Raw genomic sequence first — 72,089 nt, 5'->3', positions numbered from 1 at the left:
TCACTTACTCTCATTATCAACTCCTCTCTTCACTCTGGAACATTTCCCTTACCATTCAAGCAGGCTCGGGTAAGCCCACTGCTCAAGAAACCATCTCTAAATCCAGCGCTTCTTGAAAACTACAGACCGGTATCCCTTCTTCCATTCATTGCAAAGACACTTGAGCGAGCTCTGTTCAACCAGCTTTCTATGTTCCTTGGACAGAACAACCTCCTGGACAGCAACCAATCTGGCTTCAAAAGTGGTCACTCAACTGAGACTGCTCTGCTCTCGCTTACTGAAGCCCTACGACTAGCAAGAGCAGCTTCAAAATCCTCGGTACTCATCTTACTGGACCTGTCTGCTGCTTTTGACACTGTTAATCACCAGATTCTCCTGTCCACCCTCAGAAAGATGGGCATCTCTGGAACTGCTCTCCTGTTGGTTAATTCCTACCTCTCTGACAGATCCTTCAGTGTGTCTTGGAGGGGTGATGTTTCTAAGTCACACCACCTTGCTACTGGGGTTCCTCAAGGCTCAGTACTTGGACCACTTCTCTTCTCCATCTACATGACATCTTTAGGATCTGTCATTCAGAAGCATGGCTTTTCTTATCACTGCTACCCTTGTGAAAAAAAATGCACTTTAGTGTACTTTTATAAAGTGTACTTATTATACAAATAATATACTTTAAATTTATACACTTAAGTGTAACTCAAATGCAATGTTTTCACCGGTCTGAATGCACATTAAGTATAATTGATTTAAAATATATCACATATCAAGTTGAAATAAAATGCAATAAGTTGTCATTAAGAGTGATTTTTTGGTACAACTTAAATGGCACTTTAATACAACTTTATATTTACTTTCATAATTGCTTTTAGTGTGTTTAAAATGGATTTAAAGTGCACTGTTCAATGAACTGACAAGCAATTAATGTGAACTAAAATATACTTTAATGTCAAATAAAAATACACTTAAATGTAAATTATATGTAGTGATTTTTACACAGCTAATGCATATTAATTGTATTTTATTTCAAATGTGTAATAGATTTTAAGTTCATATTAAATGCAATTAGTGAAAGTTAAGTGTGATTTATTTCAATAACTTAAGTGGAACTTTAATACAACTTTATATGTACTTTCTTATTTGCATCTAATATCTTCCAAAATATAATTAAATTGCACTGCACAATGTGACTAGTAATCAATTTGAACTAACATTTACTTTAATGTAAATTAAAAGAAAACGTAATTCTTAATTAAATGTAATGTTTCAAACACGCATATTTGCAAAAAAAAAAGAAAAAAAAAAGAAAAAAAACTTCAAATGTCAATTTTAAATAACATTAAATGCAATCGGATGAACTTAAGAGTTATTTTAACACATCTTTCTACAGTACTTAAACTGCTTTTATTGTGTGTGAAACATGGTTATGATGTACTTCTAAAAATACTGAAAAGTAATTGTAGTTGATTAAATATGCATTAATTTCAGTTGAATGCATTGCGAACAAAGCCCCCAATGCTTACATTTATAATAAAACTTATAATAAAAATTATTAATCACATTTTTTGTTTTGCAAAGGTAAATTTAATGAAAGAATAATGAATAAAGTTTTGTATTTTCAAAACTTTAAAAAAAAAATACATTAGAAAAAAACATGAGCAGAATAGTTTAATATTGTAAAATTTGAATCAAACAAGTATCAATATTGCATAATTAAATAAAACAATCAAAAGAGTTAACTTACAGTATGAATTTTTCACATTTTAACAACAGACATAGACACTAACACTACAGAGAACAAATAAAGAACTGCATGAACTTTTAATTGACTACCCCTTTAGTAGGTCACTTCAGCCTATTACAAATGCTAAATTAATTATTATCACCTTTAAACACACCACTTTCCTGAATTTTTTTAGCATAACCCTCATTGTTACACTTTTGTCATAGTAAAGCCCTGATTTGGGAAGGAGTGGTCCCTTCAAAACGAGAAATCACAGCATCTGTGAACACAAAAATAAAAACATTTAATTTTATGATAATCACTGTTATCAGATTTAGCTGCAATGGTTTATCTAGGTCGGATATACATTTGTAAAGTTAAGATACATGAAAACAATATATGCAATCTAAACATTATTAATTTTAAACTGTCCAAATAAACCTGTAATATTCTGTGTGTAGCACAACAGCAATAGATGGGTTACCATCCACACAATTTGTATGCAGATTGTTGATATGAAAAGAACACAAAATCAAATCTATATGCTAAGAAAAATTAATACTTGTCCTTCACATTAAATGTGATGGAAAGGCATTTCCCTGAAAACTAAAAAATGAACGTATAGTTAAGTACTATGAATAGTCTTAATGATTTTTTTTTTTTACAGTGGACATTCATAAACAAAGGTTTGGACATCACTAGTACAAAAAAACAACAACAAATGGAAGTGATGTAGAGAGCTAATGTGGATAGAGACAGCTCTCTGTGACAATGACTCATGATTAATTTATCTTCCAGGTACTTACAGAACAATTTATAGAACAAAGATTACTCTATAATGCACATTTAAATACTATACTGTAAAAAGTGGTAACCTGCAATTGTTATGTAGAAAGCTATTTCTACCAGTCTTTCTTAGTATAGCGTAATATATTTAGTTTGAATCAGCAATATTGATTGTTTCCCCACCAGTGACAGATTTTATGTAATTTATGAGACAATATTTCAACACCAATTGTTTATTTTGATATAGTGCTTGTACAGATATTCTCAAAACAAAATATTGTAGGGCCATGAAAGTTGGTTAAAAAACATAAAATTCAGGTGGAGATTTTACAGGGTTCCTACAGGTTTCTTAAAGTTAAATTCAAGTCTTTTTAAGACCTTTTTAAGTCCATTTATATAAACAATTAAGACCTATTTCACGTCCCTACCAGCAAAGAAAAACAAAATCCTTGAACATTTATTTTTCAAATGTGGAATGGGTAAAAGATAAGCCAAGCAGGTGTGAAAAATAAAAACATTTCAGTAGGCCACAAGACAGTTTGCCGAACAATGTTAAGCTGTTTTTTAATATTAGCTAGCTACTTATTCCATGCTGGGAATATGGGGAACTGAGAGACCCCTGAACAATGAACATCGAAAATTAGAACTCAACAATACATTAAATTAAGAAACACAGTCAACTCCTTAGCTCAGCAGCAATCTCTTTATCAAGGACAGCAGCAATCTCTTTATCAAGGACAGCCAGTTCCGTCAACTTCTCCTTTATCGTGACCGCAAGTAAACATTTTAGCGATTTCGGAGTCAGGGAACATGCATTTGAAAAGCTCTGAGATACCCTCATTTCCATTGTAGGACTGATGTTTAGCGATTGTGTTAAGAGTCCACAACACATTGGCTTTCCAAAGATGGTCAGTGCTCCTCACTCCATTCCAGTAGGTGGCGTAAATGCACCATAAACTAGTTTGCCTACCGCCATTAACAGGAAAGAAGAGGAATGACTGACGTGGCGTACGGTGACTCCTCGCTATATTTTGAGAGAGGTTAGTAATTATGTTTCAAAAATAATTTGATTTATTAAGTTAGTAAGTTATTTAATTGTCATTGTCGGTTAAACGTACTACTGCTAGCACACGCCCTTAACATAGCTGCCCGCGACTCTGCAAGTGGTAATCATAGCATAAACCAAAGTAAATATTCAATTGTATTTTAATTTAAAACCAGAGGATGTTAATGGACAAGAGGAGCAAGTAGAACAGATTGTTCTAGCACAGACTTTGCAAGTCCAGGACAATTCAGAGCAGTTTGTTTTTGTCAATTGTCTTATACATTTTAGATATCTTTTATTTAATCATGGTATCTCCTGGGAAAACAGGTGGCACGTGGTACAGGTCCGCATGCGCGACAAAAATAAAAAATTAGCAATAAGTTAAAGCCGTATTTGCATTTTTAAAACGCAGGGAAAACCGCAGGTATTTATGGGATAATGTCCCTAACTTGATATACGGATGCAATAGGGCTTGGGCGTCGTGACGTCATTACTTGGCGTGGCCACCGTGTTGATGGCCTCCTTTACTACTACTCGGACTACTGTGCAGTGTTTAGGCGTACTCCCTCTCATCCGTGTCTCTTAATTTGATTAATTAAAAATCTATTTCAACCATGGTAAACCGTTGCTGTATTGTGGTGTGTAATAGCGCAACATATAATCGCCATGGAGAAAATAAAATGAGAATGGATTAACTTTACACCGCTTTCCTGCTTGGAGGCGCGACCACTGAGACCATAACATCTGAATATTAATTTATATAGCTTAAGTCAACATTGAAAATAAGGGAAATTTCCCAGGTTACTCATCCAAAATAAAGGGCAATTTCATCATTCATCTTTCTGTTGCTCTCCCTTTGCTGACATAAAAAAATTCGTACAAGACTGCTGCATTAACTAACGTTAAGCGAGTTGTTGAGCTAGGTCCAACATGACTGCTTACAGAGTGGCGTGAAATCGTGCTCTCACAACAACCACGCTATCTTAAAAAGCCCAACATCATGCTAAGGTAGCTTTCAAGTAAGCAATGCTTTGAAAACATCTGTTCGCTGGAATGGCAAGGAGTAGCAACAGGACAATAGCACAGAGACTTGACGGGTCTGATGGAGGGGCTAATGGGATATTTTACAGGAAAATATTAAAACGGGAAGACAGCGGGAAAAGAGCTCAAATACGTGAGAACCCCAGAAGAAAACGGGAGGGTTGACAGCTACTAACTACACTTTTGAAACACAGTTAAAGTCCATGTGTGAATGGTTGTTAGCACTAACAGTTACTAAACTAGCAGCTAGGTAGAGCGTAGTTTACCTTTGTCTGGATTACTGTATAGTGTTTGCCGGCTTTATGATCTGCAGCTCCTAAACCCATCCGTTTGTGAACTGTACATGAGACTCCAATGATTAGTAGCTTCAGAACTATTCTGAAGTGTAGGCACTCACAAAACAAACAAGGTAGCCGAAGATATTTGTAATGCAAAAGTGCGGCAGCAAGTGGTCGTCGGTACTCCACTATTTGTTGGGAATTTCATATGGATCCAATCCGTTAATAGAGCCGATTTTGTCCACATACCGGTCTCTGGCATCCCTATTTAGCGTATCCCTATAAATCCCACAACCTTTTCGCGATTTTAACATCTTTTTTCGTTCTCCCAACTCTGCTTCTTCTCGTTCAACTTGCTGTATGTTTACATTCGTGAGGCTATCAACATGGCTGCCACGTCCCAGAATGCAACGCGGCACCCAAGCCCTATATAATGATATCCATCCGATTTCTTACTGTTAATGTCCACTTAACGGAGTCTGTTTATTAAAATAATAAAGTGTTAAAATTGATTGAATGGTAAGATTTAGAAATGCATGCAAAATATAAAATTTCACTCTGAAATAACTAATCCACGAAATCACATGCGTGCTAAACCGTTGGGCCTGTTCTATACTGATAACGGACTTTACAAGGCACTCTGGCTGCATGCATTTTTTTCTTAACGGAGGTAGGATATACAATTAAAGCCCTGATCACACTGTAACATTCAGTTCTGCTGCTGCTGACCAGAGTGAGCAGTTTACATGAAACATCTTTACAAAGTATTTTGTATCGTTATTTCTGTTACAGACATTGAAAAAAAACACAGAAGAACTGGAATAAAACCAAAATAGCTTGTATATAAAAACTACGGAACTGAACAAAATAGAATGCACTTTTTTAAAATGACTATGTTTCAAATACAGTTTGTATCAATTACAACGTATTTCCATTTTTCTGACTTCTCTAGTGGAATGCGGCCCACGTGGATGCTATTCCCAGCCTCGACATCCGACTTCCAAGGTAAATCAAATCAACCACCGCATTGATTGTTATTTTTGACCTCTCTGTTAGAGTTAATTCTATCTCATAAAACTTCAGGTTTCTACAGCATTAAGGTTTTATCTATAAATGTATTTGTGGTTGGGAGGTATGAAATGATCAGACTAAGTAATTGTACAATGCAATTAGGAATTTATGATTTAGAACTTGGAATTACACAAATAAATCATCTGCAAACATGCAAATTATTAAAGTGTTATCAAGAACAAATAAGAAATTAAACATTTAAACTATAAACCAAATGATTGAACATTAAACAATTGGGTTGACCATTACTTACAGAAATATAAGAAGGTTGAATTTAATTTAGTGAATTCAAGTTAAAGCTGCAGTAGGGAACTTTTGGAAAAATATATTTTTTACATATTTGTTAAACCTGTCATTATGTAGAATATGAGACAGATAATCTGTGAAAAAATAAAGTTCCTCTGGCTCCTCCCAGTGGTCCTATTGCCATTTGCAGAAAGTCATCTGCTCCCGGTAAAAAACAACCAATCAGAGCTGCGGTCCTTAACTTTGTTTGTGTTCAAAATGTAGAAAAATGTACATAATAAGCGAGTACATCATGAATCCATTTTCCAATCCGTGTTTTCAGCTTGTCCTGAATCACTAGGGCAGTAGTTCCCAAAGTGGGGGTCGGGACCCCCCGGAGTGGGGAGCGGGGGGGTCGCGAGATGATTTACAGAAACTTTTTTTTTTTTTTTTTTATATGTTAATGCGAGATGGTGAAAAAAAAAGTCCGAAATACACATTAAGGGTCTTTATTTTATTGCACTTTGTCTGTTTGTGTCAAAAGTTAGCGTTGTAAATTATCCTGCCGATCCGTGATCTCTGTCTGCTCTCTTTCATCACAGGCACGGCTGGAAAGCTCTCTCTTCACTGTACAATGCTGTCAGATCCAAATATGGTCATTTCTTATTTATCAGCAACCAATCGAGAAAGTAAAAGGGCTGAATGCGCAATCTCATTGGCTGAAGATAAATCTTTAAAGCCTGTTTTCTCAAAATGACCTTTCTCTCATACTCCAAGTACGAAATCTCCACTTTAGTAGCACCTATATGCACGTCCTGATTTTGCCAAGTCCGATTTGTTCCTAGGTCAACATATTTTGTTGACCCTGGAACAACATTTTACTCCAAAAATGTATTCTTAACCATATCCCTACACCTAAACCTAACCTTAACCATGATTAATCCCTAAAATCAGAGGAAATGATAGATGAATGACACTGATGTACAAGCACCAAACACTGATTTTAAGCATAAACTTCACAAAATCTATAAACTGGTTCTTCAAATCTGATTGGTTAGTCACAATGTTGTTCCAGGGTCAACAACGATGTTGTCCCAGGAACATGTCTCACTTGGTAAAATCAGGTTAGGCCACCTATATACACCAAACGTTCCAGTCTTGTATCTAGTTATATTATGAAGACATTTACAGAGGGATTTGTAAATATATTATTCCTAGCCTGATTTATATAACATTTTATTACAAAAAACATGGCGAAAATCATTTTTTTAAGGCTATTGATAGTATATTCTGATTTACAGGATAACAAAAGTAGATATCCATAAATCCCTCTGTAATTTTTTCCCCATCTAATATGTGAGCACAATGAAAAAATTTTTTTTAATCTGGATTTATCCAATACTCAGATTTCGTTTTTTTAAATTTATACAAATTAGCTCATATTTAATTAGATATTGCCTAATTTGCATATTTAAACATTAAATTACAGAAAACTTGTAATACATTTTTTTCTCATCTCAACGTAGGTAATCAACTGGGTAAGTTTCATGGTGATATGTGCTAGTTAAAAAAATTACCCTATTCACCTGTAGTGTCTCGCCTTAAAAAAGGTTGTAATGATGCGAGTATAAATTTAGGATAATTTAAATAAACTGGAAATAAAACTTTGTTGGCTCCGATTAATTATGACAGTGACCTGTCAATCACAATTTACAGCACAACAACATGCGCTAGCTAGCTAGATGCACATTTGGTGTTTTGCTAAACAGCGACCGGTCTATTTTGAGATCTAAACTTGATAAAAAATGAAACGGTGGTTATTATCATCAAAAGAGAACGAGAAGGGAGCAGAGATACCTGCTGATGAGAGAACGGGATCAGCAGAAAATACAGAGGGCAGAGAAGAGGATGAGCCGCCAGGACTACCCTCCACCTCTGGAAGGGCAGCCCGCCAAACTTGTGCTCCGCAAACGGACCATCCCTCCTCGAAAGCCAGAAAATACAGAGAGAAATACATAAAATATGGTTTCACGTGGTTTTTTATAAATCAGGTACAACACCCTCAATGCGTTGTGTGCTCCGAAGTCCTCGCACATGAGAGTCTGAAGCCCGTGAAAATGCAAAGACACCTGAACACCAAACACCCCAGCCTCTGACTAAACCCACTGACTTTTTCCGCAGAAAGGAGAAAGAGTTACAGGAACAAAAAAAAAGTCATTTTTAAACAAACAGCTATCCCCACAAAAGCTCAGAAGGCTTCATATGAAGTGGCATATTTAATTGCAAAGACCAAAAAGCCACACACCATTGGAGAAACTTTAATCAAACCAGCAGCATTAGTTATGAGTTGCGTCATGCATGGAGATAAACTGGCCACTGAGCTGGAACAAGTGCCGCTCTCTGATGGGACTGTATCCCGCCGCATTACAGACATGGCTCAGGATATCAAGCGTCAACAGATTGACAGAGTGAAGAAGAGTGGGAGGTACTCCTTACAACTGGATGAATCTACAGACGTGTCCAGCACCACTCAACTCCTTGTATTTGTCAGATATATTTTTGAGGGGAAACTAAATGAGGAAATGTTATTTTGTACACAACTGGAGGGATCATGCACAGGCGAGGACATTTAGCTCCAATGATCTATATAGAATGACATTCTACCCTAGAATGTTAGCTCCAATGATCTATCTGTATAGAATGTCGTTCTGTTTTACCTGTCTTGATTCCTAATACACAACAGATGACGATTATAAGGTTAAACGTTCAGAATATGAATCCATATAAGGTTAGTATAACCTGGTTCAGCACTTTGCGAATGGACAGCGACTCAAATAGCATTCTACGAGTTCAGTAGCCTACATTTTTGGGAAACGCGCGAGGAATTGTGGCTATCGTTCATAACCTTGCACGTAGAGAGCGTTTTTAAGAGCTAAGATAGGCTAGGCTAAGTCATTATCGGGAAACCTGGCCCAGAACAGATAGCTTAAACAACAGAACAGGACAGAAAATAATAATATAAATATAATATAGGCTAAATAAAAAAAATAAAATAGGTCTACAATAAATAGCTATATATTTTTTATACTTAAATAATTAACAAATTACAACAACAAAAATAAATCACTGAATTAGTTTGAAGCTTTGAAAAACCGGCAAAAAAATGTCCCCATCAGACGAAGTTTTTTCTTATAGATGTTTCTGAAAACTGCTTTTTTCTTCATAAAACGAGTTGGACATCATCAAACAAATGTCTGCGTATGGACCAGTTAAATCAGAAGACTAAAATTCGCCTTCAGAGAATAAGGATGTCACAACAATAATGAGCCACTCTCACAATGTATAAGGTTTAACGAATTTTTTAGTTTTTGATTTGCATAGAATGCAAATTTTGTAGAACTTGAGAAATAGATAAAGATAAAATAAAATACAGGGAATGGAAAAAATAAAATACAGAAAATACAAAGTGTGCTTCAACAAATAATTTCTTTAAACACCGTTTTTTTCTTAGGGTTTTAAGGACTTTAAATACTCTAAAGGACTCATTTTCTAAACAAAATAAATAAAGGACAAAAATAAATATATTCTGCTATTACTTTATGCTAATACTTCCAGATTTTCTAGTAAAGCTGAACATCCGACAGCAAAAACAAAATACTGGGTCTGCCTTGACACTGTACTCCAACCACTCTCTGTTGTGAAACCATTTATCAACGAATGATCTCCCCTTACTACTGTAAACGGTTACAGGATACTGTTTTAACACAATTTGGACAGGCCTGTCAGTCCCGATATCATCAACCACTGTCCACTGACTTGAAGGGCTTGAAGATTGTTGCTCTATGGCTGTGATAGTTAAATCTTTTGGCGGTTGTCTGGAGCTAGCATTGGCAGAAGAAGGGCCAGCTCGGCTCTCATAGACCGTGGTACTGGTGGTCATGGCCGGAGTAAGTCTGCTGAATGACGAGGATGACGAATGACGATTTAATTTTTTTTAAATTACCTGCTAACAACTTTCTATAATATAGACAGACAAACTGTTATTCATCTTGAAATGGATTTTGCACGCATTGCAAATCAAATGTAACAAGTTTACTCTGCGACCTATAAGCATTTTCCCCATTCTTTTTATTTTATATAATTTACGTTACAGTTTGAACATTTAATATTGAAATAATAACTAAAAGGGATACGGATTTTTTTGGGCCACGCCATGGCCTGTAGGAGGAACATCAATGACCGCTAGGGCGGACACGGCCCTCAAATGCCCCACCACAGCGCCGACGCTGATTCAGCAGCACTATTTTCTGTATTCATTATTTTCTCGCAGCCCATATTATTATTTTCACAAGACCATAATGATAATAACAAATCATCAATTAATAATTAATCATTATTTTACGAAAATCATTGTTCTTTGTGATCGTGGGTATTTGGGGAAGGCTTTAAGAGCAAGCGGTATCCTCTGTTCCCACCTCACAGCGTGCGGGACTCTCCGCTAACAGAAGCAGCTTCACCATCTGCTGTTTTACTTTACTTAATCAGATTTAGGTGAATAAAACTTATTGATCACGAGTCGAAACATTCATTCTACCTGAAGGAAGACATATTTTATTGAGCTAATGCTGTTAAAGAGAGAGAGAGAGAGAGAGAGAGAGAGAGAGAGAGAGAACCAGTCTAGGGCTATTCTTAAACTTGGAGCTCATTATATTGAAGTACAAATCCAAACACCAGAAACGTTATGCATTTTATCAATAATTAAATGTTATGAAAAGTATGCTTTTTATTTATTCACATGCTGTATGGTTGAAATAATTTTGTGAAATAAAAATGTTTCATAAACCTTCAGTTGTTATGCTCTAAAATCCATGCCATTATTAATTTCACAGTATTTTTACCACCTAAATGACTAATCTTTAAAGTCACAAGGCCAATGGTATTTTTTAATGAAATTATTTTGTTATTTTGTTATTTTATTTTTTTTGAATAATTGTAGCCTACATAAATAGGTAAAGCAAAACAAATATTTGGATCGTCCCTTATTTATTCCCTTATTTTCTTAAAGAATAAACACGTATTTTCTACAAGAATAAACATGATAAAATATTATTAATTAATAAAAATAATTTAAGCAATTAAAACCTATGTTTAAACTTGAATTTAAATACTATTAAACTAACTTTAAATTCTCAAGGGGTTTATAAGTGTAAAATGTCACAGGGCATGTTAAATAGCCTAAATGAACTTGTGTTAACAATATAATTAGAACTAACAATATAATTCAATTTTTTTTAAATGAACAATTCCTGTATAAAATGGGACAGCAACCTTTATATTAAACATTTTTAAATCGTCCACAGCTGAGCATTGCGGGACGGGGATCTGCGCCAGAGCGCGTGAAGTGAATGTGATGAACAAAGTCATTTTCATATGCAATGAGAAAAAACAAAAACCTGGTTAGCCTAGATTAGTCCCAGGCTCTGTTCTGTTCTGTTTGCTGCATTTTTTTTTTAACATGCTAAAAAATAAATCAGAGTTTTTGAGAGGAAAAAATATAAGTCAGTTATAAGTTGCATTATATTACATTCAGAAATAACGGCTGGCCTAATAATGTTATAATGTAACAGAATATTTTTTGTTCCCTTCACTTTACAAAAAATCCTTTAAATTTAACAAATATATCAGAACAAAACAAAAATTAAAAAAATATATAATTCTAATGGATAAATATAATTGCAGCAAATAATAATATACGCTTAGCTATAAACAAACAAAAAATAATAATTTAAAGCTAAGCATAAGGTGGGTTTTCTCATTCAGGAGAAATCCAAACGTTTCCATATTCGTGATGTTGCCCATTTGAAGCTTAACTATTATTCATGAGGTAAATAGGCTGTGTGCATTTCAGTATCGATGAAACAAAAAAATCATAATTAACAATGTGGAGTAAGTGGACCGCTGCTAACGCTGAATGTCTGGTGAACGACTGCCGTTTCCAGTGAATATGTCCACGAGACACCAGCGATCAAACAGCTGAAACAAATAATATTAATTTTTATATATATATATATATATATATATATATATATATATATTAGTAGTGGGCATAGATTACTTTTTTAAATCTAGATTACTCTCACTGTGATCTTGAAATTAATGTAGATTAATCTAGATTAAAATGGCTCATTCGAATTCTGCCGAAGGCATTCAGAATATGTGTGTTACCCAAATAAAACTAACAGTAAGTCTTTGAGAAGGGGTTTATCAAGCTCATCTCCTGTTTCCAAAATGCATCACAAACTGCTTGAAAAAGCTGTAAACTAATTCCACATTGCACAAGGTGCAAACAACATTACGCCTGTTTCACACATACTCCGTCTGCAGTGCGTATGCGTTGCATATTTTTTACGCACCCATGTTAACAGATTCCAGTTGCGTTCCAGGAGCGTTGCGTCTGCAGCAGTGCAGCGATCTTTTACGTACTGAGTAGTGGACTGCAAACACGTCCTGTGTGAAAGCACATCGAGTCCGTGCTGCACCACATACGTAACGCACACGGACTGCATACGCACTGCAGACGGAGTAGGTGTGAAACAGGCGTGAGCAGGGCGTAGCTGTATGTGTGAAACAGGCGTGAGCAGGGCATAGCTGTATGTGTGAAACAGGCTTGAGCAGGGCTGTAGCTGTATGTGTGAAACAGGCGTGAGCAGGGCGTAGCTGTATGTGTGAAACAGGCTTGAGCAGGGCGTAGCTGTAAGTGTGAAACAGGCTTGAGTAGGGCCGTAGCTGTATGTGTGAAACAGGCGTGAGCAGGGCGTAGCTGTATGTGTGAAACAGGCTTGAGCAGGCCGTAGCTGTATGTGTGAAACAGGCTTGAGCAGGACGTAGCTGTATGTGTGAAACAGGCGTGAGCAGGGCCGTAGCTGTATGTGTGAAACAGGCTTGAGCAGGGCCGTAGCTGTATGTGTGAAACAGGCGTGAGCAGGGCGTAGCTGTATGTGTGAAACAGGCTTGAGCAGGGCCGTAGCTGTATGTGTGAAACAGGCTTGAGCAGGGCCGTAGCTGTATGTGTGAAACAGGCTTGAGCAGGGCGTAGCTGTATGTGTGAAACAGGCTTGAGCAGGGCCGTAGCTGTATGTGTGAAACAGGCTTGAGCAGGGCGTAGCTGTATGTGTGAAACAGGCTTGAGCAGGGCCGTAGCTGTAGCTGTATGTGTGATACAGGCGTGATCAGGGCCGTAGCTGTATGTGTGATACAGGCGTGATCAGGGCCGTAGCTGTATGTGTGATACAGGCGTGATCAGGGCCGTAGCTGTACGTGTGAAACAGGCTTGAGCAGGGCGTAGCTGTATGTGTGAAACAGGCTTGAGCAGGGCGTAGCTGTATGTGTGAAACAGGCTTGAGCAGGGCGTAGCTGTATGTGTGATACAGGCGTGATCAGGGCCGTAGCTGTATGTGTGAAACAGGCGTGAGCAGGGCGTAGCTGTATGTGTGAAACAAGCTTGAGCAGGGCCGTAGCTGTATGTGTGAAACAGGCGTGATTCAGGGCCGTAGCTGTATGTGTGAAACAGGCGTGAGCAGGGCCGTAGCTGTATGTGTGAAACAGGCGTGAGCAGGGCCGTAGCTGTATGTGTGAAACAGGCTTGAGCAGGGCGTAGCTGTATGTGTGAAACAGGCGTGATCGGGGCGTAGCTGTATGAGTGAAACAGGCTTGAGCAGGGCGTAGCTGTATGTGTGATACAGGCGTGATCAGGGCCGTAGCTGTATGTGTGATACAGGCGTGATCAGGGCCGTAGCTGTATGTGTGAAACAGGCTTGAGCAGGGCGTAGCTGTATGTGTGAAACAGGCGTGAGCAGGGCCGTAGCTGTATGTGTGAAACAGGTGTGATTCAGGGCCGTAGCTGTATGTGTGAAACAGGCGTGATCAGGGCCGTAGCTGTATGTGTGAAACAGGCGTGAGCAGGGCGTAGCTGTATGTGTGAAACAGGCGTGATTCAGGGCCGTAGCTGTATGTGTGAAACAGGCGTGAGCAGGGCCGTAGCTGTATGTGTGAAACAGGCGTGAGCAGGGCCGTAGCTGTATGTGTGAAACAGGCGTGAGCAGGGCCGTAGCTGTATGTGTGAAACAGGCGTGATCAGGGCCGTAGCTGTATGTGTGAAACAGGCGTGATTCAGGGCCGTAGCTGTATGTGTGAAACAGGCTTGAGCAGGGCGTAGCTGTATGTGTGAAACAGGCTTGAGCAGGGCGTAGCTGTATGTGTGAAACAGGCTTGAGCAGGGCGTAGCTGTATGTGTGAAACAGGCTTGAGCAGGGCGTAGCTGTATGTGTGATACAGGCGTGATCAGGGCCGTAGCTGTATGTGTGAAACAGGCTTGAGCAGGGCGTAGCTGTATGTGTGAAACAGGCGTGAGCAGGGCGTAGCTGTATGTGTGAAACAGGCTTGAGCAGGGCGTAGCTGTATGTGTGAAACAGGCTTGAGCAGGGCGTAGCTGTATGTGTGAAACAGGCTTGAGCAGGCCGTAGCTGTATGTGTGAAACAGGCGTGAGCAGGGCGTAGCTGTATGTGTGAAACAGGCGTGAGCAGGGCGTAGCTGTATGTGTGAAACAGGCTTGAGCAGGGCGTAGCTGTATGTGTGAAACAGGCGTGAGCAGGGCCGTAGCTGTATGTGTGAAACAGGCTTGAGCAGGGCGTAGCTGTATGTGTGATACAGGCGTGAGCAGGGCGTAGCTGTATGTGTGAAACAGGCTTGAGCAGGGCGTAGCTGTATGTGTGAAACAGGCTTGAGCAGGGCGTAGCTGTATGTGTGAAACAGGCTTGAGCAGGGCCGTAGCTGTATGTGTGATACAGGCGTGATCAGGGCCGTAACTGTATGTGTGAAACAGGCTTGAGCAGGGCGTAGCTGTATGTGTGATACAGGCGTGAGCAGGGCGTAGCTGTATGTGTGAAACAGGCTTGAGCAGGGCCGTAGCTGTATGTGTGATACAGGCTTGAGCAGGGCCGTAGCTGTATGTGTGATACAGGCGTGAGCAGGGCGTAGCTGTATGTGTGAAACAGACGTGAGCAGGGCGTAGCTGTATGTGTGATACAGGCTTGAGCAGGGCGTAGCTGTATGTGTGAAACAGGCGTGAGCAGGGCGTAGCTGTATGTGTGAAACAGGCTTGAGCAGGGCCGTAGCTGTATGTGTGAAACAGGCGTGAGCAGGGCGTAGCTGTATGTGTGATACAGGCGTGATCAGGGCCGTAGCTGTATGTGTGAAACAGGCTTGAGCAGAGCCGTAGCTGGGGTCAGCGGGGCCCCTGTGAAAGTTGTACCAGTGGGCCCTGTTTGAAATTGTTTAATTCATATGTTCTTTTATTTTTATTTATTTGTGCTATTTACACAATGTTTAAGTTTTTTCAAGTTTGTAGGTGTCAAGGTACAGAAACCAAATAATTAAATGTAAAATAGCACTGGATAGTCTTCAATGTAAAAATTTAATATACAATCAAACCTACATTTATTCAGACACCTTCAACATTTCTCACATTATTACAGTTTTGCTACATATATAAAAAATTATATCTGGTGTCCACCTACTGTAGTTCTGTTCTGTGCAAAAAGCTCCCTGCGCATCCATCCAGTCTGTCATGAATGAGCATGGAGCGCTGTAATAATAAACCCCCTTAGGATAAATAGAACAAAGTAGATATCTTTACTTTTCCAATGATATTTAATTGTAAAAAAAAATATTTAAAATAAAAGGAGTCTGATTCAACAAGAGATAACTGAAAGCCAAGTCCTGACTGAGGTGAAAGGAGGAGTTGGGGATGGAGGAGAAATCATAAGATTTTATTTTTAATAACTATTAATATCAATAATATTTTGAATGTTTCCCCATGCCACAGGGTCCCTAGAGGGGGGAGCCTGGTGTGGTCACACCATTTGCTCCACCCAAAGGACAGCCCTGGAAAAGGTGAAGGCTCTTTAAGGATTTGAGAACATTTCTGTCATCAAAACTATACTAGTGATGGATAAGAACAACAAAAGGGGACGCAAGAACCACAATAAGAATGGCAAGATTAAATACACGTGCAGTCGTGAGAAACATCAATCAGATGTTGAGGTTGATGTAGATTTAACATTTAATGATTGTGCTGCACCCGATAGCACTGACTGTGATTGTTCTGGATGCTGTGATTGTTTCTTTTCAATCTGCTGTGGTTTTCTGGAATCATGCATTTATTGTTGCTTTGACAGGTGAGTAACACCAGCATCATCAAATAAATGTTTTTCTTGATTCCTCTCAGGTCTAAGAAACTGTTTATTAACAATGAAAATAAAATGTGTCATGTTCAGATAGAGTGATTGACATATAATGACACATTTTTAAACTGTACTTTTAAATGAATCTGACTAACAATAATAATAATATAGAAAAACACATTGTTAATGTATACTGCAAAGAAAAAAAAATATTGTTGACACTGTTGATGATATATTGTTGATATTGTCTAATGTTGATGCTAAATCTTTTTTCCAGCGATGAATAATCTGTCCAGAGTAAATGGATTCCTTGAGGAGATGCAGCGATCAGAGGTCTCCTAAAGAGCATCATCTAATCCAAAGCAAACAGCAATAAATAACATCTTTAATGTCATTAACAAATGATTGTTAAACATAATAAAAGAGAAAATGTTATTTGTACATTCACAGAGTTGCAGCCATTAAAAAAAAGTAATTCTTGAATAGTAATGTTTGATTACAGTCAGTGTGTGTCACGGGTATGTTCTTGTATGGTTCTTCCTGTTCCTTTCCCAATTTAATTTGATTGTCTCCAGGGCCGTCGCTAGTGGGGTGAAAGGTGGTGATGATTATAGGGGCCCACGGCTGAGGGGGGGCCCCCAATGATCTCAACCGTCTGGCTGAGGCCAGCCTAAAAAGATGCTCAGGACAGTTGACGGGCCACTGCTGCACATCGTCATGAAAGCGTATATTTGTATACAGTGAAAGCAAACAGTTGAGAAAAATGGGATGAGTATGATATTGGATGCGTCCATCGTCTCTTAAAGTGAGCCTAATTTAGTTACTGAATTACTTTGTAGTTTTAACAAGACTTAATGCAGTCAAACCAAAAATTATTCAGACACCAGATTTTTTATTTATATGTATATTTTACTAGCAGGTACAGGACACTATAATACATTTATGTAAGTGAGTAAAGCAAAATTAAGGGAAGTGTGACATAATATACCCAAATAATCTTCATACACACATACACACACACACACACACACACACACACATATATATATACAATTGGGACCAAAAATTATTCAGCACCTTATAAAGCACCATGTATTGCTTATGTTTTTTTTTTCTGAATTGCTAATGCAACCTTTTCACACCACAGTCTGAACAAAATTAAGTATTGCTTGGTAATTGTATTGTAAAAGTATTGATGGTAGTGTAAATATTGTCATAAAAACAGTTGCCGTAATCCATTACATACATTTCTATCAAAGTTATGACATTATCAAGACTAATTTGTTCTGACAGAGTTTAACTCTAAGTTCTTGTCATATTTTAGAACCATTTTACAAGTGATAGCAAATAAACTGTAATAATGTGAGAAATGTTGAAGGTGTCTGAATAAATGTAGGTTTGATTGTATATTTCCTTTTTACATTGAAGACTATCCAGTGCTATTTTACATGTAATTATTTGGTTTCTGTACCTTGACACCTACAAACTTGAAAAAAACTTAAACATTGTGTAAATAGCACAAATAAATAAGAATGAACGAACATACAAATTAAACAATTTCAAACAGGCCTTGATTGTCTCATTAGTTCCAGGTGTCCCTCGTCTTCCCCTCATCAGTTCCTGTGTATTTAAAGTGTGTTCCAGTTCTGGTTCCGTTGTCTGCTGTTAAACATCATTCTGAGTTTGTCTCCTTTGGTTCATGGAATTAAGTTAGGGGGCAATTAAATGTATTAGTTAAAATTAAATATTTAAAAATGAAATATTATGCTGTGCATAATAGCGCTGAAATAACAAAAAAATTACACCTATGCTCAGTCACGTTGTGTTCTCCTTGTGTGTTTCTGATGATGTAAGGTGAATGCAAACGCACCTGCGCTTGATACAACTATTAAGTGTGAAAGCAGACCAACGTTGGGGGTGGCACCGGGAACAATCGTGCTCGGGCCGCAGCAAATGAGCCCAGTGTAGAGGGCACAATGTTTCATTGATGATACATAGTTTTACATTCCATTGAAAGCTGCTGATTCCATTCCAACAGTTGTTGGACTGTCTTGATGATGTCAAGAAATGGATAAAAAAATTACTTTCTCCAAATTAATGAAGCCAAATCTGAAATTGTTTTTGGTCCCCCGAAATTGAGAAACGGGCTTATTAAGTAACTTGGCAATCATTTCCCCTCAGTTTCTTCTCAGGTTAGGAACCTAGGTGTCATCTTAAGGCTGGCATACACTGTGCGATTTCGGCAAGGTACCAACTTACACTGTACGGGTAGATCGCATGCAATGTAAAGCCAAAGCTCACGATTTTTATGCGCTCACTGTGCGGTCCGATTGTCGAGTTGCGATTTGACTGCTCACACTATACTTGAGGAATCAACTGGATCAACACGTAGGATCCCTCAGAACCTGGATGTTTGTGGCTGTTTCAGAATAAACATGCTTTCCCGGGATAAACGCACTGTTTTGGTGATATGCGCAATTATGTGTGCTGAAACGTCAAAAAAAAAAAAGGGATCGGCGTATCTAGACGCGCAGATGGCTGGGAAGACATGGCCAATATGGTCAATCCATTTTGCAACGCGAACTAGAGGTAAGCAGGCGTTTTTTCCCCTCTTTTATTTTTATTTTTCTTTGCCATAACTCCAAGTTATCCCTCCATCACTTCAGTCCACACTACATGCTGTGTCAGGTGTCACCATGGTTTTGTTTATGGTTTCACGCATGCGCAGTGAGGGAAACGCGGAAAATCGGTTCGTAGACCTGCTTCAATAGTGCGATACCTCACGAGAGGCGACCAAAATTTCTGACGTGTCAGAAATCCATCCGACCAACCGATTGCCGGTCGGGAGAGGCTAATAGCCTCTCGTTTCCCCTTGTACACTCCACGCACACTGCACGACAAACGACGCACGAAAATGCTGAAATTCGATTATTTCTAAACTTAAATCATTCTCGTCTTTCAAGGTCATTCATGCTTTTATCACATCCCGTTTAGATTATTGTAACTCCTTGTATTTGGGCTTTCCTCAGTCAACCATTTCTCATCTCCAGATGGTTCAAAATTCAGCTGCAAGGATGTTAACCCAAGCAAAGAAATTTGACCATGTCACCCCGATCTTAACATCGCTCCATTGGCTCTCAGTCCATTTCAGGATTCAATTTAAATTTCCACTGGACTGAACCCTAGGCTTGCGCTACACTGGTCGACGTCACACGGCCATTGATCACGTGATGGTGTTTATATGAGGACCGTTCTGTAGCAATACAGAGCCAGTCACATTGGGCGCTGATGTGGAGATAAACGTTTTTCTCTGTGAGCCTTTGATTTCTCTTAGAGAGGATCCTCTTCAGTGGGGGAAGACAAACCGGCAGCGATTTCCACTGCTGGCAAAAATGGTTAAGATCAACCTCTGTGTGTCACCAACATCTGTGTCAAGTGAAAGACTTTTCAGTACTGCTGGGGACATTCGTTCCCACACTCGCAACCGGTTGTCGCTTCTTAATGCAGAGCGTCTTGTGTTTTTGAAAGGAATCTCTCATTTCATGTGAAAGGTTTTACATTAATTTAATTATGACGCAGGAGATGCGTGTGATCTTCCGTCATATTTTTCGTAATATTTGGCTACTGTTCTAATCGTAGCCTAGCCTACTGTCATAAACGAAAACTGCCTACTATCCATGTTTATTGAGTAAATGTTCAATAACATTCATTTCAGTTAAGTCATCAAACATATTCTGGTTAAAAAAAAAAAAAAGAATAACACTTTCTTTGCATTGTTGCACATTTATTGAAAGGTTTTGGTTTGTACTTGGGTAAGCATAGGCTTATGATAATTGTTTTTTACTGTAAAAATAACATTCTAAATACACTTCTGTGGATGTTGTTTACTTCATTAATGTGTTTTACTGTGTTAATGGAATGAGGATGCGAGTAGGTTTCGGTATTCGGTTTCGGCCGAATCTTAAACAGTGGATTCGGTACTCGGCCGAACCCAAAAAAATCTGAATTCAGTGCATCCATAATTATAATTTTTAAAAAAAGGCTGAAAACATATCTTTTCTCCCAGGCGTTTTATTGTTTTTTAGTATATTGTCTTCCATGTTGTTTTATTCTTATTTTATTTGTATTCATTATTATTGTTTTTTTTAATACTCTGTTCAGCACTTCGGTCAGCTACACTGTGTTAAAATGTGCTATATAAATAAAATTTACTTAAAGTATTCTCCAGCATCTCCTCGTTCCTCTCCTGTGTATCGTGAGAGTATTTGAGAAAAACAGGTATTAATTTAGTTCATTTACACCCTAAGTAAAAAAAAGAATATATATATATATATATATATATATATATATATATATATATATATATATATATATATATATATATATATATATATAAATTCATTTAAAAAAAAAAGCTGGTTTCTGACACTGTTTTGCCCATGGCTGTGATCCAGATTGCACTTGACATCTGATCAAAACAAGGTTTCATTAAATAAGCATGGAAACTGAAAAGTTGTTAGGTGTATCAGTGTATGAGAATGGTGTGATGTAACTCTGGTCACGGTATTATCTCACGTGTTGACTGAGATTACGGCTTTATGAAAACCTTTAACTACAATACTTTTATTATCTTTTTCTCATTTTCCACGCCTAAAAATATGTATGAAATACTCTGTTATTTCATTGCAAATAACATAATAATATCCTTGGCACGTCCTACGGGAGTGCTAGAGGGAACGAAACAAAAGCAAGAGTAGGTCAGGTAAAGCAAAGAAAGGGCCTTTGTTTAAAGTGAGAAATAAGACATTGGTGAAACATATTTTCCAAATGCTCTAGTGCAGTGGTTTTCAACCTGTGGTCCCGCCAATTATTTTCTGTTCATTTCCAGTCCATTCTAGGGCTGTGCGATTAAAAGAAAACGTCCTAAAATCACGAATAACTCCAGGTTCACACACTGTCTGTGATGCGCCTTTTTTCTGAGCCAATGTTGACGGATCAGAGCGTTCTCACTGCGGTAAAAGGCTAGAAATAAAAATGTGCGAAAATAATTCATGTCTAACACATGAGCATAGAGTGAATTTGTTAGTGAACAGGATGGAGTTTAAGTGAGAGGAGACACGTTTTAAGTGTGCACACTCTCTCCTCGCAAAGCAGGGTGTATCTGAGCAAGCACGACTGGTTTTGTGACAGAGCAAAGGAAATCTGCTGCGAACAGAGAGATTCGCACTCGTGCATTATTTTAATGTGCTTTCGCGTTATACTTATGCGCTCTCACTGCTGACCGCATACACATACTGTATACACACTGCAAACACCTGAGGCACCGCTATAATTAATGAGCTCTATGAACAATGCATGGCAAAAAAGAAAAAAAAGTCCCTGTATACAGGTTTTTTTATTTTTTGCCACAAGTCTCTACATTTTTTTACATCTTCACTATAGTGATAATTTTGACTTATGTCTGTTCTAGAGATGTTTCAACTTTTTGATAAAGCTCTGATTGGTTTTCTTTTGGAAATATGTTTCAAATTAATCCTGAATGCATTTATGACTGTAAAAGCACAATTGCAAAATTGATCAAAAAAATCGCGATAGTTTTTTTTTTTTAGTCCATATCGCACAGCCCTAGTTTATTCAATAAATATAGTTTAAAATCTAGCTTCTGAGTACTAAGTTATTAACCCAACAATAGCGGGGTCAGTTAATTTTTTTGAAGTGGGCCGCGCAAACATATGTGTTTGGTTGTGTGGGCCACGATTTGAAAAAGGTTGGGAACCACTGCTCTAGTGTGTAACTGTGTTTGAACCCTGGAGGTTTCAGTCAACACATGAGATCATTTGATGATCACAGTAACATCACACCATTCTCATACACTGATACTCACAGTGTGAGTAATATGTGAGCTCATTGTGAATTCAAAATGTTGAGCAGGTTGAGAGGAGGCAGTTTAGTTCGCCAGGGGTAGTTCTAGATTCTGTTTCTCAACACTATCACATTGATATCACTGTGCTCTCACATGAGGAGCTCACAGTATGAGCTTCCCTTACAAAAGCAATTGTGATATATTTTAATATATTATTTTCCCTTTTTATTTTCCAATATATTATATATTTGAATACACTGAATAATATATTGATGATACATATACACTATATAATATATTCATGTAATATATTGCGATTATATTGCAAAATTTACAAATGATTGTCGCTTTCAATATATAACAATATATTGAACATGAATACATAATATATTTGTTTATATATCCCAAAATATATGCAATATTATATTTATAAATATCCACCATAATGTATTTAGATTTATATGGGAAAATGTTTTGGTAATATATGTAAAGATATAGTATCAAATGTATGTTTAATACATGGTAGAATATTATATGGATATATTATATTTACATTTACATTACATTTATTCATTTAGCAGACGCTTTTATCCAAAGCGACTTACAGATGAAGACAGTAGAAGCAATCAAAAACAACAAAAAGAGCAATGATATATAAGTTTTATAACAAGTCTCAGTTAGGTTAACACAGTACACGTAGCATGGGATTTTAACTAATATAATAAAAAGAAAACAGATAGAATAAAAAAATAAAAGAATAGAGCAAGCTAGTTAGAGGTCTTTACACATACACACACACATACATATACAATTGCATAATAAATGAAAAGAAAATAGAATAGAATACAAAAAGATTAGAAAAGTAGTTAGATTTAAAAAAAAAAAATAGAATTAGAGTAGTGAGTGTTAAAGTTAGAGGGTCAAATAAAGATGGAAGAGATGTGTTTTAAGCCGATTCTTGAAGATGGCTAAGGACTCAGCTGCTCGGATTGAGTTGGGGAGGTCATTCCACCAGAAGGTAACATTTAATTTAAAAGTCCGCAAAAGTGACTTTGTGCTTCTTTGGGATTGTACAATAAAGCGACGTTCACTTGCAGAACGCAAGCTTCTAGAGGGCACATAAATCTGAAGTAACGAATTTAGATAAATGGGTGCAGAGCCAGTGGTAGTTTTGTAGGCAAACATCAATGCCTTGAATTTTATGCGAGCAGCTATTGGAAGCCAGTGCAAATTGATAAACAGAGGTGTGACGTGTATTCTTTTTGGCTCATTAAAAATTAATCTTGCTGCCACGTTCTGAATTAATTGTAAAGGTTTGATAGAATTGGCTGGAAGACCTGCCAAGAGGGCATTGCAATAGTCCAGCCTGGACAGAACAAGAGCTTGAACAAGGAGTTGTGCAGCATGTTCCGGAAGAAAGGGCTTGATCTTCTTGATGTTGAATAAAGCAAATCTGCAGGATCTGACAGTTTTAGCAATGTGGTCTGAGAAAGTCAACTGATCATCAATCATAACTCCAAGGCTTCTAGCTGTTTTTGAAGGAGTTATGGTTGATGTGCCTAACTTGATGGTGAAATTGTGATGAAACAATGGGTTTGCTGGAATCACAAGCAGTTGTGTCTTGGCAAGGTTGAGTTGAAGGTGATGGTCCATCATCCAGGAAGAAATGTCAGTTAGACAAGCTGAGATGCGAATAGCTACCGTCGGATCATCAGGATGGAATGAGAGGTAGAGTTGAGTGTCATCAGCATAGCAGTGGTATGAAAAGCCATGTTTCTGAATGACAGAACCTAATGATGCCATGTAGACAGAGAAGATAAGTGGTCCAAGAACTGAGCCCTGAGGCACCCCAGTAGTTAGATGTTGAGACTTGGACACCTCACCTCTCCAAGATACTTTGAAGGTCCTATCTGATAGGTAAGACTCAAACCATTGAAGTGTTGTTCCTGAGATGCCTTTCGCCAGTAGTGTTGATAGGAGGATCTGGTGGTTAACAGTGTCAAAAGCAGCGGACAGATCAAGCAGGATAAGTACTGAAGATTTGGATTCTGCTCTTGCCAGTCTTAGAGCTTCAACAACTGAGAGCAAGGCCGTCTCAGTTGAATGTCCACTTCTGAAGCCAGATTGGTTGCTGTCAAGGAGATTGTTGTGTGTGAGAAATGTAGAGACTTGTTTGAACACAGCTCGTTCAAGTGTTTTTGCAATAAAAGGAAGAAGGGAAACTGGTCTGTAGTTCTCTAAAAGAGATGGGTTGAGGTTGGGTTTCTTAAGTAGTGGAGTTATACGTGCCTGTCTAAATGATGAGGGAAAAACACCTGTGTGGAGGGAAGTGTTGATGATGTGAGTAAGAGCAGGTACAACTTCAGGAGAAATGGCTTGAAGGAGATGAGATGGAATTGGATCAAGCGGGCAAGTTGTAGGGGTGATTAGAAAGGATGAGTTTTGACACTTCTGCCTCAGAGAGTGAAGAGAAGGATGTAAATGAGTGTAAGTTTGCTGGTGATATGAGCTTGACTGATTGTGGTGTGAAAAATTGTGCACTAATGTGTTTAATTTTATTAATGAAAAACGTTGCAAAGTCGTCAGCTATTAGAGATGAAGCAGGAGGAGGAGGAGGAGGACAAATAAGTGAGGAAAATGTTTTAAAAAACATGCGAGAGTTAGATGAATTGTTAATTTTGTTATGGTAGTATATCCTTTTAGCAGAGGAGACATTAGCAGATTATTATATAGATATTATTATATGGAATTATACATGAAATATGTGTACAGATATGTGTTCAGTATATTGGGGAATATATTTTAAATATGTAATATTATGAAAATATTTGAAATATATATTAAAATATACACAATATGTGTACATATGAGAACATGCCATACAATGTATATACATATACGGTGATGTACAGTATATTTACATGTAACCTCTAAAATATGAATTAATACATATGCAATCTGCAATATACGTGCAAACCTTTATACTACATATTAACACAGACTAATGAATGGGTAATCTATCAAAAGCCACATTTATTTTCTTTTAATAAGGCAGATAATAAAGAGCTACACAGGCCTACTGGTATTAAAACCACAAGAGGCCTTGCATATGGTCAGATAAACTTTACAGAGTAACACTGATGTAATAACGGTACCATTGAACAGAAAATATATAAATTATAAATTAAAGCTATTTCAATGACCAATGTCTATTTTAAACATTCAGCAGTGCTGTTATAAAAAATATTAAAAAAATTATATAAAGAAAAATCTAAACAAAAATAAATAGAAATAAATTAAAACTGTGAAACTGTTCAAAGCAATATGCCAGAATAACAGTGCATTATCCTGGTTAGGATTAGGAGTCCATCTTGGTTCTTCGCTGATTTAAACGACCACACTTTTGCACTTCACCTGGGGCCTGTACCATGATGGTAGCTGAACAAATGCAGAGTTTCAGGATTAATTTTGAGTTGACAAAACCAAACCTCTCCAATCCGGCTTTGTTGGTACCATGATGCTGATCGTCAACTTTCTTTGTCAACTCAGGCTTTGATCCTGAGTTTGTGGAGCGCGTGCACATGAATGTGTGACATCACTGGCGAAGAGCCAATCACAAGCATTGCAACACAAAGCAAGTTTGATTTACTTCTAGCGAGCGACCCAGTGAGATTCAAAACTAAAGGTTAAAGGTTTTACTAAAGGTTAAGGGATTGAAGAATATGACAAATTTAAACATCATATGAAAAATTAAGGAGGACATATAAAATAAATTATCTTGCACTATCAGTGCAGTGACAAGTGAAACTTGATAACTTAGTTTATATATTTGAAAATATATAGTGATAGAGACACAAACATGTAAGGTCAGATTCTTTTGATACTACATTTTATTTATATTACATGATCTGTATACATTAATATTTATTTTAAATAAATGATTTATAATAACTGTTAAATTAAAATTGCTTGTGTGTAAAAGATAAATAATAATAATAAATTATTGATTATATAAATCATAAAATGACTCAGTAATTATCATTAAAGCCAGAAGACTTGAGTTTCCTCAGGTCGAGAGCCTGCCGACGATGATTCGAATGAGGTAATATGCGCTACTCTTTGAAACACTTCAAATACTCAAACGTTCATCAGTGGACCACTCCCAGCATGTGGAACAAATATGTTTTCACGGTTGCTTGGGCTGAACACATGGCTATATAAAGATCTTGTAATATATTTTTTTTTTTTAAATTTAACCTTTATTTGACCAGGTAGGCCGATTGAGAACAAATTCTCATTTACAACGGCGACCTGGCCAAGATAAGGCGAAACATGTGCAAGACAACATAGTGTTACATTATAAATACACAGAACACAGGAGTGCAAATTTATAAAATTACAGTAAAACACAAGAAGGCAATACCGGATATCAAAAAACAGGATAAGATATATGTGAGTCTGTTAAGCAACATAATTAAGACATATTAGGACATAGCGAAAATATTTTAAGATTAAAAAACAAATAAATAATTTTACTTAATATATAAGGTGTATCTTATTAAAAATCTATCTAACCGATATATCATTTAAGTGCATGGATTGTATGACCGCAATTATGTAAAGGAGCATTTAAAAAAAATATATCTATATCTGAGCAATAATAATAATACAAGAAACTCAGCAGGTATGACAGTAGTGCATGTGAAAAAAAGTCCACTGTGCAATGCGGACATAGCATAAAGGAAAGAAGAATTGAAGACAATTAACAAGTACAAAGATTGGTCAGATGTTCAGAAAGGAGTAGTTTAAAAGCAACTGGTGATATGAGTGTTTCAAGTTTAAAGGTTTTTTGTAATCCATTCCAGTCATTGGCGGCTGCAAACTGGAAGGATTGGCGGCCGAATGTTGTGCAGACTTTCGGGGTGACTAAGGCAATATACCTACTAGATCGTAGACTGCGAGTAGGTACAGCAATAGTAACTAGACAACTTAAATACAGCGGGACTTTACCAAGCAAAGACTTGTAAATAAGTTGGTACCAATGAGTTAAACGCCGCATAGTTAATGACGGCCAACCAACTAATGCATAAAGCTCGCAGTGGTGGGTGTTGTAAGGAGCATTTGTAACAAAACGTATGACACTATGATAGATCACGTCCAGTTTTTTCAGCAGAAAATTTGGGGCAGTTCTATAAATAACATCACCAAAGTCAAACATTGGAATGATTGTCATTTTCACCAAAGCCAGTTTGGCAGCATAAGTAAAAGAGGCCCTGTTGCGGAAAAGAAAACCAATTCTGGATTTAATTTTAGATCTTAGTTTGTTAATGTGTGGCTGGAAGGAGAGAGAACTGTCTAACAAGACACCTAGATATTTATATGTATCAAAATATTCTAACTCAGACCCATCCAGCGTGGTGATGTTAGGTAGACAAGCAGGTATTGGCAGCGAACGATTGAAAAGCATACACTTAATTTTACCAGAATTTAATAATAACTGAAGATTTTGAAAGGAATATTGAATAGAATTGAAGCTCTCCTGAAGATTTTTAAGCACAGTATCTAACGAAGGGCCTGACGTGTACAGGATGGTATCATCTGCATAAAGATGAATCTGAGAGTCACCAGCAGCAAGAGCCACATCATTGATGTAGAGGGAGAATAGAGTCGGCCCGAGAATCGAGCCCTGTGGTACCCCCATAGAGACAGGCATGGGTCCCGACAACAAGCCCTCCGATTTAACACGCTGGACCCTGTCAGAGAGATAGTTGGAAAACCAGGCAAGGCAATCATGGGAGAAGCCCAGGCTATTGAGTCGGCTGATGAGAACACAGTGATTAACCGAATCAAGCCTTGGACAGGTCGATATAAAAGGAGTAAATTTCATCGACAACTTCAATCTTTTCTGGGGCCATAGACAATTGTTTAAACCGGATGGCCTCCACCCAAACAAACTTGGTGCTAGAGTGTTTAAGGACAATATCTACTTCTCCCTTCGTCATCCTTCAGCAGAGTGTGTCAATCCATTCAGCACACACACACCGGGTCCGAGTCATCATGTGGTTGACATATCCCACAAGGACACTGATAACACCATGCAGCCAAAACAATCACTGCTGATAGACACTATCCCTGCTGAGCCCTGCCCACAGAGCTCCTCACAGACTGACTGTGATGTATCAAAACAGCTACAAGATTCACCACCCAATGACGACTTTCTGGAAAACAGCCAGGGAAGCCAGGACAACACACCACAGCCACCGGAAACACCAGAGACACAGCCCATCTCACCAGACACATTATCCCTCTCTCCAGCATCTCCACTTCTGTGCTTCTCACAGAAAATGGAGGACTTGGTGTATGTTGGGACTAAACTCTCCCACTCATTCGCTGCTAGCACGCAGATATCAACAAAAAAACGGTGGGCCCCCCAACCACCAAAGCCTGTGGGCCCTGTTCCTATGAGAGCTCTCCGACCGCTGCCACAACGCCAAGGCCCAAACCCTCTATCTGGTGAAGGTGAACCAAAAACAACTGATAGCAGCTGTCAGTGATATGTGTCGGGTCCCCGCTATAATAACAGTAACATTCACAAATGCCTACAGAACAAGCGGGAACCCAGGGTGCCTGTAGCTTTCTCTATTTCAGTTTTATCACGTGAAAGAAAGTCTAAGGCCTTCTCAAGCCGAAGAGCAAACTCATCTAATCTGCGGCCTATTATGCATCAAACTAAGATTGATGTAAAGACACAAAGCACTGCCATCAAGTTAGCACTTTTAAACATTCGGTCACTAAAAAATAAATAATTTCTAATCAATGACTTTATAACCACAAACAATCTGGATTTTATGTTTGTAAATGAAACATGGCTAGAAGACAGCTGCAGTGCAACAATCCTAAATGATTGAAGTGTCTGCAGGACTGTTAGGAGAGGTGGAGGTGTAGCTGCTCTATTTAAAGATGTCGATCAATGCAAGCAAGTGTCATTTGGTCAGTACTTGTCTTTCGAATATCTAGGGATTGTGCTGAAAGGTGCCCCACGCATTCTGTTTATTAATATTTACAGGCCTCCAAAATACTCTCCAGCCTTTGTTGAACAGGTCACAGAAATGTTATCAATGATTTCAATTGCAGGGGCAATTGCAGGGGATTTTAATATTCACATAGATAATGCAGAAAACAAAACTACAAAAGAAATGATAACGGTTCTAAACACTTGTGATCTGATTCAGCATGTGCATGGACCCACACACAAAGGTTGAAACACTCTAGACTTAATCATCAGTAGGGGTTTAAACATTTCATCCGTTGTTATTAAGGACGTAGCACTATCTGATCACTTCTGTATTTTCTTTGATATACTGATCTCTACTACCACTGAATCTAGATCTGTCTCTGTCAGAAGGAGATGCATAAACGAGAACACAAGTGTACTATTTATGGAGGCTATATCTTTAACACCAAGAATTTCTGCAGACTCTGTTGATATTCTCCTTGATTCCTTTTAACTCAAAAGTTAAGAATGTTATTGATGATATTGCACCAATAATAGTCAGTAAGAAAACAAACAGACAGAAATCAGTTTGGAGAAGATCAACAGCAGTTCAGACTATGAAAAGACAATGCAGAAAAGCCGAGCGGATGTGGAGGAAGATGAAACTTGAAATTCACTATAGCATTTATAAAGAGAGCCTTCATGCTTTTAATGTGAAACTAGCCACAGATAGACAAAATTTCTTCTCAAACCTTATAAACAGTAACTTAAATAACACTCGTACTCTTTTTGCCACTGTTGAGAGACTGACAAACCCCCCAAGTCAGAGTCCCAGTGATATGCTCTCAGACAGCAAATGCAATGAGTTTGTTCTTTCTTTTCTGAGAAGATCATAAATATCAGGAAGGCGATTAGCACATCCTCAAGTAATGCAGAGGTCAGACAGATTCTGCCAAAATATCAAAAAGATACTATGTCTATTTTTGAAACAGTTGATAGCAAAATTCTGGAAGACATAGTGCAGCAACTAAAATCGTCAACCTGTTGCCTTGACACACTTCCCACATCTTTTTTCAAAAGTGTGCTTGACTGCTTAAAAGCAGATCTCTTAGAAGTGGTGAATGCCTCACTTCTTTCTGGGACATTTCCAAACTCCCTAAAAACTGCAGTTGTTAAGCCCCTCCTTAAAAAGACCAATCTTGATAACACAATTTTGAGTAATTTTTGACCAATATCTAATCTTCCTTTTATTGGCAAAATTATAGAAAAGGTAGTTTTTAATCAGATGAACAAATACTTAAACTCAAATGGATACCTGGACAATTTTCAATCTGGTTTTCGACCGCATCACAGCACAGAGACAGCACTCATTAAGATAATAAATGATATTCGCTTAAACTGTGACTCTGGCAAAATATCGGTGCTGGTATTGCTAGATCTCAGTGCTGCGTTTGACACGGTCGATCATAACATACTACTAGAGAGACTGGAAAACTGTGTCGGGCTTTCTGGGATGGTACTTAAATGGTTCAGGTCATACTTAGAAGGGAGAGGTTATTATGTGAGTATAGGAGAGCATAAGTCTAAGTGGACGTTCATGACATGCGGAGTCCCACAAGGCTCAATTCTTGCACTGCTCTTGTTTAGCCTGTATATGCTTCCACTAAGTCAAACAATGAGAAAGTACCAAATTGCCTACCACAGCTATGCTGATGATACCCAGATTTACCTAGCCTTATCTCCAAATGACTACAGCCCCATTGACTCCCTCTGCCAATGCAATGATGAAATTAATAGTTGGATGTGCCAGAACTATCTTCAGTTAAATAAGGAAAAAACTGAAGTCATTGCATTTGGAAACAAAGATGAAGTGTTCAAGGTGAATGCATACCTTGACTCTAGGGGTCAAACAACTAAAAATCAAGTCAGGAATCTTGGTGTGATTCTGGAGACAGACCTTAGTTTCAGTAGTCATGTCAAAGCAGTAACTAAATCAGCATACTATCATTTGAAAAACATTGCAAGAATTAGATGTTTTGTTTCCAGTCAAGAGTTGGAGAAACTTGTTCACGCCTTTATCACCAGCAGGGTGGACTATTGTAATGGGCTCCTCACTGGCCTTCCCAAAAAGACCATTAGACAGCTGCAGCTCATCCAGAACGCTGCTGCCAGGATACTGACTAGAACCAGAAAATCTGAGCATATCACACCAGTCCTCAGGTCCTTACACTGGCTTCCGGTTACATTTAGGATTGATTTTAAAGTACTTTTACTCGTATATAAGTCACTAAATGACCTAGGACCGAAATATTTTGCAGATATGCTCACTGAATATAAACCTAACCGAGCACTCAGATCACTAGGATCAAGTCAGTTAGAAATACCAAGGGTTCACAAAACAAGGGGAGTCCTCCTTTAGTTACTATGCCGCCCGCAGTTGGAATCAGCTTCCAGAAGAGATCAGATGTGCTAAAACACTAGTCACATTTAAATCTAGACTCAAAACGCATCTTTTTAGCTATGCATTTATTGAATGAGCACTGTGCAATGTTCGGACTGATTGCACTATATTTTCACTGTTTTATTTTATTAAATTTTTTATGTAAAATCATTTTCTAACTGTTTTTAAATGTTTTAATCATTTTAAAAGTTTTAAAATTGCTTGTTTTATTTTTGTTGTTATTTTTCTTCATGATTATTTTACTTTCTTTTATGTAAAGCACTTTGAATTACCATTGTGTACGAAATGTGCTAAAAAATAAATAAACTTGCCTTGCCTTATATAGGCTGCCTTGCCTATGCAGGTCCAGTTTAGAGAAAATGCAAGCTCTGCAAAGTTCTTCCATGGCTGGACCAGAGGAAGCGAATAGGGAAGTTTCACTGTGTGCTGATTGAGGGTCTGGTAGTCCATGCATGGTCGTAAGCCACCGTTCTTTTTACCCACGAAGAAGAAGCTCAATGCCAAGATCGTATGAACTCCTGTTTGAAAGCCTCCTAGATGTATCTCTCCATGGTTTTGTGCTCCTGGATGTAGAGTGGATAGACACGACCCTTGGGGAGTATAGCACCAGGCAGCAGGTCGACCGTGCAGTCCCATGGTCAATGGGGAGGTAACTTGGTGGCTGCATGCTTACTAAAGATGTCCTGGAACAACAGGTAGTCAGATGGGATCTTGGGAGACTTTCGAAGAGAGTTGTATTAAACTAACTTTAAATTCTCAAGGAGTTTATAAGTTAAAAAAAAAGTTCTAAATGAACTTGTGTTAACAATATAATTAGAACTAACAATATAATTCGATTTTTTTAAATGAACAATTCCTGTATAAAATGGGACAGCAACCTTTATATCAGTGGTTCTCAACCTTTTTTCCAGCGGGCCGCACTATGGTCTAAGTGGCATATAATTTACATATTATGTCAGCAATACAAACCAACCTGATTTATAATATTATAGCCTAACTATTATGATATATAATCTATTACATTCATTGAAATAAACAATTCTACTCCCCATAAATAAAACACCTGATGCTGTCGGGAGCTGACCAATTTTGTGAGATTCAGCTTGAAAGGAGTAACACAAAGAAGTTGCGGTGGTAACGCCTGTGTTATACTTTCCGCATGAGCAATCCGGACACGTAAACGGCCAGCGCGGACGCAGACTTCTTCAATTTATACTTCTGAATGCGCAGGCTGATGGTCCGCTCTGCAGTTGCCCAGAATTATTGCACATCGCTGTCTTTATATTCTTTTATTGACTGATTGCACAGGTTCGAGTAGCAATGAGCTTCTTCACTCTGCCTGCACATGTGCAATTGTGTTTTTGAAGCCTACTGACCAGGCGCACCAGTCCGCGCGGTCGTCTGCTCAGAGCCTCTGCACACACTCTCCAATGACGATTTTTACATCACGCATACCTAATGGTCCATAGAGGACTCGCGGACGCAGAAAGTTTAACAGAGGGTTTAAGATGCAGGCTTGCATGACCTGACGCGCAACATTTCAGAAAATGTGCGTTCACAAATGTAGCCTATTTTGATCCAAATATGGAAAGCACTTTTGAATTTAATAATATGAGGTTCTCTCTTGAGATATTTTGCCACATTTCTTCAATTAAGGATTGTAACATAGTGCATGGTATTTCCATTTATCTGAACTTGTGAGTGAGTTGCGGGGCAAAAAAATAAAATAAATAAACGAAAATCCGGCACTTCTCCTTCAATACTGATACTGCAACTATTCACAGTTTGTACGTTCATTCGCTGGCATTTTCTGAATTTTTTTTTTTTGTCCTCCCTTAAAAACAAATTTGTCCATTCTGATGCGCAATTTTACCTTAAAAGGCAATTTACCTAATGGCTGTTGATTGCTATTTGAATTTAATTCTGCCAAAGTGCGCGCTTGTCTGTGTTCGTTAAATGCTTATGCCAGTGCTCATGTCTGAAAATAATATATGAAGAAGAAAAAAATCACAAAAACATTAGGATAAGCTTATATTTCATTAGTAGCATTTTTTTTTTTAATTGATGTAAACAAAATCATTTTACAAACTGATAAAGTTTTTTTTTTTTTATTCAGCATGTGGTGCAGGCCACATTTGAATTAACATCTGATCATGTTTTTCGTGTAAAAAAACAAAAAAACAGTGTTTTTCACATAATTCACCTATCTGTAATACCGCTGTTTTCACTGTCATAAAAACGGGCTGATGACTTCCTTGTTCTATAAAGTCCCTCCTTCAGAAATACGTAACGAGTTCTGATTGTGCCAGCGGTTCCTGTGTTGTGATTCGACACCAGCTTAGAGCAGGCTGTGCCCTCCTGGTAACGCGATTGGACTAGTTTTGAGAAGCAAGTGGGCAGGAGCATGTGCTGGAGATGTACTTCTAATCACAGGAGTGTTTTTACTGACGAGATGACCACGAAAATCGCATTTGTTTTTTTGCACAGCCCTAACATCTAGTTAACAAAGCTAAACAGCGTTGCCCTTTGTGTAATAAGTTACAGAAACTGTTAAACTTAAATAATAAAATACAACCATTAATCTCCCAGTCTCTACCAGTACAGCATCCCTGGGAAGCCCAAACAAAGATGATTGGACTCAGAGATGAAAATAACAGCGTTTCAATGACATGGTGACAAACACAAATGCAGCTCTTTCTCTTCTCCGTCGGAGCGCAACAAGACCACGCCCCTTTTTGTGAATTCATGTGAGCGGAGGTTAGTGAAAAACTGTTTTAGTGACGTCATTACTGCAGGAACTAGAGGGATGTTGTCCAAACTGGTCAAATACTCTAACAACAACATTACACACCAACTAAAGTTTAAAACATGGGATCACGAAGAACAGGACCTTAAATAATACAGTATAATTAATGCCAGGAGTCTTCACAGCAGTGAATAAATATATGGGTCAAAGTCGAAAAAGTGTTTAAGCATAAAAAAGTGTAATACTGCTTTAATCTGTTGTAGTCCCCCACCCTCCAAAAAATGCAAAAAGTTTTCTGTTTTATTTAATTGCAATTTTGTTTTTGTTTTTCTGAGCATTTTGCCCTGATTTACAGAAGACACCCAGTAAAATGTAATTCATTGTAACAAGCTTATCAGGTATATGTACAACAAAAATCTATATATGACATATTAAAAGATTAATTACTTTCATTCCAAATATTAATGAGTTGTAATTTTACATTTTTAACATTTGCCTCCTAGGTTTTGCCTATTTGTCAGTAAGAATTTTTTCACTAATTTAAAACACAATAAAATTTAGTATGCTCCATTATTCTTTTATATATATTAATATGTACACATCAGAATAAGCATGTTGTTTGAATTTTTGCATAAATATTGTGTTACACTGAATGACAATGTAACATTATTTCAACCAAATTTTGACATTTTATTCTCCAAAAACTTATTTGAAACCTTAAAAGTAGACATTTTACTTACATTTAATGTGCTTTCTATGGACACAAAATCACTTTTATACATTTCTTTTGATGTGGACATCTTAACGTCTTTGACCCAATACATTTGCATTAATTACTTGTGTGATTTAATGGTCTAGTGGTAAAATTTTGTCAAGCATTTCTGAAGTTCTGGGTTCCAATCCACCCTTCAATCGTTTTCTTCCCCGCCTCATTAATACCAAAGTTCATCACTGATTGTATATCAAGAGCAAGGACACGTTTGTGTGCATTTTGTTTTGTGCTTTTACCAGAACGAAGCACTCGATCGTCTGTGTGAAGACTGCATGATATGCACAAGCTCCAAGAGAGAACTGATAACAGCTGCAATGAGCACTCACCAAAACACATTCCAGTGACAGATCAGACAGGTGTTTCCTTCTTTTAGGTACATCTAACCGTGCCGGCCACATGATGTCACAAAAAGGGGTGGGGTCTCTTGCCTTGAAGAATGTGCTTGCTTTGCTTTCTGCGTGTGTGCGTTTTGGAGAGAGACGCTCAAAAAGAGAACTGTTCAACTTAATATAAGAAACAGATAAAATAATGATTTTAGTTGGTCTAAATTAAGTAGGTTAGGCACAAAATTTGCTTATGTGGGTTCCCTTAGACACGAGCGCGTGTTTGTATGTGCTTCATAACCGTGAAACCATTGTAATAGCCTGCACTGGCGCCTGTCATTACTAAGTTATGCTACTGCACACGCATGTGTGTATATATATAAAAAAATATAAATGTTATGTTTAGTCTATATATTGAATGAATATATGTTATTATGAATATAACTTATAAATTTGGCTGTAACAAATCAAGTATTTGTTAAAGTTGGTCCAACGTATTACTTTTATCTCAGTTTAGGTCAGCTGAAAAAACCCAAACGTAAATATGTAATACTAATATGGCTTGTTGTGAATACCTTTGTAGTTCTGTATGAATATGATATGACGGTCAAGTTCTCATGAACTGACTCCGAGCAGTTCTAGAAATCATGTTCATGACTCAGGAACATACTTTCCAGAAGGCCAACAATTCAATAGAAATGTGTTTTAATGGTCTTATGAAGTATTCTGATTTGTTGAGATCGTGAATTGGTGGGTTTTTGTTAAATGTGAACCAAAGTCATCACAATTAAAAGAACCAAAGACTTAAACTACTTAAAGGGTTAGTTCAGCAAAATATTAAAATTATGTCATTAATAACTCACCCTCATGTTGTTCCAAACCAGTGAGACCTCCGTTCATCTTCAGAACACAGTTTAAGATATTTTAGATTTAGTCCGAGAGCTCTGTCCCTCCATTGAAGCTGTGTGTACGGTCTACTGTCCATGTCCAGAAAGGTACGAAACATCATCACAGTAGTCCATGTGACATCAGAGGGTCAGTTAGAATTTGTTGAAGCATCGAAAATACATTTTGGTCCAAAAATAGCAAAAACTTCGACTTTATTCAGCTTTGTCTTCTCTTCCGTGTCTGTTGTGAGAGAGAGTTCAAAACAAAGCAGTTTGTGATATCCGGTTCGAGAACAAATCATACATATATATATATATATATATATATATATATATTTAGAATGAGTGTTTTGTTCTTTTCTTACTGTTGGCCTGTGGTTAAAAGAACAATAGCTTGACCTGATTCTGATCTTATTCCATACATTTAATTCAGAGATGTCAGAGATCTGCTACAGTCCAGATGATCCAGAGATCCGGATTCTTCTGATTGGCAGATATGGATCTGGCCAAAGCTCATCTGGGAACACCATACTGGGAGAAAAGAGGTTTAAAGTTAAGAAGCATGAAACTCAAATGTGTGAGGGTAAAACACAGATTGGAGAGAAGCAAGTGCATGTGATTAATTCTCCAGATCTTCTGGATCCAGAACTGTCTGATGAGAAGAAGGAGGAACTGAAAGAGCATGTTCAGCAGGTCTCAGTGCAGTTCTGCTCACCGTTCCTCTAGAGCAACCTGTGCAAAGTGAGGAAGAGATCCTGGAGTATATTAAAGATCTACTTGGTCCTGAAGTACAGAAATACATGATGGTCGTTTTCACTCGTGGAGATGAACTGGAGGATCTGGATGAACCACAGACCATTGAGGAATATCTACAAAGCAAAGATCATGAGGATCTCCTGCAACTGGTGAATGAATGTGGAGGAAAGTTTCACTGTTTCAATAACAAGAAGCATGTAGAAGGTCAAGTCGAACAATAAGTACAGAAAATTGAAGAAATGATGCTGAAGAACCGAGGGAAATATACCATGCAACAGATGAAAAGGAGTGGCAGCAAAAGAGGTCCACGTGTCAATTGTACGTTATGTATAAATATTAACATTGTTTATGATTTCAGTAATACAGACGTATGGTGATTTGTGTACATTAAATTAAATTCAAGTTTATTTGTATAGCGCTTTTCACATTACAAATCATTGCAAAGCAGCTTTACAGAAAATGTTTCTACATTATATTTAGGAGTAGGTTATTATTGGTGCAGTAAAAAATCATGCAGTTAGTTCATTTACATGTAAATTAGACTGTGAACACTATTAACTGCAATGATTATATGTTGCGGTTAAACTTGCAGCAAAATGTTGTAGTTTTGTATGTTGTTCCATCACTAGTTTGTGTCACTGCTCATATGGGACGAATCCCTGGAGTGTGTTTTATTACTGATTTGATTTGATTTGATCTGTAGTTTCAGGAGAGTCTCCAGCAAAAAGTCCAGATGAGATTCAACAGATTACTGAGACTGAGAGGAAAGACCAGATCAGGCTGGTTCTTCTGGGAAAAACTGGATGTGGGAAAAGTGCCACTGGAAAACACTATCATCGGCAGAAATGTGTTTGATTCTTCAGCAGCTTCAACCTCGCAGACCAAACAGTGTCAGTCAGAAACTACCGTGAGGATGGGTAAAGAAATATCAGTGATTGACACTCCTGGACTCTATGATACTGAGCTCAGTGAACCGCAGGTTCAAAGAGAAATAGTGAAGTGTGTAACATTCGCCTCTCCTGGACCTCATGGTTTTATTATCATCATTAGAGTGGGTCGATTCACTGAGGAGGAGAAAAATACAGTACAACATCTCAAAGAAGTGTTTGGAGAACAGATACTAAAATACACCATGATCCTCTTCACTTATAAAGATCAGTTAGAGAAGAAAAATGAAACCATTGAGCAGTATCTACAGAGAGGTGATCCAGCTCTTAAAGAACTTGTGCAGAGCTGTGGAAACCGATTCTTCTGCTGGTTTCCCACAGTTCAAAGATCTGATCAGGAAAATAGAGGCCATGATGAAAGAAAATGGAGGGACGCACTTTACTAGTGACATGTTTGATGAAACAGAGAAATGCATTCAGAAGATTCAGAAGCAGAAACTGGATGACAAAGTGAAACAGTACAAACAGCAGAACAAGCGGCTCACTAAAACAGAATGGAGGAAAATATACTGGCATTTAGTTGAGGAGTCACGACAGGAAGCAGAGCGATCATTTTCTGATATAAATCTGCACTTCCTGGGAAGCAGCCCGACATTGACCAGTGAGGAAGGAGCGAGTGCCACAAAAGAAGCTGAGCACAAAGCAACCGGTCTTTTTAGAGCAGTTATAGGTAACACTTTAGAATAAGGTTCCATTAGTTAACGTTAGTTAATGTATTAATTAACATGAACAAACAATGAATAATACATTTATTACTGTATTTATTCATCTTCGTTAATGTTAGTTAATGAAAATACAGTTATTCATTGTTAGTTCATGGTAATTCACAGTGCATTAACTAATGTTAACAAGCACAATTTTTGATTTAAATAATGCATTAGTAAATGTTGAAATTAACATGAACTAAGACTTATAAATGCTGTAGAAGGATTGTTCTTGCTTAGTTCATGTTAATTAATACATTAACTAACATTAACTAATGGAACCTTATTCTAAAGTGTTACCCAGTTATACTTGCATTCAGAGAGAGGATGTGTGTGATTCAGTGAAAAACCACAATGATCAGACACGAGTCGTTATCCAGCTCAATTCAATTCAAGTTTTGTTCTCATCTGACAGTGTCACCGCAGTCATATAAATGATATTGCTTAATATTAAGTGTCTTTTAAACCCCAAATCATCAAGCCAAAGGTCACAAACTCTGTCAGGTGACAGAAATGGGGGGAAACAAAATTTCGGCTCTGTCCTACTCGTGCTGAATCACAATTATTTCTTTTTTTTTAAATGGACGTTTACTCAAACTTCAGTATTTCGGCTCATGATGGTTGTAGCTCCTTGAAACTAAAACTGATCTTTAGAGCATGCGATCTGTTATGCGATCAATTTTACAATAAGTGGACTACTTGTGATGGACTGGGCCTTTGAGAAAAACTCTTATTATGGATCATAATTCTGATTCGGTTTAGTTTCTTAGAGAGATGAACATGTTGTAAGGGAAACAGGTCAATTTAGCTCAAAGGGAATGATTTAATAATTTAAAGGGAATTTGAACAGAATCACTGTTTCACGGCTGATCACTGAGACGCGCCTGCGGTTCAGTGAACGAGCCGTTTAACATCAAATCTGCGCTGGATACGAATATCCAAACTATAGTGAAAACACTATCAGTTAGCACAGTATCAAGATCGGCAGTTTAAGACATTAACTTGCAAGCACAAAACACAAGATACTTCTCTTTTCAATATGAATAAGGCTTTATTAGATAAATCTAAGACATATAAACTAATCTAACACATAAACGCATGCACACACACATTCACACAAGTTGCAGGAAGATCGAAAGTTAGGGAAAGATGAGTTTAAGAGAATGGAAATATGGAATCCCAAGTTTACAGCAATACGTTAAATTGCATAGACATGAACAACCATCAATCACTTAATTAACCCTCGCATTGAGTTCCTCTATGAGGTTAAAATTATATTAGATACACCAGTAAAGGTCACAGTCTGGAGGAGTTACTTGCGTCTCCTGTGTAAAGGTGTCCCTTTGTTGTCATTGAATGGGGGTTTCCCGATGTCGCTGATTGGCTGGAAGTTCAGTCTTGGGAAGCCCGTAGCTGGGCGTTGGCTGAAGACGCGGAGTTGTGTGGGCTGGTTGAACTCAGAACACGAAACTCTCGAACGGAAAAGAAAAGAGACTAATGTAAAAGAGCAGAAGTGAAGTTTGACGAGACTAGGTGGTGTTTCTTCTCATCGTGGCTAAGTAACAGCAGGTGTGCAGGCTGAAGCACGCTGGAACCACGCTCAAAGAACGCTTACAGTGATGACTAAAAGCATGACTAAAAAGCAAACTCAAAAAGCAGGCTAAAAGCAAAATTTTATGGTGTCCTAAATGTTTAAACTGGCCTTTTGGACACAAATGTTGTCTTAACCAATTAGATATCGTCTTTGCTAGGGGTATCATAAATCATATGTTTATCTTACCAAGCACATGGTCCAAATTTTCCCGCTCTTGCAGGGTATAATTTTGGACATATAACCTATAACAAGAATGATACATTTGACAAATAACTGATGGTCAGCAATTCGCAGAGTTTAGGTTCACTATTGTGAAGCACAGTTCAAGACAGAGATGGCAGAAAGCGTTTGTTTTCTTTATTTCATAAAAGCACGTTTTGTTGATATTGTGAGTTGAATGAGTTTTAAGTCTATTTTTCTTCATGTTCAACTTCTCCAAACAACTTTATATTGTTAGTATATATATTATACATTTTATTTCTATTTCTATTTCTATTTCTATTTATATGAATATTTTGAATTGTTTGCTTTTGCAAAATATTATACATACATTTGCAGAAATATTACAAGTCGCCACTAAACGACGACTAATCACATACTATTTATTTCTGAAAATTATCACACATTATTAATTTTTTTAGAAAAAGAGATGAATTTTAAAAAGTAAATAAAACCAACACAATACAAAACAAAACAACAGTATCAATAACAGTGTTGTGGGTAACGCGTTACAAAGTAACGCGTTAGAGTACTCTAATTACTTTTTTCCTGAAATGTGTAACTTAACGCGTTAGTTTCATGCGGAAGTAATCAGTAACTTCGTTATTTTGTAAAAAAAAGTAATCCGTTATTTTAAGGAAAGGAAAATCCCGACTGCAGCCTGCTTTTTGTCAGACAGTAGGCCTAGGTCTACTGTGCCACCTGCGGATGTATCAGCGGAGCCGAAGCTCTGTGATCGTAAAGTCAATGGCTGTGATACGTCTGTGCCCTGCGCCTGACCCTGTGTGTGTGTGTGGTGTGTTTTTTTTTTGAACTCCCGTCTAGATGGCAGAGAGGACAGCGTTTGGTTTATGGAAGTACGCACATTATTTTCAATTTGTCAACGAAAAAGAAAAGAACATAACGGTAAAATGCACACTCTGTGAGTGACACTTTAATAATAATTAGTTCGGCTATTAAGCGATTTGTCATTTGCCTGTGTGGCGGTGAAGGATTTAATTCGGTTTGTTATCATTTTTGTTTGACAGGCAGCTGTTAATTTCTGTTAGATCGTTGGCTGGCTGGTTGTTCATCATTTCTAAATGGATTTAAATCTGCAAGCCTGTTTAAGGTTGTGTTTACAAGTAAGCATACTTGTACTTTGATAACTGCATTATTTAAAGTTAAAGAAAATTCAGGAGTTATCTTGTGGTGCTCATAATATACAGTAGCCTAGGCTACCCAGGCTGGGTAGGTGCGAATTTTGATTAATAATATGTTCTGTGATACTAAATAAATAAAACGCCATGTGGAATAGCCTATTGCTGACTGTCTTTCCTGTTATTGTTATCCTGCAGTGTTAATTTAGTCGGATGACTGACGTTATTCATTGTCTGGAGTCACGACTTTTAGGTGCATTTAAAGGGGCCGGGGGCTATGTCTGTCATGTGTGAGCCGCTGCAAACGGCTTTAAATTTTTGGTAACGCATGAGTACTCTAACGCGTTACTTTTATGAATAGGTAACGCTGTATCATAACTGATTACTTTTAATTGATGTAACCTAACTAACTACTTTCCAAAGTAACTATACCCAACACTGATCAATAAACAGTAATGAACAGGAGTGATGAGTTCACAGAACAATAAGAGTCTATTAAACAGTAGTACAAGCTTTTTTGTGTAAAAAGGGGCTCTAATCCACTTCATCCACAAATTTTTGTTCTCTGTTTTCATCTGTGAGCATGCTCTTGATATATATATATTTTTTTACCATTTTGTTGAGTTTAAAATGTGTGACACATCCATTCTGCTCTCACTGATCATTTGGTCCCCCATAAGTAATTTATTGTTTGCCAAGGCATGTTTGTTTTTCCAAATGTTTTAATACCTTGATATATTTATAGTTTTTCACTTGTTTGCACCCACGAAGTATCTGCAACTTTAATATATTTAATGTTTTGATGATGGTTTTTTACCCTCATTCATTATTCCCTTTATTAATTTAGTGCAGTTGGAGTAAATGAAAGTGTGTGAATTCAGACACTGAGTTTGTGCTTGCTGTTTAATAATCATTTGATTTACTTCGCAAACTGGCAGCTCCAGCTGCAAACTAGCATGTGCTAACTATTTAAACTAATTAATAATCAATTTCAATGAAATGTATACCTGTATGATTTTACATTGTATGCACATTGGACAAGGTTTGTATTGATGTGTTGTTCGTGAATGAATTGTTCTCGTTCAAGTAATCCACTGACTCATATTTCTCGTTCACTGAAATTCCTGCCTTCACAGCAGCGCAGCGCTATTAGCAGCGCATGCGCAGCTCGATTTGTTGATTGTAGTGAACGAATACGCCTCTCACTGAATGAGTTTCATGAGTGAACAAGATCGAGAGATTTTGTCGATCGTGAATGAAATGACTGAACTGGTACATCTGGTACAATGTGAATATAAAATATATGAACTGTCTGACCAAACAATTAAAATGTTAATTAAGGAAACCTCGTGCTTTGTTCATCTGAACAGCTTATTTAGACTTTATTTATTGAATGTGACTATGCACAATCAGCCAAATCAGTTTTTGTAACAAGTGAATACGTTCGTTGACTTAAGACATAACACATAAGACACTCTTTTCATCACCTGCTGGCGTATTTTGTGTAATATGAAGAAATGGTCACTGGACAAATCAGTGAACAAATCTGAACTAATCATGGACCCACTTTATATCAAGTGGCCTTAACTACTATGTACTTACATTTTAATTAATAATTTAGTACAATGTACTTATTGTGTACATACATGTTTTTACATTGTACTTATATTTAAAAAAAACTAGATTTAATTACATCTGTATTTAATTTCTGTAATAACATTTATAATTACACTGTTGACCCATACTTTACACCTTAACCCACCCTTAAACTTACCCATACCTCCAACCCTCTCCCTAACCTTACCCCTATCCCACCTCAATAGCAGCAAAAGTGTTTTACAATACAATATGAACACAGTAAGTACATTGTATTTATTTTTTTTATGTAAGTACATAGTAGTTAAGGCCACCTAATATAAAGTGGGACCCTAATCATTTTGGTGAAGGAACTGAAAATGAATTAATCTCTTGAAAGAAGCAAAATGTCCACCACTAGAGGTTTGGGGAATGGATGGGTGGATGATTCAGATTCAGGTGCCATCTTCTGGCGAAACACGGGAATTAATTTGGCATAACCCTCACAGTGCATTATGGGTAATCTCTAGCCACTGAGTGTACATTATTGTGGTGCACTATGGGATTGAGTGAGTGCACTTGATAATGTCCACTATGGTTGACACCTTAAGTGTTTTCTCAAATAGTGCCCTTATTGAAGGTAAAATGCCAGTTTCAGACACAGCCCCAGTCTTTTCTGTCCTGTGCCAGATTATTGCTGAATGTTCCCCTCGTGTCCAGCCCTGCTGAACCTTGTTGCTGGTCTGTTTTCTCTTACAAAGTAGTTATTGTGTGTTTGTTTGAAACCCATTAAACACTGCTCTTGAGTCCTTGCCTCATCCCTTACCCACAAAACCAGATGAATGGTTTATTTAATACACAGTTATCTTTAAGAAACCGGGAGATTTGTGTCAGGTCTTTTCAAATCAAGTTACACTTTGTATTGACATTTTACTAATACATGAAAATAATAGATGAGAGAACAGAAAATGCTACAAAGATAGATATTGTATCTTTAGAAAGGAAAGAATGGCACCTTTAGACAAATATGACACTTGCACTGTTTTGCATGACTGCTCTCTTTACTGGTTTTTCATGTATTAACCCTTTTACTGGAAAATTTCTGGATACAATGTAACACTGCATTCTGGGGAATGTAGTTAAAGAAACAATGTTAACAAATACACAACAATAGAGAGAAATGATAAATGACAAATTACTATCTCTATTTTTCTCTATTGTCTCCATTTGATATTTTTACCTTGTCATTTATTTATTCAAGTTTTTTTTGTGCCTAGTATGGCTACAAGTACCTGAAATGTAACAATTGATAGTAGAAAATTTTAAAGTATTGATTGATTAAAAAATGTTAATTCATGTTTAGTCATGAAATCTGATGTGTGTATTATATGATACAATTATATGATTGCTGAGCAGATATTTTGGATGCTGGCAGTACCCTGTATGTATGCATAGCTGTAGACTAAGTGAAGTAGAAGCCCAGAGCATTAATTTCATCTCCACTTCTGCCTGTAATGCCATTAATCATTCCACACTTCGTTTCCAAACTCACAGGTTCACCCAGTTCCTGACACTTGACAGAAAATGTTGTTTGTCGATTGCTTTTAAACTCAAACCCCCCAAATCTGTCACCAGTCTTATTTGGCCACAGTTTTGCAGAGATTATTAATTCATCATCATCCAACACAATTTCTTGATTGTTGGGTCCTGTTAAGTTACCCACTTTAATCATGTGGCCACAGTTGAAAATCACCTGGATTGAGTTCAGTGTTGTCTAAAAGGCAATAAATAAATAAATCACATTAATGAAGTAAATTAAATGAAAATGATGTGGTTAAAATAGTAGGAATAAACATGCTACGATAGAATGAATCTAAAACTCACCTCACTCTAAGTAACGTTGACCTTCTTAATGGTGACGTAGGAGGCCGAATTAAAGGAGAAATCATCACCTCCCGTCCCAACCACAATCACAGCTTCTTCTGAGAAAGATATTAAGAACTAATTGGGGAAGTCGTGGCCTAATGGTTAGAGGGTTGGACTCCCAATCGAAGGGTTGTGAGTTCTAGTCCCGGGCTGGACGGAATTGTGGGTGGAATCAATTATGTTGAAAGTGGTCAAAACCTGCTCACTGTTGAAAGGGCTTGAATAAAGAGCCTTTGGCTTTAGCTAAAAATACTAGAGGATATAGCACTGAAAGATATGACCATAAACGATCCTGAGCGCATGTTATGTGATCCGCTGCGCGGTTTTGACAAGCTGTCTATAAAATGGTGCTGTGTATTACGGCTCGCGGTCCGGATGGATAACCCTGTGCACATGCCGTCCGACTTTTGAAAATCAGTTATAGAAGTATTTAAGGATAAAAGACTCAAGTTGCTTTAAATATATATTTACGAGTCCTTTTCCTCAAGTCGAGTCGAGTCAAGTCTGGAGTCATTTCAGTTCGGATCTGAAGTCAAGCAGAAGTCTATAAAGATGCAACTCGAGTCAGAGTCACTAACTCGACTGCTCGTGTATAAATCAATTTAAGTTGTGAATCAGTATATAGAATACTTACATGTACCATATTTTCCGGACTATAAGTAGCACTTTTTTTTCATAGTTTGGCGGGTCCTGCGACTTAGAGTCAGGTGTGACTTATTTATCAAAATTAATTTGACGTGAACCAAGAGAAATGAACTAAAAGACATGAACCAAGAGAAAACATTACCTTCTCCAGCCGCGAGAGGGCGCTCTATGCTGCTCAGTTCTCCTGTAGTCTACACTGAAAACACAGAGCTCCCTCTCGCGGCAGTAGATGGTAATGTTTTCTCTTGGTTCTTGGTTCTAAATAAATGTGAATTATAGTCCAGTGCGACTTATATATGTTTTTTTCCTCATCATGATGTATTTTTGGACTGATGCGACTTATACTCAGGTGCGACTTATAGTCAGAAAAATATGGTACATGAAAAATTTATAGTAAAAATTTACAAGCACAATATTGCATAATATTTTAATACATATTAACTAATGAACTTTTATATTGTATAATGTTTTTTGATGATTTATTAATGAAATTTATTATAACGTTACCATACTTCTTTGTGGATTCACTACTGGATGAATAAGGAAACACAATTTTTATTTCACACAACCAGGACACATACCAGGTCTTCCTTGGTCTGCCATTTCAGTTTTCTGTAATACCTGGTCTGGTAAAAAACAAAGGGAATATTTTTTAATTGTAAATCTTTTAATAATTGTATTATTCCAAAATTGTTACAAATCAAGTTTTCTAAAAAGGTAATTCAAATCAAATAAATATACAAAAATGAGGATTAATTCAAGCCGTGTTTAAAAATGATGTCCAGTGTAATCTAATTCTTTTTTTTAAATCCAATAAAGACAAATCCTTCCTTCACTGAAAACTATTAATTTAACAATTTCTACATGACATTTGCATCTGATTGCATCTGATCTGTCTAAAGATATTTCTTTTACCTAATGCATTTTGAAGCTGCCCCTGCATTTCTGCTGGCATTTCAACAGCTAATCATCTGTTGGTTCTGCACACTGTCATAAAACTACCTGTCTATGTCATTGTAAGTCACATCTCACCTGGAGTTTACGCAGAGTCTGTGGTATATTAAGAAGTGAAGCTGAGTGGAAATGTCTTCGACTGAAGTCTGAAGCACACTGGATTTCTTTAGTCATATTTATAGTACTGTTTATCAGGAAATGATCTATGAAAGCTTTTTCACTGGAAGAAACACTTCCACAGAAGAATCTAGTTTGAATGCATATTGCCCAATAAGAGGTGATTATTGATGAACCTGTCAGCCTCACCCACTCCCTCCTGTGTTCTGGTTTATCTGTCACTGTTGGGAACGTTACTTTAAAAAAGTAATTAGTTCTAGTTACTCACTACTTGTTCCATAAAGTAACTGAGTTAGTAACTGAATTACTCTATAATAAAAGTAACTAGTTACCAGGGAAAGTAACTATTTGCATTACTGTAAAAAAAAAAAAAAAAAAAAGTTGCTATATGTCACATAATAATGTAAAAAAAAAGTTGCTATATGTCAAATAATAATTTTATGTTTGAGCAGTTTTCACAAGTCAGCTAAAATGAGTAAAACAGACAGAGGTGTTCGTACATAATTTTCAATGTTTATTGCAGGTCAACAGACAGCAAGAGTTTTATCCTGCACTTCCAAGTATTATCTTTGTAAGAAAAGTGTTTTTGGCCACTAGCTTTGTAGATGCTTAGCTTTGTCACATATTACATGTACACATCACATGCACGTTCTTGCCTTTGACCACAATGAATTTGAAGTAGTGTTTATATCTCCACCTTGAAAATGCCAACTTTTCATCGGATTGCTCCTGACTCGCCATCTCTGCTACTGCTGCGAATCTCTCTTTAGCTGTTGCGTTCGTGCACGCGCGTGTGTGTGTTTGGCGCTGCTGGCGTAAAAAAAACTGGCTCTGATTGGCTACCATGAATCGCTTATCTCATTATTAACCCACCTGCTCACTCGCTGTGTGAGCCAGGGGTGCGTTCGGATTACATAGTTTATTAAATCAATGCATAGTAACGCACCGCATTTAACGTCCAGTAATGTTAACAGCGTTATAACCACGTGAAAAGTAATTAGTTAGATTACCGCATTACTGAAAAAATAACGTCGTTACCTAACGGCGTTCTTTTAAACGCCGTTATTCCAAACACTGTTTATCTGTCACTGTTAATGCCTGTCCCTAAGCTCGGCCCGTGACAGGCGAAATGCTTGGGGTGCTGTCCATCCATAGGGTTTTCTTTTATTTTTTAATATATTATTTTAATTAGGGGTGCAATATTGCATTATGGCTCCATGCCATAGTCATATCACAAAGGTAGCGATTTAATTAAATATAAAACACCAATGTGGTGCAGTTTTCAATGTGTTGGAGTGTAGCTCATGACTCAAAGTACTGAAAAACAACCAAAATAAAATAAGTTTAATTTGAGCAGAGATGCACTGATCAATCATAAGTCAAAACCAGACTTTTTTTGTTTTATTTCAGAGTCTGTAAATGGTGTTAACAGAGGCCAGAGACGCTAGGATGAGAAAAATAAATTAGCAGGCAGAGCAAGCTCCCTGTTCACAATGCGTGAAGTATGAATGTGTCTCTGAGGGGAACCGACTGTCTTAAGAAACAGTTTAGATGGCATTTTCCTCTCATCTTGCCTCTGTATAATGCATTGAGCGTTTACAGCGGTAATCAAGGAAACAATGCATCACTGCTGTTCCTTAAACAATGACACTTAAAGTTTTAAACTAAAATATTATTTCAACCATATAGCCTGTCAATAATTACAATGTATACTTTTTAATGAAAGAAAGCTTCTATAGTGTAGGTTGCTTCTGGTGTTTGGATTTGTACTTCAATATAATAAGCTCCACGTTTAAGAATAGCCCTAGACTAGGTTTTTTTAATGTATTTTTTCTCTTTCTATGTAACAGCATTAACTTACAATTAAACACGTCTTCCTTCAAGCAGACTGAATGTTTTCCTGTCTTACTAAATGTTGGTCTCATGATCAATAAGTTGTATTCACTCAAACTGATTTAGTAAAATCAAAACACGGACGGTGAAGCTGGGTGAGGTAAGAATGATTTTTGCAAAAAGATTATAATGATTATGATATTTATGAATGATTTTCAATTGAGAATTTATTATTATGGTCTGGTGAAAATAATAATATGGGCTGCGAGAAAATAATAAATAAAAGGAATAAGGCTGCTGTGAGTGCATATTTCATCCCAGTAGCATGAAAACAACACAACAAACAGACCGGCCCACCGGGAATCCTCAAATGCAATAGGATATAAATATGAAAGATGTTCCATTATTTATACCAGATAACACCTGAATGACAAAATTAATGCAATGTCTTAAGATCCTGTAAAAGCTAAGGATATTCAGTGAAAATAGTTTGCAGTGTTTTACAAATAACTGATACATATGCTTAAAACACAAATTTCTTTCTTGGCAAGTCGCGATGGCTGGCTTTGTTCATTGGTCAGACTTCGACCAATAAAATGTCTTCATTCGTACCAAAGCCCCGCCCCCGGCTCTGCTCTCTCACATTTACATGTACAAGTGAGTTTTGCAAAAAGAGAAATAAAAGTCTGAGCGCTAGGATGTGAACTTGTACTCCAGATCTGAGAGGTTGTAAGTGCCGACTTGACGTTGTGAAGCAAAACTGAAGTAAAGTGCAAAAGTAAATATGTCGTAAACATTTGTGTATGTCATTTTCTTTGTGTGAATGTCATTTTACACATTTGTAACTATTAATCTACAACTTCCAATTCAAAACACGGGTGTTTTGATCATTGTCTGTGTTTGCAAATTGAAAGATTCAGCTTTTCACATAATTTCAACTTATAAATACGAATGTTTATATTACAAGTTCTCACATTCAGATTTTCAACCTCTTGAGTTTTGCTACTGTATTACCTCCATAGTCAGTGCGAGGAAGTGAATGGAGAAAAGTCACTGCTCTCAGAAAACAGACAAATAAGGATATATAGGACATTTTCTGCAGATGCTGATGGAAGGTCAGCCTCTGACCCAGCTGACTATTTATTTGGCTGTCCAGGAGAGGAGAAACCAATCCTTCACTGGTAGATACAGTCAGCCTTCACAGTGAGTGAGCAACACACCTTGTGTTTTAAAGGGCATATATCAAACCATAAGCAGCGGAAGACCATGGTTTTTCTCCTCCCTTAAATATTACATGGCAATGTTATATGATAAAAACCAATATTTTTTTTATTTTTTTACTTTGTTTCTAAGTAATGTCTTCTTTGTCTCATGCAGTTTGGTTGAAAGGACCTTTTTTCCAGCAAACGACATGTGTTCACGTCACTTCTTGTATAAAATCACATTTTTCCTAAGAAATGTCCTTTACATACCTGTATCTTGTCACTACTTATTTAGAAACACCTACTCAGTGGAAGAAGGTAGAAACCGTCAAATAGAGACCTGTTGTGTAACTCATTCTTCAACATATGGACAGATTTCAACACCTGATACTTCATACATCACATGACAGGCCATTTTACGTACTCTATAATGTACAAGTAATAAAAAATAAATAGAAACAAATTATGAGTTAATAAGAGATGCTGTAATCTCCTATTCATGTCTTATTTAGAATTATTTAGAATGACACATAAGCAGCCATATGTGTGATAACTGAAGAAATATAACATTGAAAGAAAGAGAAATTACTTCTTTCATATTAAACGCACATGTTTGTAGCTGACATTTTAATATTCATTTGAAGCTTATAATGAATGTTCAGTTTTTGAGTAGTTCTTTCAAGAGCGATGCCTTATGAACAGAACAAGTCTGTCGAGTCCAATGTAGTAGTTTTAATAATAATAATAATAATAATAATAATGCATTTTATTTAATGGCACCTTTCAAAACACCCAAGGTCATCTTACAAGCAATATACAGGTCACTGCATGGTTTTATTTTATTTTAGTTCAGTTTGAGCTTAATTTTGATTTATTATTTGTGTGTGTCATTGATGATTTTGTGTTTTTAACACTTGAAACAATGTTATTAACCCTTTAAGACCTGCCATAGAACAGTCCCGCCAGAGCATATCTTAGTATTTTACACGCTGTGCTGTCATTCTTTTGACTATTTTCATATGCCATGTATCAATACAATCCTTCCAACCCCAGTTTGAAGGCTATACATGTCAGAAATTCATAGTATCTAGAAAACTAGCTCAAAAGTGCTGTGTATTGCAGCATTGTCAATGAAATGGTGCAGCAGTCATGTACCACATCCTGTTTTTCTTTCATGAGGAATAGTAGCCAGTCAACTGATCTGAAAGATCAACTCCTCCATGAAGTGATTGTATTCTTTCACAGCCGTAGGAACTGGAACATCCACATTCTTGAACCCACTGCTGGATTTTCACACTCTTTTCACAGTGTCCCCTGAGTATGCAGTGTGTAGTTTAGTACACACACTCACCTCTCGTGTGTCCATCCATTTGGAGAAAATGAGTGATCCACTCACATCTTACACGACTTGGAATTAAGAAAAATGTTTGTGTATGTTTAATAAATTTTGTATGACTTGGACATTTATTTTCAAAACAGTTATTGCTGGCTAATTGTAACATTGTACGTTGGAAACATAAAAATAACATCACTTGAATACAACAATTGCAAGCAATTGCAGCTCTGTGTGTATGTGTGTAACAAACTAGTACTTACAAAAGGTATTAAAGAATTGTGATGGGGAAATAGGGGGACTTTGTAACTGCTCTTGACTACGCCACTCCAATTAAATCCAATTAATATCCAATTAAATTAATGAACTCGAGGCAAAACTACTATAAAATCAAAACATCATTTTATTAAATACATGGATTCTGGTCTCATTTGATTTCACTCAAAGGCTAGCCAAACTTTCAGTTGACAGATGGCAGTAAAAGTGACTATGGAGGGTAACATACTTAAAAAAAGAAAAGAAAATGCACACAACAAATGAATAAATACAATAAACCCCAAAAGAAATTACAGATTTCCTACACAGCACACTATGTGCAAACATACACACCAAAACTAATTTCACACCACACTGGTGTATAAATCTTTCCACCCCTAGTTGCTATATTAAAAGCTGTAGAAAATGACCTAGCTTAATTCACAAATAAACCATAAAGAAAAATACAACTGATTCGTTTCTGGGCCAACAAAATACAAAAATGAAGAATGTATAATACTAAAAATCCCCAAACCATAAACTAATTATGAAAAAAAAAAAATATGGAAAACATTTGTCAGTTGCACAAAATAAATCGAACTCTTAAAAAGAAAAGAAAATAAACTTCTTGATGTAAAGTGTATTAAATAAATAATAAATAAATAAAATAAATAAAGCATCCTCACACTAACTATGATGGCAATACAGTAGCAAAACTCGAGGGTAGGGATATAACGGTATGAAAATGTCTTATCACGCTAATAGTGACCAACATGACCACGGTTATCAGTATTATCACGGTATTGTTGTGCTGGAGATGTTAAAAAAGTACATACACATAAATCACTTAACCAAGTTTTATATTTAAAAATTAACAAACAACATAGAAAATGACTTTTTGTTTGCATAATCACTAAAACAATAACATTACCAGTGATGTTCAGACCCATATAGAAAAGATATAGATACATTTTACTAAATGTTTATTTCTTTTATCTGAAATTTTTAAGTAAGATATATAACAGTCAAACAAGACCCAAAATCCTTAGTAAAATTGTGTAACATGAGATTTAACCACATACTACATTTGGTTGCACAGCCTTTGGCCAAAATATTCATGTTCAAGAACATCTTGTAGTCAGTAAGTTAACGTTAATGTGCTTTCAGTATTTCTCTAACGTTACCGTCTGTTAATAGGAAACACCGGACCCTTTCTGGTTGGTTGTAGGCTATAGAGGCACCTGTCAGGTAGGACTGGGCTAACGTTATATGAAAGAAATTAATATCACAAGAACCATAAAGACATATCACATTATCTGCTCACCTCTATTAAATCACTTAACCTATCAATAACCTAATCTGCAATGTTCAGATTATATTCCTTTGGATATTTCAAATCTAATTTAATATGTGCTTGAAATTATCAATTTAGACAACAGAATTGTGTATCCCAATATATTAAAAATGGGTCTTGAATTTCATTTTGATTGGCAATAATAAAACTTAAATATAACTTGCCTAACCCTGCAGATTTCTAATATTAGAAGTGTTTTTTGTCAGAATAGTGATGTTAAATGTTAGCTTAATAACAGTTTCTGTCTGCCAGTCATTTATTGATTGCTAAGCCAAACAATGATTTTTATTTATTTGATCATTTAAGAACACATGGAGAGGAAGTTTGCAGTGGTGCGGTGGAGTGAAGGGGAGGATTTTGGGAAGCTAAGTGACATAAAAACTGATGCCATAAGGGGGTATGATGATTCCAAGATGGACGAGGATGGGAATCCCTTTGCCACCTACTCAGCCGTAATTGGATGGCACCATGGGAGGAAACAACGAGGAGGCTGGCCTCACTACAGAGGCACTGTCATTGTTGTTAGTGGTAAGTTAAGAGTTACTAACTTACTCTAATTCACACAAAAACAAGTACTATGTGGTTTTGACACTATAAGTGCCACAATCAGTATGTCATCTAACAACTATGTCAAAAATGAACTAAAAATGTAACTAAGTTAAAAATGAGATGAGATAATAATACTTTGACAGTTGAAACCAGGTTGAATAAAGCTTTTTGAATAGTTGTTTATGTCAGGTGTCATGTATACCTTATGCAGAATCCCCTGAATATTTGCGTAGAGTATACATAGGGTATGCAAGTATACAAGTATATGAGCAATGCATACAGAGCATGCATGCAGTGCTAGCACTTATTTTGGAGCACACAGCACATCACTAACTTCACGTATAACTTCACGTTTTAGTGTTACAAGAGGGTGATCTGGTGTAATCAGCTGTTTGAGTCTAACTCTGGTCTATTTGCTTTTGTTTTCTAGCTACTCGTTTTGAGACAATCCGTAAACTGAACTCACTGCTGAAGGAAGAAGAACCTACAGAGCTGACAAAGAGGGTCTCAGTGGCCCCCCTAAAATATGGAGATGATTCAGATTGCTCAGCTGATATTGAAACTCAGTCTCAGCAAGCAAAGGTGACGTTAATTTAATTTTAGCTCCTATGCAATGACCAAATTTCCCAGTGGTACAATGTGCATAGAATGTGTAAGGAGTTGGTAGGTTTGAAAAAAGGTTTGAGCTGTTAAACTGGCAAATGGAGGTTTAAAAAATAATTCAATAAAAGGGTGTCCTTAATTGTGGTCAATGTGTATTATAGAAAAACATTTATTTCATAATTATATTTCCCCCCATTTTAAATTCTTATTATCCAATGAAAGGATACATTTTTGTGAATTTTTCAAACAAAACATCAAAAGGATTAACAATGCAGATTAATTTTCACAGCCTTATTTGATCATATTTGCCAAGGGTGCCAATAGTAGTTGGCATGACTGTAGGTGAGCTGGAAGCAAAAGTGACCTTGCGCCTGTCGTCTCCGGTATTCAAATTATAGTCTGACATCACTGTCTGAAGTGCCACAGCCTGCAGAATAATTTTAATCCAAAATCCATTACACAGAGATGTGAAGCTTGCAAACTAATGGAAAGGTCATCTTTCTACAAGTCAACCTACGGCGGAGTTCTTGTTCTTATGACAGATCAGGGAGATAACTGGCTGACTCTGTCAAAATTATGCCTAACTGCTTTGACAAATACGGCATAAAGCATTCACCCAACGATCTGGAGTCCATTGAGGAACTTTTCTTTAATCGTTCTGAGTTCGAAATGACCATCAACGACGTCTCCCTGGTGACTTGCGTAATCCACCCGACTACAGCTCAGCAAAATGAAGATTGGGAAGATGATCTTGCGTTGATTGAAATGGATGGTGAAGGAGGGTGGATGGTGAGGGTGCTCCTGTCGCTGGTGCTGAAGGTGGTGTGGATGGTGAGGGTGCTCCTGTCGCTGGTGCTGAAGGTAGCGTGGATGGTGAGGGTGCTCCTGTCGCTGGTGCTGAAGGTGGTGTGGATGGTGAGGGTGCTCCTGTCGCTGGTGCTCAAGGTGGTGTGGATGGTGAGGGTGCTCCTGTCGCTGGTGCTGAAGGTGGTGTGGATGGTGAGGGTGCTCCTGTCGCTGGTGCTCAAGGTGGTGTGGATGGTGAGGGTGCTCCTGTCGCTGGTGCTGAAGGTGGATGGTGAGGGTGCTCCTGTCGCTGGTGCTGAAGGTGGCGTGGATGGTGAGGGTGCTGGTGGTGGTGCTGAAGGTGGTGTGGATGGTGAGGTCGCTCCTGTCGCTGGTGCTGAAGGTGGCGTGGATGGTGAGGGTGCTCCTGTCGCTGGTGCTGAAGGTGGTGTGGATGGTGAGGGTGCTCCTGTCGCTGGTGCTGAAGGTGGTGTGGATGGTGAGGATGCTCCTGTCGCTGGTGCTGAAGGTGGCGTGGATGGTGAGGGTGCTCCTGTCGCTGGTGCTGAAGGTGGCGTGGATGGTGAGGGTGCTCCTGTCGCTGGTGCTGAAGGTGGTGTGGATGGTGAGGGTGCTCCTGTCGCTGGTGCTGAAGGTGGTGTGGATGGTGAGGGTGCTCCTGTCGCTGGTGCTGAAGGTGGTGTGGATGGTGAGGGTGCTCCTGTCGCTGGTGCTGAAGGTGGTGTGGATGGTGAGGGTGCTCCTGTCGCTGGTGCTGAAGGTGGTGTGGATGGTGAGGGTGCTCCTGTCGCTGGTGCTGAAGGTGGTGTGGATGGTGAGGGTGCTCCTGTCGCTGGTGCTGAAGGTGGTGTGGATGGTGAAGTTGCTGGTGGCTGTGATGAAGGTGGCGTGGCTGTCCACCCACACATTTTAACATTTCAGTGTAATTTTAAGATTACAAGAAGGTTAGTCTTTTAGAACAAGGAACAACAAACTGCTTTAAACATACAGCATACCCTAACCCTAGCCCTAACACCAACCCTAATCTAAGCAACTCCAAAAGTTGGCGACTGAATAATGCCAGACTGCGTCCAGTGGTTCAGTTCAGCAGAAGACGTGTGCAATGGAAGTGTAAGGACTATGCTGCATGTGTTTGCTCTGTTAGTGGCTTCACCGTGTGGCTCACTCGATGTAGGATCTCTAGGATTGACTGGAAATCCAAGAGGAGGAATCTCTGAAAGTCCAGAAGCACAAATCAGTATGTCCTCAAGGTGAAGCTCTGGACATTCTCCCCCTAGGAAATATCATTTACAGTTAGTGACAAAATGCATTCTTACAAGTGTGAAATACAAAAAAATTTGTAATCAATTACAACTAACATTATGTCCTCTTGCAGTTTAATGTTCTTCTCCTTACATGTATATTTGTGTAATATCTGTATATCTATTTACTCCTTGGATGAAGCATCTTATCTTGCACAGGTAAAGGTCCTTGAAGTATGGTGCAAAGATACACAGCTAGAAATTAATGTGGCAAAGACAAACAAGCTACTTTTTTTTTACAAAAAACAAGACATAATAACAGAGCCAGTTTTACTTAATGGTCAAGAAGCTGAAACTGTGGAAACTTTTAAATATCTAGGTACGGTTCTTGATAACCACCTGAGTTTTACTGATAATACAGAATTGATCTTTAAGAAATGCTCACAGCGTCTCTGTCTGTCTGTTGAAACTGTCTGGAGATCAGTGCTCAGATTATCAAGCGTGTGTATATCACACACACTGAAAGTGTTTTAACTCTCCATCTCTCTGCTTGGTTTGACCATTTAAATTGTAAGCTTAAGAAAAAGCTCAACAGGAGAGTGTCAATGGCTAGTAAAATAGTAGGAAAACCACTGTCTCAAATATACATTGACAGAACGAGGAAGAAAGCAAGGAAAATCACTGTAGATTGTACTCACCCCGTCTCTAGCGAGCTTGAGATGCGCTTCAGAGTGCCTCTGGCTAAAAGTACTTACATAAAAACAGCAGCTCATTTATTTATTGTTGGTTTGTTTGTTTTTTTTATATCTAGGTATATTATTCTTAATATGATATTTTGCATTGCATCTTTCTTTATTTTATTTTTTATTTTGAGTCGTCTAGGAATATTTTTTCATTATGCTTGAGACATTGTTTGTATGTTTATCTGTCCTGTACTTTGCGACGAGCCAAAGAAAAATTTCCACCCCGGTGGACAATAAAGATTTATTCTATCTAAGCATACAAATGTGTCCTTGCTCTTGACAAACAATCACAGATGATCACCACTTTGGTTTTAATGAGGGGGGAAAAACCTATATGAGGGTGAATAAGAACCCGGAACCACGACAACTGAAACACAATGAATAAAAAAAGTACACAAGTGTTACAGTTGCGTCAATATTTGCAAAGCCCTTTTCCATTTTCTCTCTGCATTTTTCAGGTTGTAATTTTCTTTTGGTTTTGTTGTCATCAAGAACACTAGTTTCTCTCCTGGAGTGGACTTGTGCTCCTCATCTGTGTTTGTGTGGTCAGTATTTATGCAGAAAGGAACTTGATCTTCAACAACGCTTGGTGTGGTAAACAAGGTTCAAATGAATATATTATATCACAATAACTTCTTCCCTTCCCTCAGGTATTCCTCAAAAACACAATGACCATTAATAACCATGTTACATGTTACGTTACATCAGAAGTTCAGACGGATGAACAGTTTTTAGCAGCGACTGCATCTGATGCTCTTCCTTCAGTCCATTATTCACTCACTTTAATGAGGCTGGACTTTAAATGAACTGTCAGTCATTTTGGGGTGAAATCTGGGCTTGCTGTGTAAGCAATTTTTTCTTTCACTAGCATAAAACAAACTGTCATAAAGATGTTATAAATAAATAACATGTATATTGTTTCATATAGTGATAATGAATTACTCTCCTTATATTTGGTGATGTACCGATCATACTGATGCTAGAAAGTGTTTATAAAGAAGATTATTTGTTAGATCATATCCTGATTTCTACAGTCAGACTGTTGTTCATATTCTCAGTCAAACATTAGAAGCTGTTTATGCAACTTTCCATTTATATCCATCTTCACGTGGTTCAGGAAATAAACCAGTTTTTGAAAACAAGTAAATCATGTTTATTGTCATACTGTAATTACAAAAAAACTGCAAGAGTCACATTTCACATCAAACTTTACTGATGTACTGAGTAATACTCCTAAAATCAAGATCATTTTGGTTAACAATATTGGATCAATGCTGTTTTTATGAATATTTCTATTATATCAGTGTATTTCTGATTTTATTTCAGTCTGTAGAAACATCGCTGTTGTTTAAACATCGCTGTTTGATCTAAAAATTCAAAACAAAATGATTTTAAAAAGTTTTATGAAAATTGTAATATTACAATGTTTTTTTTCTATTTATTTTTTAGTTGTTTTTACAGAATAACCTAAGTAATGTGTCATTAAAAAAAAAGTTAAATTACCGACATATTTGTTTGTTCATAATGCATATATGTACATTTTTATTATAATGTATCATTTAAGGATACTCTTCTCACAGATCCATTTAAGACTACTATCACATGGAGAATCAAACCATCCTGATGAACGAGTGTTAGCACAGTCTTCATCTGTTCCCTGATTGTTTGGTTCTCCAGACGCCCAGAACCTGCATCAACAGATCAGTGTTAGATCAGAGCTGCTTTCTGTGTGATATGATATTGACTGAGACAATCATTTATTAGATAATAATCAGTTCAGTTCAGTGATTTCTCACCCAGAGGTCAGTGTGCTGCCATCAACCCATTTCCATCTGCCCTCCTCTTCAACATCAGTCAAACCAATCCAGAAATGATCAGAACCACAAATATTCTTCACAAAATCCTGAGAAGAGAAACAATAACATGATTTATAACACGAGCACAGACACATTTCAGCACATTCTCTATAATTTAAAAAACGAAACACCGCGATCACACACACACATCGCCGATACCAATACAATACTTTTTACTAAAAACAAAACAAAAAAAACTTTTGTGTAGGGGAGTGCAGTAGGTCTATGTCATTATTTCTGAGGTGGATGAATGATCAATTATTTAGCCAATATTTTGTATTCATGTATTGAAGTCCACAAAATTCTTAGTTATTAGGCACTGTAGAATTAATTCTTTACAACCTTTAAAAAAAAAAGAAAAGAAAATGAATCCTCCCCTTACTCCAAGCAATTGAAATAAAGTGCACACAATTATTACTGAAGATTACATTCCCTGAGCCCCCCTTCTGGACTTCAATGTGCTAGCAGCTTCGCTCACTCAGTTCGCTGCTCCTCGTCGCGTTGTGTCAGTGAGTCACGTGACGACACAAAGACGAATCAAAGGAGAGTAAGGAGTAGCACAGTGGGCCAGGATGTATAAGCAGCGTTTGCTCAGGATTGTAGAGGTAGAAGACACGAGCAAAGTATAATGAACGTAGATGAGAGATATTTAAATTAAAATATCGATTCAATTACAATTGTATCGATCTGATACCAATACCAGTGATTTCATCAATACTATCGATATTTAGATCAATCCGCCCACCCCTAGCACACACACTCTCTCTCTCTCTCACACACACACACACACTCTCTCTCTCTCTCTCTCACACACACACACACACACACACACACACACACACACACACACACACTCTCTCTCTCTCTCTCTCTCTCTCTCTCTCTCACACACACACACACACACACACACACACACTCTCTCTCTCTCTCTCTCTCTCTCTCTCTCACACACACACACACACACACACACTCTCTCTCTCTCTCTCTCTCTCTCACACACACACTCTCTCTCTCTCTCTCTCTCACTCGCACACACACACACACACTCTCTCTCTCACACACACACACACACTCTCTCTCTCTGTCTCACACATTTAAATTCTTTATTTGGATTAAAAGATAAGCATATATCATGGCTTAATCCAAATTTGACAGAAAGATGTACAGCAGCAACCAATATCTCAGTCCATTTTGCACATTAAGGGTAAAGGTGGCACCTGCGCCTCCATATGTAGAGGCTACCGATTACTGCTGATACAGAGCAATATCTCGTCAGTTTTTTGGCCTTGTTCTTATGTAGTCCACAGATCTGCAGGCCTCTTACACACAACTTGTGCACATGGCCTAAACTACCAAAAATGAGGGCAATAACTTTACAAGAGTAGCCAGAGTTATTAAAAACATTGTACCATGGTTGGTATTTCAACAGTTTTGAAGCATAGCAGGTGTCCATGTAGGCATCAAAAGTGCAACCGATTTCTATTATTGTAACAGCTTTGGTGTGTTCATTAATTACAATTATATCCGATGTATTTGGTAAGTGATTTATGGCGGTTTCCAATGTAACGCACTGTTCATGTGGGAGGGGGAACCAGTCTGTCTTGATCTTTTCGTTACAGTGAATTGTGGTATGGCTGACATTGTCTCTGAGCTCCTTCGCTGAGAGTGCAACGATACGGTCGTGGCGTGCGATGTACAGTCCTTTATAGGCAGAGCAGCCGTTAAGGATGTGCGCGATCGTCTCTCTTTGCCAGCTGTGATGTTGCAGGCAGATCGGCTCATGTGCAGATGGAAACCAGGTTGCTAAGTTGGACTTTGTTGGTAGTACCTGAAGACGAGCTTTAATTGTGAATCTGTAGATGTCATCTTGTAGGGCTGTGTTTTTCAAAACTGTGTGTGATAGGTTCTGGTCAGCACAGGGCAGGCAGGCCAGTTGTCCTTGTAGGCGTAGGCCTGTCCAGTGTTGTATCATACGCAAGTGAAAGTGGTCGATTATTGTCCTTCTGATGTTTTGAGTATCAAGAAGTTGAATGTTGTCATCAGTTGTAATGGTTGCCTCTGCCGTGATGGTTGGATCCGTGCAGATGTTCTCATTGGCTTCCACCGACTGTCCTGCTGTTTTCCTCCAGCGCAGTTGGATGTTTGCATGGTTACAGAGGTCATTCAGGTCCAGCCAGTCCGAGCGCACACCGAAGCCTGGTGTGTTGGTGTCCAATTTTCCACTGGGTTTTCTTCTGAACCCAAGGAAGCTGGCGTCATCTAATATACAAAGAGGGACCTTGCGTTTCCCTAGATGTAGTAAAAGTGAGGCTCGGGCAAGCTCACGCACGGCTGCGTCATCATTATTTAGCATCCTTAACAGGTTGCTTATTCTGGCGGCAGTATACACCCACTCTATGTGAGGGACGCCCAGCCCTCCCTCTCTGGACCTGTGGAACAGCACGTCTCTTGTCGAGTGTGTATTTAGTCCTATCCAGCGTCTTACCAAGCTTACAGTCTTATTATTCAGCTCGTTTAATATGCATTTAGGAATATGTATGTTTGCGAAGAGATGCTGTATTTTGGAAAGGGCAATCTCTCTTATGGCCTGTAGCTTCATTGCAACAGGGAGGGGGGATGAGTCCACCATGTCCAGTCTTGTGCAGTATTCACTGCTAAGTTCGTGTATTTGCTCTTCCCATTCACCCGCGATGTTAAACCGGTGTCCGAGATAGCAGTAAGTTTCATGGCACGCATACACTTTAATTTCATTGCCCAAGATGGAAAAGGAGGGTGGCTTGTCTTTCTTGGCTTGATACCACCTGTTACCTCCACTGCGTCTCTCGTAAAACACAGCACACTTGGTGTTTTTCACCTCTAGTCCGGACCACCGCATGAATTTATCAGTATGAGAGAGCATGGTTTTAATCACTTTCTCATCCCTGGATGACACCTGAACATCGTCTGCATAGGCCTGGACAGGGTTTGGCGATCTGATATGCGAGGAGGAGCAGAGGCACAGCCATTTGAGCCACTGGTTAAGGGCTAGGATAAAGTTTACTGCGCTCCATGGGCAGCCTGTCTTGATGCCAGTTCTTAGTTGGATTGGTCTAGTCAGTTGGTCTCCACAGATCACCTGGATAAAGGAGTTTCTGTAGATATCCTTAATTATGTTGATATACGGTGTAGGTATGTTAATTTCATCTAAAGATTTAATCATAACGCTGTGTGGCAATGAGCCGAATGCATCACAGAAGTCTAGAAAAACTGCATAAAACTTGGTGGATTCATGCTTAAAATCATCGATTGCTGTTTTCAGGCAGAAAACATGCTCGTTCGTGCCTTGACGATTGATATAAGCTTTTTGTTTTTCCGACAGTATGTTCATTTCGCAGAGCCATGGCAGGATGCGGTTCAAAATACATTTCATAAGAACTTTATAGATAGTAGGGAGTAAAGATATGTCTCTCCATGTTGCTGGGTTGTCAGGTATATTATCTTTTTTCGGAATTCTGTGAATAAGAGCTCCTTTCCACGAATCTGGTCTCTCTCTCTCTCACACACACACACACACACACACACACACACACACACACACACACACACACACACACACACACACACACACTCTCTCTCTCTCACTCACACACACACACACTCTCTCTCTCTCACACACACACACACACACACACTCTCTCTCTCTGTCTCACACACACACACTCTCTCTCTCACACACACACACACACACACACACACACACACACACTCACTCACTCACTTGTTCTTCTCTGTTGTTGATGATGATCAGATCTGCTCCTCTCTCTCTACAGTATCTTCTGCTCTCATTCCAGTTCTTCTTCTCAGAGGAAAAGAAGTAAAGAGTTGATTGATGGCACTTCAATCCATCTATAAACACAGATGAGACATCCCTAGTGAAATAGAAATACACTAAAATGCATTTGAAATACATTTATGTCATGATAAGTATACTACAAATACATTTACATATTTATGTACTTAATAAAAATACACTGCACTTGTACTTTTGGTGTGTTAAACTGGTAAAATTAAAGTCTGCTAAACTGGAACAACTAACTTTGTACTGAATGCATTTGAATTGTGCAGAACTAGTGCTGAAGTGTAACTAAAGATACACTGAAGTTTATTTGATTGTGTTAAAGTGGGACTATAGCAATTATACTTCAGCTACACTTGAAATATCTTGCATTTAAAAACTTATACGTATTATTCAGAGATCATACAATCTTCAACAGTGACATTTAAACACACTGTAGGATTAATATTGAGAGATGTGCATACAAATAAATAAAGCTGAAATATAAATGTTATAATAAATATATTTTTTTTTACTAGGACTTGAACTAAATTTGAATAGAAAACCAAATTAAAAAGTTTATTTATATTACTAGTACTAGTAGTGTATATTTTATTATAGTTGTGAGTGCTTTTAATCTACTGCAAGAGCGTTTTACAGTTTATCTCTTAATTTCACTGTATCTGTAGACTCTGTGTATGTTGTATACTGTAACAGACAATGACTTTCAGAAGGAAACCTGTTTCTCAAAGGAAGGTTTCTGTCACAGTGTTTTAAACTGATCTCATTAGTGCTCTCTAGACACTGAAGTACTTTGTGTATTTGACAGGTTTGTGTCTCATCTGAGGCCAATGACTGATTATCACAAAAGATAAAGTTTTTGACTTACAGTTTTGTTCAATTGCTTACACACTAACATTAGAACTTTCCCACAATTAGCAAAACCTTACATTCAAGGAGCAAAACACCGGCCTAGATTTGCACAACTGTAAGCACACTGTCAGCTTCACACTTTTTACAAAACATTACACACAGTGATTTGCAAAACACTAAACACACTTGTATCCATTTGACACAGTCATGATTTATCATGATGTAATTTCCTTGCAATTTCAAAGCAAAGGCTTTCAAATGAACACACACATGAACCAATTGGTTAAACACAGGCACCAGGTGTGCACACATCAGGTTAAAGCACTATAAAAAGACAACAGGTAAGTTTACCTGTCTTCAACAAAAATGGATGCTGTCAGAGGGAGAGGGAGAGTGCGGATGAGAGGGGGAATCCAGAGAGTACCAGGAAGAGGAAGAGGAAGAGGGAGAGTGCGGATGAGAGGGGGAATCCAGAGAGTACCAGGAAGAGGAAGCGGGAGAGGAAGAGAGAGAGGGAGAGGGAGAGGAAGAGAGAGAGGAAGAGTGAGAGTGCGGATGAGAGGGGGAATCCAGAGAGTACCAGGTGAAGGAAGAGGGAGAGGAAGAGGGAGAGGAAGAGAGAGAGGAAGAGTGAGAGTGCGGATGAGAGGGGGAATCCAGAGAGTACCAGGAAGAGGAAGAGGAAGAGTGAGAGTGCGGATGAGAGGGGGAATCCAGAGAGTACCAGGTGAAGGAAGAGGGAGAGGAAGAGAGAGAGGAAGAGAGAGAGTGTGGATGAGAGGGGGAATCCAGAAAGTACCAGGTGAAGGAAGAGGAAGAGGGAGAGGAAGAGAGAGAGTGCGGATGAGAGGGTGAATCCAGAGAGTACCAGGTGAAGGAAGAGGAAGAGTGCGGATGAGAGGGGGAATCCAGAGAGTACCAGGAAGAGGAAGCGGGAGAGGAAGAGAGAGAGGGAGAGGGAGAGGAAGAGAGAGAGGAAGAGTGAGAGTGCGGATGAGAGGGGGAATCCAGAGAGTACCAGGTGAAGGAAGAGGGAGAGGAAGAGGGAGAGGAAGAGAGAGAGGAAGAGTGAGAGTGAGAGTGTGGATGAGAGGGGGAATCCAGAGAGTACCAGGTGAAGGAAGAGGGAGAGGAAGAGAGAGAGGAAGAGAGAGAGTGCGGATGAGAGGGGGAATCCAGAAAGTACCAGGTGAAGGAAGAGGAAGAGGGAGAGGAAGAGAGAGAGTGCGGATGAGAGGGTGAATCCAGAGAGTACCAGGTGAAGGAAGAGGAAGAGGGAGAGTGCGGATGAGAGGGGGAATCCAGAGAGTACCAGGAAGAGGAAACGGGAGAGGAAGAGAGAGAGGGAGAGGGAGAGGAATAGAGAGAGGAAGAGTGAGAGTGCGGATGAGAGGGGGAATCCAGAGAGTACCAGGTGAAGGAAGAGGGAGAGGAAGAGGGAGAGGAAGAGAGAGAGGAAGAGTGAGAGTGCGGATGAGAGGGGGAATCCAGAGAGTACCAGGAAGAGGAAGAGGAAGAGTGAGAGTGCGGATGAGAGGGGGAATCCAGAGAGTACCAGGTGAAGGAAGAGGGAGAGGAAGAGAGAGAGGAAGAGAGAGAGTGCGGATGAGAGGGGGAATCCAGAAAGTACCAGGTGAAGGAAGAGGAAGAGGGAGAGGAAGAGAGAGAGTGCGGATGAGAGGGTGAATCCAGAGAGTACCAGGTGAAGGAAGAGGAAGAGAGAGAGGAAGAGTGAGAGTGAGAGTGTGGATGAGAGGGGGAATCCAGAGAGTACCAGGTGAAGGAAGAGGGAGAGGGAGAGGACGAGGAAGACCTGGAGGAGGGGTAGGACATGCACAAAGAAGAAAACCAAATCTGTGTAAGAAATTCGTACAATTGTGGACCATGTAATAAACCACGGACTAACACTGAGGGAGGCTGGATTGAGAGTACAGCCTAACCTAAGCAGGTACAAGGTGGCATCAATAGTTCCGACATTTCGTCAAGAGCACAGGTGAGAAACTTCTCTTCAGTCAACAGAATCCATTGCTTACTGCATGTACTATATCAACACTACTGTATATGTACTCTAAAATGATACATACAGGAATATATACAGTACCAAAATATACAGTAAGCTGTGTATTTTGTTTGGCCAACATAGGATTGAACGTCGTGAACACCAAGGAGGGAGGAGCCCCATATTCACACAGGAGCATGAGAGAGAGAGATCATAAACCTCGTTTTGGCCAATAATGCAGTCAGATTTCGAGAAATTCAAGTCCATATTGTCAATGATCACCTAATTTTCAATAATGTCCAACAGGTCTCTCTGTCAACAATAGCCCTTATCCTTAAAAAACATCGTCTGATGAAACGACTGTATAAAGTGCCATTTGAAAGAAATTCAGACGGTGAAAGTCCTGCGGCGTGAATCTGTGGTGGTACGTTTTGTTCACTGACTGTAGTATTGTGTACTGCACACATAACCTTTTACTGTACATGTAATTTTACTGTATAGCAGACCTACAGTATACTGATCTACACAATGTGATCTTTTGCTGTATTTCAGAGAGTTTTGCAAATGGATGCGGAGGAAGTCCCGCATGAGTTTATTTACATTGAGGCTGGATTTAACCTGACAACAGGACGAAGAAGGGGAAGAAACATCATCGGTCACGGGGCTATTGTCAATGTACCAGGGCAACGTGGGGGGAACATTACCCTTAGTGCTGCCATTACACAGAATGGGGTCTTCCACCGCCGTGCCAACTTGGGTCCTTACAACACTGAACTCATTCTTACATTTTTAGACAGATTACACCATATCATCACAGCAGCAAACCAAAGGAACCAGATGCAATACATTGCTATCACATGCTTCCTCCAAGCTATGTGATCAAATTGAACCAGCATCCATACAAGGGTGGATTCGTCACTCGAGAAGATTCTTCCCACGTTGCCTTGCAAATGAAAATATAGCCTGTGATGTTGACGAGGCCCTGTGGCCAGATCCAGCTAGGCGGAGGTGTTTAGTGTTTTTCTTTTTTTCTGTACTGAACTGGATATGTAATTTGTTACAGTATTACTGTAAGCTCAGAGTACAATGGTATGTTCAGTAATACTGTAATATATGAAAACTGGAAAATGTTTTGTTGAAATGTTCAGTATTGACTGACTTGAGTACATGAAAATAAATTAATATTTTCACCAGTCTGCACAATTGGTGTCATGTGGTGTTGGTGAATTTATTTTTACACTTTGTGTTAAGTGCTAAAAGTGTTTTAGGTTGAGCACAGGAGTGTTTAACTGATTCAAACAGAGTCAGACCATATGATGGTTGTGTTTATGACAACAAAATAAGGTTTTTAAGACATTGTATAGAAGTGTTGTGCTACTTTGGTGTAGTGTTGTGTGAAGGGGTTTGAAAAACCGAGCCTTTAGTGTTTTCAAAATTGTGCTTCAACAATTTGAAAAAAACCTGTGAATATCTGATTTTAAATTAGTAGTTTGAACAAGTTGGTGTGTAGTTTTGAGATTGTGCTTACAGTTGTGAGAAAATGGTGACTTTTGTTTCATGAATTGTGTTAGCAATCAAAAACCATAAAGAAGAAATTCTTATGCTCAATTAAATGAATATTGACTTATAAAGTTAATTTAAAATATGGCTTAAATTATTATTTATACTCCGCTGACATCTCTATCAATAATCATTATAAACATAAAGAGTTAAAGAAAGGTCAATTACAGGCATTAGCTACACAACAGATCCAGGACAGTCTGCTTTAAATCAAGTTAAGACTAAAGAAACTTACCCACAAACTTCTGAAGATCATTTCTTTCTGATTTCAACTGCTCTCTCTCTTCTGTGAGGCTCCTATTGTTGGTTAGCAGCTGTTCTCTCTCTTGAGTGATGTTGGTGATCTTAGTTAGTAGCTGGTCTCTCTCTTGAGTGATGTTGGTGATCTTAGTTAGTAGCTGGTCTCTCTCTTGAGTGATGTTGGTGATCTTAGTTAGCAGCTGTTGTCTCTCTTCTGTGAGGTTGGTGATCTTAGTCTGCAGCTGTTGTCTCTCTTGAGTGAGGCTCATATTGTTGGTTAGTAGCTGGTCTCTCTCTTCTGTGATGTTGGTGAACTTAGTCAGTTGTCTCTCTTGAATGAAGATGAAACACAGCACTATGACTGCAGTCATCAGAAGAACACACATCAGCCCCAAACACACACCAGCTGCTCTGGAGATCGTCACACCATCACTTCCTGAAGAGCATAGATATGATGTTAGTCTCTTCACTTCCTCATATCATACGACTCACATCTTCTGAAACATGTGAACTGTAGACTAACTTTAACGCTTGTCAGACGTTTATTAGTGTGGTTTTTGTTCTTGTGTTTTGTGAGTAAATGCAGAGGAACAGTTCACTCAAAAATGGTTTCCTGATTATTTACTCATCCGAGTTTCACTGTATGTCCTGTATTTTATACATTTTTGGTTTTGGAGGAAAACGTGAACAAGTCTCAAAATAAACCTTTACTAAAGGTCAAAAATCCATATTTAGGAAGCTTTAAATTAATCTTCATTATCCTGGTTGATAATTAAGTGTCTTCTCTAGCAAAACAATCAGTCACTTTCAGGACAAAAATAAAGCATTAACCACCATCAACAAATGGAGCATGTCAGATCATACTGGAGGACCTGGAAGAGAGAGAATAATCAGAAAATGTCCTTTAATCTCAGTTACCTGTGTGTCGAGGTGTTCGGGGTTCTTCTGTGTTGAAGTCTTCTGTGTGTCGAGGTGTTCGGGGTTCTTCTGTGTTGAAGTCTTCTGTGTGTCGAGGTGTTCGGGGTTCTTCTGTGTTGAAGTCTTCTGTGCGTCGAGGTGTTCGGGGTTCTTCTGTGTTGAAGTCTTCTGTCTTTTTCTTATGTTTCATGTCTCTTACAGTCTCTGCACTGACGTAGATATCAACAGTCCTTTCTATTCGGTCTTCTGAGTCCATTATTGAATCTTTATCCATGCTATATGACTCAATTCTTCTGGCGTTGAAATCTGTGATATCTGTTCTGACTTTACCTCATACGACGTCCATATATTTTTAGATATCAAACATATATGTTGTTTCTTCTTCTCTGAGTTTTACCCTTTTCTATATTTTCATTTCCACATTCAGTAAACTAACACTAGTTTCTCTCGCTGTAGTGGACTGTGTTGTGTTCCTCATCTGTTTGTGTGGCCAGTATTTATGCAGAAAGGAAGTGTTTTTTTTGGAAATCAGGGTTCTCAAGTTTTTTCAAAAGCTTAGAGTGAGATCACATGCAGTTAGGGGAGGAGCTTAATGGAGCTCCGCCCCCCAATTTGACTCATTGTTCATAATTTACCAGCACAAATTGAATTTACAACAATGGTTAAATATATTAATTGCTAACTATACTAACTTTAACGTTATATTTCAAAATTACACATATACAAAAATTACAAAAATATAACATTGCTCTAAATAGTTTGGAAAAACAAATATTTTTGCTATTTGAATGTGTCTAGACGAAATGGTATAATGATTTATTGTGTGGTGGGAAATTGTGAACAAATGGACATATTAGTATATTAAGGTGTGTGTGTGTGTGTGTGTGTGTGCATGCATGCACAAGAGTACACACTCCAGTTTATGAAATGTGTTTTGTGTTGTAAGTGTTTGTTGCACATTTTGATGACAACTTTGAAAAATACAAATGAAATGGCAATAGGATGACAGGATGTAAAATATTACCCAGAGCACTTTGCTTTAATACATGTAGTCTTAATTTAACTAGAAATATTATTAATACAGTATAATATATAATTTAAAATAAAATGAAGAGATACATCTTCATTCCTTCTCATACCCACTAACATTTCCCTTAGTTTCAGATAACTTTAGCTAGTTAAACTGAGCCAAAGATTCTGGTCTGGCTGCAAAGTAGTGGCAGAGTTTTTGCTGCATCAATAATAATGTGTACGATGGGCTGTATGTTAAATGTTCTAGAAGAGCTTTCTTCCGACTGACCCTCTCCATCACGACGTGTGTTTGCGTGATGTTGTTGGTTACCTAGTAACAAACGTACGGTGACCGAGAATGTTCTGTCAACTTCTGTGTGCTCGCGCATCTATGTTGCCTAGCAACGAACGCAATCTGAGATACGTGCTGGGGGCAGGAAACTTCACTTTGTGTTCAGCGCATTATATTCACCGTTATATATAAAGCTTGCAGGACAACTTGGTTGGCATTGCCTTTCCAGCGTGAGAAATACACAGTGTGGTGTGTGTGCGTGTGAACTGTGTGAGTCTTACGACCAAAGTGTGAGACTTGGGAACCCTGTCAAATACTTCAAGTATTCGTGTAAAAGGGAACTTCAACTCACTGCAGAAGGACACTGAAATAAGTGTTTCAACTATGAGGATTGTGTTTAAATGAGGTTAAAGGTGATGTTGTAAAGTTTCTGAAATGTTCAGGTTGTTGCTGGTACATCAAAAGTCCAGACAGCTGATCAGGTTTTTCAGTCTGGTTCTCAGGAGAGCATCTGGAGATTTTGTTCTGAGATGCTCAGCGTGTTTTGTGGTCGTTGTTCACTTGGAGTTTTTTTTTTTAAAGGTGTCAGAAAACATGAAACCTCTTGAATCGCTACAAGAGTCACCGCAGACAGACCGAATCTCTCTGTTTGCTGGCAGTGTGGTATATACAGTAGGTGGCCAGCCTTTCTGGGGCTTACCACCGCGGCAGTGCCGTGGTGGTAACTGAAATTCAGTCGCGTGTTAAAATCATTCGTGAAACTACCGCCAGTTGCTGCAAAGGGACGCCTTGCGAAATGAATGTAATTGTAAAATGAGATAAAAGAAGGAAGTAAAACAACAATAACATTATGATATAACATTGTAACCTTTAAAAAAAACCTTTTTTTTACAATTTGTTAATTTTTAAAACGTAGGATAGTCTTAGACTACAGTCTACTAAACAAAAATTAAAAGAAGACCTTAACACAAAGGATCATATGCATGCTATTTTTATTAAACAGTAAATAAATATAAGGCCTATATATATATATATATATATATATATATATAAGCTAAATGTTTTAATTTCATTTTCATTTCAATTCATTCTTGGTTTAAAAAAATCTTCAGGTTCCATATGCAGAGCGAAATGGGAACGGTCCAGCATTTAGCAATAATTAGTATTAACTCTGTTATTATTCTTGATTTTTCAAACAACCAGCATTTTTGAATTATGCCTTATGTGTGACCAAAAATTAAGTATTATTTGTTTCAGCTGATCGTGCTGGTGCCTCGCGCACATAATGGAAACAGAAGCACATAATGGAAACAGAAGTCGTTCACCAGACATTCGACGTGAGCACTTTGACATATTGTTAATTATGATACTTTTTTTTCATCAATACTGAAACGCACACAGCCTATTTACCTCATGAATAATAGTTAAGCTTCAAATGGGCAACATCACAGATAGGGAAACGTTTGATTTCTCCCGATTGAGCCTATAGCCAATTTTTTTCCTCTCACAAACTCTGATTTATTTTTTAGCATGTTTAAAAAAACAAAAAAAAAAACATGCAGCAAACGAAAATAGGTGATTGATCCGTTCAAATGAAACCTATACACGACTCATATATTTTTTTCCTCTGACAAACTTAATTTTTTTTTTTTCGTGTTTAAAAAATTAAAAATAAAGAAAACATTCAGCAAATGAAAATAGGCAATTAATCCGTTAAAATGTGTTACTCTTGGTTAACAGTAATTATAATTATTTTACTTCAGAACAGAGCCCGGCACTAATCTAGGTTACCCATGTTCTTCATATATTATTTTCAGACATGAGCACTGGCATAAGCATTTAACGAACACATACAAGCGCGCACTTTGGCAGAATTCAATTCAAATAGTCATCAACAGCCATTAGGTAAAATTGTGCATCAGAATGGACACATTTGTTTTTTAATGGAGAAAAAAAAGAAATTCAAAAAATGCCAGCGAATGAACATGTACAAACTGTCAACAGTCGCAGTATTGAAGGAGAAGTGCTGAATTGTGTTTTTTTTTTTTTTTTTGCCCCGCAACTCACTTGAAGAAGTTCAGATAAATGGAAACAACATACACTATGTAACAATCCTTAATTGAAAAAATGTGGCAAATATGTCAAGAGAGAACCTCATATTATTAAATTAAAAAGTGCTTTCCATATTTGGGTCAAAATAGGCTACATTTGTGAACGCACATTTTCTGAAATGTTGCACGTCAGGTCATGCAAGCCTGCATCTTAAACCGTCTGTCAAACTTTCTGTGTCCGCGAGTCCGCTATGGACCGCTAGGTAGGCGTGAAGTAAAAATCGTCATTGGAGAGTGCCCAGCAAACACAGAATGTTGTGAGGACGTCGCCAGTTAGTCGTCATTTGGTCAGTGCGACATTACTTTATGGCAACGTTGTGAGGACGTCATGGTAAAGTTCCATTTTTTTAAATCTTGGCTAACTTCCCAGAAACGTTGAGGGCACGTACTCAAAAGACGTCGCTAGTTAGTCCCATTGGGGACGTTGTAGCGACGTGGTCAGCTGGTCTTCAGATAACTTTTAATATT

The 72,089-nt window shown here is 38.0% G+C and overlaps 2 protein-coding genes and 1 pseudogene across 2 annotated transcripts in view; 2 read left to right on the top strand and 1 right to left on the bottom strand.

Annotated features, from left to right (window-relative positions):
• LOC127968189 (uncharacterized) overlaps positions 1-976 on the top strand; it is a 2,463-nt gene extending 1,487 nt beyond the window's left edge. The window contains exon 2 of the mRNA XM_052569200.1: positions 1-976. This exon is cut by the window's left edge and continues 975 nt beyond it. The gene's annotated coding sequence lies outside the window, so the exon portion shown is untranslated.
• Positions 977-36,886: 35,910 nt separating this feature from the next.
• On the top strand, positions 36,887-38,841 carry LOC127981520 (GTPase IMAP family member 8-like; annotated as a pseudogene).
• A 19,661-nt stretch (positions 38,842-58,502) lies between these two features.
• LOC127981504 (uncharacterized) lies at positions 58,503-68,693 on the bottom strand. Its single transcript, XM_052585504.1, has 5 exons — positions 68,208-68,693; positions 67,285-67,725; positions 60,632-61,062; positions 58,744-58,850; positions 58,503-58,635 (listed from the first exon to the last, which is right to left on the bottom strand). The coding sequence occupies exons 1-5, from the start codon at positions 68,479-68,481 to the stop codon at positions 58,503-58,505; spliced, it is 1,386 nt and encodes a 461-aa protein (XP_052441464.1). The 5' UTR covers positions 68,482-68,693.
• Positions 68,694-72,089: the final 3,396 nt, after the last annotated feature.

This window comes from Carassius gibelio, chromosome A4 (genome assembly GCF_023724105.1).
Source record: "Carassius gibelio isolate Cgi1373 ecotype wild population from Czech Republic chromosome A4, carGib1.2-hapl.c, whole genome shotgun sequence".
NCBI lineage: Eukaryota > Metazoa > Chordata > Actinopteri > Cypriniformes > Cyprinidae > Carassius > Carassius gibelio.
The sequence above is the reverse complement of the archived record's forward strand: the minus strand, read 5'-3'. Positions and strand labels throughout refer to the sequence as shown.

What these genes read in the sequence shown, in the direction of transcription:
- LOC127981504 (XM_052585504.1), bottom strand. Translation starts at nt 68,481, where the DNA reads ATGGATAAAGATTCAATAATGGACTCAGAAGACCGAATAGAAAGGACT. An exon ending in CCGAACACCTCGACACACAG is followed by an intron (nt 67,726 to 68,207) that starts GTAACTGAGATT and finishes TATGCTCTTCAG; the next exon opens with GAAGTGATGGTGTGACGATC. An exon ending in GGCAGCACACTGACCTCTGG is followed by an intron (nt 58,636 to 58,743) that starts GTGAGAAATCAC and finishes CTGTTGATGCAG; the next exon opens with GTTCTGGGCGTCTGGAGAAC.